The following is a 67,881-nucleotide window of genomic DNA, read 5'->3' on the forward strand; positions in this document are numbered from 1 at the left end:
TACATAAATGAGCACTTAGGAGCAGATCATTTGGAGAATATCATAACTTTGGTTTTTTTCACATGAACTGTAAGTTTCCAGTATTTACAATATATACAAAATTCGTTGTTTGTTCATTTGCTCAATGTCATTATTAATTACATAATATATAATTATTATTATTATTTTGGCATTCTATTTTTATCAGGTATGAGCTTCTGCAAGAATAGTTTTCAACTTTATGTTTATATAATAGTAAATGAATTTGGACTACTTTTTTAGTAAAAGTACATCCATAATTGCGAAATATTTATAATCTAACTGATTGTTTTGAAGATAACGTTCCGACAGTTTTAAATCACAAATGAAAAAAGAATCTTTGATTTTTGCCAAAAGTTGCTAAGTCTTAAAAAAATTGAACGACTTTACGGAATACATGTATGGAGAAAAATCACAAATAATTTCCGAGAAAAAAAAAAAAATAAATAAATAATTATAGATACCGGTATCTTGGAAAAAAGCTTCTTATGCGCAATAAATACTTCGGTATATAAATACAAACTTCACACGCATTCATCAGTTGCCTTTTACGAATAATTTTTGAAATAATGTAGACAATTTGGATACATTTCAATTTCATTGTATGAAGTAAAAAAAAAGAACTTTATATACATATATCTCTTCATTTTTTAAATTCATTTGTCACTGCGTTTATCTGTCATAAAATATGAATCGAAAAATTTTATTTGATGGAGCAACACTTAAGGCACCAGTCATAATTATAATGATTAAAAGAAATTATTTCTCAAACTTGATATATATAGCGACAGAGTAATAAATTTTATTTATGTTTATATTTTTAAAACAGTTGAAAAAAAAACCCCACACCAAATTGTTTATTGCGATCTAAAAATGAAATATCATTTTATAGTACATGTTTAAAGATGGACTTAAATTAGAGGTGAAAATTTCAGACTAAATATATAAAACTATTAGAATGCAATATAATTAATCTTTAAACTGCATTGTAGACAGATATTTAGCATTCCTATAAATTTAGCAAATCTCGAGCTCTTTTGTTGAAGGAGGTGAAAAACGCCTAATTTCCGCCATTATTTGAAAACCAGTACTTGTTGATACTTGTTTCACTTTGTTTATCAATGATTCGTTGCCTCCAACGATGATTTGATGAATCGGAGGATGTTTCTGTGAGTTCCATTTTCACCTCATCAAAGAAGTCAAGAGGTAAGACACCAAAACCGACATTTCAAACTTATAAAAATGGAAAATATCTCGGATATGCAGCGTCTCTGTTTAACCCGAATGTACTCGGTGTAAACAAATCTGAAAAGTCCTAAACATCCAAATAGCAAACCAAATCAAATAAGCACATTCAAATAAAATTGGCAATAATTGTATAGATTAATGGTGAAATTATATCAAGTACTGCTTGTTTTAGAGTCTGGTACCCTTAAGATATGATAAATGTTTGATATTCTCCAACTCGGATCTTAAATTTAAGCCTCAACTAAAACACACAGAAATGAATGAGTTGCAAGTCAATATTAAAGTTTTAAGACATTGCAGTGTTTGCTACTTATGTTGCACATGAACAAAATATCTATTTACAGGAGCATTAACTTTTATGAACTTTTGGATATATATTTCAGAAATACGCAAAATGTCGAGCGGTAATAAAACTTCAGCACAAGCTCAGCAGAAGTTTACAAATCTACGTAAACGTCTTGATCAGCTGGGATATAGACAAACCCTTGGATTAGAGTCTTTGCCACTTGTGGAGAAGTTATTCGCAGATCTTGTTCACACTACAGAGAGTTTGAAAAATACCAAACTACAACTTGGAAAGACTGAAGTAGAATCAAAGGATGTGGACAGTGCTATTGAACCATACAAGAGTGATAATGCTAAGTTAGTGAAGGAAAACAATGACCTTCATCAACAAATCATCAAACAAAAAGACGAGTCAGACGCCATAGTAAGAGGTACTACCCGGTAGTCAATTTTATCTTACTCCTACCTACATGTGTACCGGTATATAAATATTGAATAACAGAGAATATCCCAGTATGTGTATTTTCTGTCAATATTAATATTTAGTTATTTACATGACAGCAAAACTACTATGATGTTACGATAGCTAGGTTATAATTTTGTTGTGTATATGCATTTTCTTATCATGGAACATTTACCGGTACTGTCTTTTTATAATAGTTGACAGATTTTCCTGAAGCATGAATTTATAAAGAGTGAACTTTTCTTTCAGAACTAAAAGCATCTTTAAGAAAACTAGAACATGAAAATGCTGATTTGATATTTCTGAACAATCAGTATGTGCACAAAGTCAAACAACTAGAGAAGGAGTCAAGAGAGAAATCAGACAGAATTCTCAATTTACAGGAGAAAAATTTCCATGCTGTGGTTCAAACACCAGGTAAAATTGCATGCATTGGCAAAGATGTGTTCTCTGAGTGACAGAAAATAATTACTCATATGCATATAAATATTTGGGTAAATAAGGATCTGAGAATTCAGTTACCTATTAGTATATGTACATGTATTTATGTAAATTTTCGGACAGAAACATAATTTGAATTATTTTGTGTGTAAATATTTCATTTCATTATTTATGAATCTGAATCTGGTACCAAAGTTGTCTGCCAAAAAAAGATAGACTTTTTGTTTTGATCATAAGTATTTCTGCTAAAAGTCAATTACATGACTGATGTATTATTTTTTCCTAGGAGGTAAAAAGAAGAGCATACCATTCCGGCGACAGCGGATGGAGATTGACTGTGCTGTTCCCCCGTCTGAAGGCCCTATGAAAAATGCCTTCATCGCAGCAGATGACCCCTATGTGGCTGATCTTCTCCAGGTGGCGGACAGCAAAATTGCGGAGCTTGAGAAGAAGGTCAATATGGTGTGTGACGAAAAAGAAGTGCTGGACAGGAAGTTGAAGAGCTTCAAGCAACAGGTAGGGTACCACAGAGAGGAGGTACATGTAGCTTGTACATTGCTTTGTAGAAACACCATAGTACTGTATACAGGAATATTTTTGCCGCTTGTAATTTTCGCCTTGCTTCACTTGCAAACAGTTTTGCCCCGTCTTGAATTTGCCCAGACACAGTTATGTTATCAGAAGGATAAGTTGAGACATTGAATTTTGCCCAGTCTTAAATTCATTCGCTGACAATGAGGGCAAAAGGGGTGAAAATAAAACAGGGGCAAATATTTCCCTGTATACAGTAACTGGGAATTATTGTAGATAGACCGTGCTAACAATTGCTAACTTTTTGTTCTTTTGGTTGGCTGTTAAGTGTTAACAAAATAATGTACCCGGTAGTGTATGTACATGTCCGTGCAGTAATCGTTAAAAGTGCTCGAGTGGTAATTCTTTTTCTTGTGAGGATATTTCTGAGCCAAAATTTTATCATCAAACCCATAATTGAAATGTATCTTGCAGCATTTCTTGGATTGAAACAAAATAAACATAGGCATTGCTCAAAAACATATTATGAACAGGAAGAAAATTTGAACTGGTATATACTGGTAGATATTTGTATGTACTCATATAAAACTAAAACACTATTGCACATTCTTTTGATTGCTGTCATGGGAGTATTTATTTTAGTGAAGTAAAAACTTTAACATATTCTATACAAATCCTATAATTGTAACAAATAGTATAAATTGATATTCAATAATGGTAGTATATCTTGATGGTCTTTGCATCCAAGTGAAAATGTTTGGTCAAAAAGTTGAACAGTTTTTTACATATATATATTTTGGTGCAATCAAATTACTGTTTGGGCATCCAGAAAGGAAATTCAAAATTAATACATGTACCGATATATTAACAGACAATGCATAACTGAAAAGCATAAAGTTTCTAGTCCCAGTTTATGAACTGCATGACATTTATGTAATGGATTATATTTTGAAGAAAAAAGTGATGAAGACTAGAGCATAACTATTAGTATTATCCCACAGCTATATAGCAAATCACTGTTGTGTCTGCATTGGGGGAGGGACAGAGGTTGTCACATTTTTCTTGTTGTTGCTTTTTTATGATAATCATAATAATGTACTGTGGAATCATTAGATTTCATGGTGGCTCAATTTTCGTGGAATTCCTGGGTACCTCTCATCCACGAATTAATATCCCCCACGAATTAATAAATTAGGATAATAAAGACATATTCCTTCTGTAGATTTAAGAGGATACACAAAATTACGTCCCCACGAACCTGTAAAATATAAGCAATCCACAAAAATTGGCCCCCACGAAAATTAATGATTCCACAGTATACCGAAGGTCATGTTTAGCACAATGGCAGAATTTCAAAGCTCTAATGTAGGGTTTAACATTCTATTCTTCAAAGGATCTGGCCTCATCAATGGTCAGCTTATAACCTATGGTCCATATGGAACATCTTTTTGAATAACAATTCTGATAACTTATCATGCTTTTTGGCCCATATATTTTTTCATTTTTAATTTTTAGGGCCCCGCAAGGATTTGCGGGTGCCCTATAGTAATCACTCTGTCCGTCCGTCCTTCTGTCCGTCCGTCCGTCTGTCACTCTTCCGTCCACAAATTTCCTGTTTTTTTCTAATAACTTTTTTTATGGTTGCCCAATCAAGTTCAAATTTGGTATGGTAGTTCAGTAGGCAGAAATACATATTTTGATGCTAAGTTTGGTTCTCTATGTCTTCTGGTTTGGAGCTGGGGTGGTGGGGTAGATTCCTAACTAAGCATAAGAAGAATGGGCAAAGAGAGATAACTGCTGAGAATGAATGGGCAAAGAGAGATAACTGCTGAGAATGTTACCATTGTATACATGGAAGGCTGTGCAATATTTGTCCTTTGGGATTAATTAACCTTCCACAGGAAGAAAATCCTAAGCTTTATCTTTATCTGTCACATTGAGATTAATTACTGCACTGCCTGTGTCTGCAAATGAACTTTGTTTTGAAGTTAAGGTCAATTTTGAATGATGTGTAGTATTGTGTACATTCTTTGAAATATGGATTTGAAATATAATATTCATATTTTTTTTGGTTAAAATACCGTACACAATGATTTATGATAGTTTTATTGAATAGAGGCAAAGCCTAGGTATCATTGCATTGGTATCAATTCTTTGTTTTTTTAACAAATTTTATTTCATCCCATGTTAACCCACTTTATCCCGTGGATATGACTCATTGGATATTTTTTTGATATTCCACAGTTGTGACTTTACAATGGGATTTGCCTAGGCATAATGAAGTAAAAATAATGTAGAGTTTTATAAACAGTGTAAACATTGATTGCGGTGTATAAAATATGGGATAAATAGAATCTCATGATTTGTAGTATAATATGATTTTTATCCAACTTGTGTGTTTTATCCCCTCACTAAGGCTCAAGAAAAAAACACTTTAATTGTTGGATGAAAATCATATCCAACTACAAATCACGAGATCCTATATATTCCAGTTCTTTACATCTTCTGCCGGGCATTTATTTTTTATCATTGTTAATATAAAGAGGATGGAATTCAAAGTTTTTTTCACTTCTCTATATTAATTGTCATAGCGGGGCCCTTCCTGACTGGTCAGTTTTCTAGTTGTTTGGTAGTATTTGAAGGTGATTTTTCAGAACCCCAGTATTTACTTCATATAAGTTTCATGTTGTGATTTAAAAAGAAGATATCATCATTTTAAAAAAAAATTCTGAGTAAACCTCCAACTTATATATATGCTGTCATTCAATAGTATAATGTATTAACCAAATTTCATGTTTCTTTATTTTCATAAAATTTATTGCTTTCGGAGAATTAAAAAATAATAATAATGTTTAGAAATAAAATGTTTAAGCTTTATTATAAATACTCCACAAAATAAACATAGATAATACCAAAACTATAAATATCTTTAATAATCCTCAATGCACTGTAGCATATTTTTGTCACATACTAAATGTGTGTAAGCGATCAATAATTCTGCAAAACACTGTGACACTGGAAATGAATTACATTCCAATATATAAGTTTAGCATAAAACTGACAATGGCAATTTAATTCTGTTGTCCTTCCTTTCCTAAACAGCTAGAATTTATCCACCTTGCAAGATTAAATTTGGCTGATTTAGCTTTCCAATACTGAACATGCATACAGGTATAAATTAAATACCGCTACTCAGAGGGTCACCAAAGGGAAATTCACTGCTATGAAATTCTTTGAATAATATTGATAAATTTACCCATTAGTCAATTAAATTATGAAAATATGGAATAACGATCAAAGATGTTTTTAAATGATTATCACAGTTTTTCTAAAAAAACAAAAAAATATACCCCACAGTTTTGAGGTCTTATTGTGAAAAAAGATTTAAATGCCGGCTTCTAAATTGCCAATCATTGACCTGTTAAGGGAGTATTCATTGAATGGAACAAGCCGGGACTTGACTGGGTTATAGTAACTGTAGTAAATTCTGCCTGAGAGCGGGAACCAAGAGGGTTCTGTATCACTAAGCTGTAAGGGCATTACGTTTACGCCGGGAATATACTGTTTCAGTCCTCAACACAAAACAGGTGAGGATGTGTAGTGTTAAGGAGAATAGCTTCTTTAAAGTACCAATATATGCTGTGTAAAAAATCATATTGTTTTTCTGATCATCTGTATTTTTGAATTGGTAAAATTGAAGTTCAAGTGCTTGAAACGTGTGTGCATAGATGCATTATTTATTAAATGCATTATGGACTACTAACTTTAGAATTGGATATTGTCAATGTCTGAAGCCAGGCCGCCTTTGTCATTGATTATTGAAATTTTTTCTCTCGGTTTTCATTCCCTGGAGATAGCAATTGTCAATATCTGTGCATGTGTCAGGTGTATTATGGGTATATATTACTAGCAAGGAAATGAAGGTCATTCGTTTAATTCTTCACTAATTAAGTTTATGATATTGTATTGAGATCAGATTATTTATTGCATATTGTTATGTGTGTGGTTGTGTTTGACATTTGACATAAGATTTGTTGTTGCTGTTGTTGTACCTAGTGTAACAATGTATATATTACCATCAGTCAAGAATTTTTCATAATACATATACCTCTACACTAGTAATTATTGTCAATTTTACATACACAAAGTCAAAATAAGAAGACCGCTTCAGCAAAAACAAATAACCTTTGCTGTATTATGTAAAATTGTATCATATTGAATATATTTGTTGAATTATTTATAGAATTCTGAAATGGCTGGTACATAAAATTTTTATGTGTACATGCATGTCTCTAGATCCGGGATGCCATTTGTGTGGTTACAGTGGTATAATGGTAATGGTTTTCGATTGGTTTGGGGATTGAACTCTGTTTGAACAAATGTCCATCTTTATGACTAGAAGTGTTTAAAGTTGACTTCTCTTCCAAAAATGTTTTATGACAATGTATGATAAGATTATGAAGGCAAACTTTTAATGGCAGGTACTTTATTGATTTTTTTTTTTTTTTAGAAACTGTGAAGGTGTTTTAAATTTTCCGTTATGTTGCTCAGAAATCTCACTTCAAATTCTTTATCAAAAAGAGGTCAGATTTCCTTTTCATTGATTTTATGAAATAAATTGAGATCTACTCTCTTTGGTATGTAGAATACATTGAAATGGATTTTTAATGTCAGCATATTTAAATTTGAAAGAATTTCATAATGATTGGATTTGGTTAATATAATATCTGTACAGTACATTAAACTTGTCTTTCATATTGAAAGAAGTAGTATTTCTAATCTAGAGGAATTATTTTGAAAACTCATTTTTTTTGGTGAATTGGGCATATTCCTTGTATTCCATTATACACAACATTTCATGCATTGCTTTGATAACTTGATTAAAGTATGGAGACACAAAAAGACCATTTTGGAACTTCTGTACATTTTTATCTTTATCTTTACAAATTGCATTGCCTGTTTATATTCATTATCTGGGGTACCAAAATTGTGGATATAGAAAATGATTGGGCATTTGCCTTGTGAATTGACTGTGGTGTACCTATTCAATATATGGCATACATTTAAAGATAAAAATCCTGCAGAAGGCATCAAGCTTGGGCATGATTGGGCTCAGGTGAATTAAAATACTGCCATTTTCCCTTTCTGTTTTTCTTCTCTGTGGGTGCATTTGAGAAGGCATTTATAGGTAGGTAATTGTTTTTAATCAGTATATTCATCATATTTTATACGCCTCTGATATGGTTCAACTTTAGCCTTTGCAGTCTCTGGTGTGGAATGACATTTGGTCTTATTGTGTTACTCTGTAACGGTGTCCGTTACACAGATCGATAATGGCCCTATTGTTAAAGGTGTGAGATTTTGTTTAGATTTGGTACATTGTTATATATAAAGGACAAATTGTTACACCCAGTTTTTAACTAATGATTAGGAAAAAAAATCTGACAGAATTTTCTTTTGAGGCCTTCATGTATTTTCATGATAAACCAGACATAGAAATTAGTTTCCCATGCCCAAAGAAGTATACCTATAATTTTGAATTGTTGATTGGGACATCTTTTTTTAGGCGATTAGGCATAAGTGATGTTTTCTAGATAAGATATCTTTGAATGCATATGATAGTGTCAGTAGCTGTCCAGTTAGTCGTTCTATGTAACAGGAACATTTGTATTTATTTACTCTGTGAATGGCAGAATTATTGGCTATCAAGGCGATCACCTGCTTATCTCAACCCAACACAAACTCTGCAAAGTTTAAATCTTCTGAATTTTGCTAGTCTGACTGTTTAAAGGCACATACAAGCACACCCCCTTCTTGTCTAAAAGCGCACAATTACATTGTTTACCCACTAAGTACTTGATATATATGTGTGTGAGTGAACTAGAGGCATTCCCCCCCACAGGATGTCGAGTAAAGTGACCGACACCAGTAGAAAGAAACGGGTCACGAAAAGGTCGCCGTCCAAAAGTTCAGGGGGAGCAACTGATGGATTAAAGAGAGAAGAGAGGAGAAAAAGCAAGCTCCATGTAATGTGTCTAATAAATATAGTTACTTCACAACGCTAACGTGTAAACCCTTTAGATATTATAAAACACTCAGATATAAGTGCTTCTTGCAGACAGTGCATGGGGTTTGTTCCCAATTCATATATATCCATGCATGTAAAAAAAGAATTATACAACAACAAAAAAATTATAAGATACAAAATTCTTACTGTGTAAAAGCTTGTAGATTTACATTGCTAGAAAATATCTTTATTTAGTATTCAGCGTACATACACTGACATGTATTTGATTTTAATAGTCTGTATAGAAATTTATTTGATTAGCACTGTTTGGGTTGTTTGGTTTCTAGTGCATCAGTTTTTCTGATCAGGAATTCTTCTATAAAGCTGATCAATCTATCCTTTGTTGATTCACTTTTATTTTATTAATTCATGCATTTACATTGTGTATTTAAAAGCCATAAGCCATATTGTAGTGTGTAGATTTAAAGTTCTCTCTCACTTGAATAGCCTTTTATGAAGAGAATGGTGTCTGGGGAAAAACTTTTATTTACCACTTTGAACTTTCCTCTTGTCTCACAAAAACAAAACAAAACTGCATAAAACTCAACATCTCTAATAGAGCTTGAAGTTGTTCATACAGTCAAAGAAAATATTCATAATTTATAAATACATTCATTGACTGACCTGATTTAAAATTCTGTTATGCTTAAAAATCTATATTTTCTTTGATGTTTGTCAAGTTTACTGACCAACTAACGGGTTGGCTGTGCTTATTCTAGGTTGCCAACCGAGATGAGGAAATAGAACGACTGAACAGAATGTTGGAGGGTGGTAGACCATCGGACGTTGTGGCCCTGGAGGCCCGCAACAGGGCTAACGAGCGCATGATATCTCACCTGAACATCCAGGTAATGTGTGAAAAGTTCCAGTACAGTTCTGTATATCCTCAATAATAATTATCGATATGTGCATCAATTACATGTACATGTACATCTGTTTGGACTATGAGACGTACATGTAAACTCAGAATTCATGACAATTTCAAAATTTCATGTATCCTCAAGCATCATAGTTGTATGAAGTATGTGACACCACTATTATTTTTTTTTAAATCTGAATGCTTTTACTTTAAGAAAGATATGCCAGAATATTGTTTGTTTCTCTTCATTACTTATTTTTGTGGAATTTAGAAGAATACACAGTTTTAGGGAAATTAAACAATGGTCTGACCCACTATAATTGTTTCAACATTTCCTTCAGTGAACATTTGTTGCCTGTCTCACCATCAAAATCCACTTAAATTAGTTGCTCATTAAATTATGATAAAATCATACTAAGCATCTGCACTCAGTAACAAAAAGACTTGCTCAAGTATATTTTTGATATTTATATGAACATTGTTTTTTGCAGATTGACTTCCTGCAGCAGAAAACTCGTGAACTCGAGAGGAAGTACCAGGATTGCAATGCGATTAAAGAGGAACAGGAAGTGAGTCTGAGTAAGAGTAAAATCACCATCCGAGACCAAGAGGCTCGAATCCAGGAGTTGGAGCTTGATCTCCGAGATGTGGATCGGATGGCCAAGCGGTTGGAGACGGACAAGAACCAAGTGGTCCGCACGGCTGATCGGGAGATGATGGAGGCCAAGGTAGGGTTGTCATGGAGATCAACATATTATTGCAGTAAATGATCTATGGTATTTGATTGGTTGATTTAGCCCACTGTTTATATTTAGATTTACATTTTCACCTTGTTTTTGCACTTGTATTAAAACAATTTTTTTAAAAATATTTTGCAGGATGAACTTGAGAAATCAAGACATGAACTGGAAGATTTAGATCTTACTATTGCTCAATACAAAGCTGTAAGTCAGTTGCAAAATATTTGTTTAAATAATGCTTTGTTTTTCTTCTTGGCCTTTATAAAGCTTACTGGTATTAAGCTTTAGATAGTCACATTCATAATGCCAAAATATATTTCTAAGAAAGCACTGTATAGCACTGTTTGGTAATCACATTTATTCTATTGATTAATCAGAAAAAGATATGGGACTGCCTATTAAATCTTTATTAATTGCCACTGTTTTTTCATATACTCTAGGAGAACCAGAGAACGAACAAAGAGATCAGTGAGGTGAAGGCTCAGCTCTCGGTCAAGAACGGCGACCTGCTCCGATTGGAGGAACTACTGGACCGTGTCCAGGAGGACAAGAAGCGCCTCAGCAACCGATGTAACAAGATGATGACCAACGGTAAGTAGCGATATTGTAATAAAACAAATTGCTAAAGGAAGGTGTGAAACATCTATGATCCCCTGTTGTGTTCTAAACTGATTGACTTCTATGTGAATTGGTGTCTGACAAAATATTCAAATTTTTGAAAGCAATTTCAAGCAGTTTGGAAGAAAAAGCCTTTAGTGTCATGTAAAATGAAACTAAGAGTGTTACCTTAATCTTTTGTTTGTCTGCAGAAAAGGAACTTGTTTTGGAAATTGAAAGACTGAAGAGGAAGAATGGCCCTGCAACCACAGTCAACGGCAAGAAACCAAAGTCGGCCACTAAGCTGGATGCATTCATCCGAAGCATCGAGGAGGAGAGGAATTACTACAAGGATCAGACCGAGGCTCTACAGAAGATGCTGAGGGGAGAGATACCGACCCGTAGTAGAAGTCCAATCCGATCCCGACCATCCTCTCGCAGTAGTAGTCCCGTCAGAGACGCTGCTAACAAGTCCGATAAAAAGGTATCATTTGGAGAAAAAGATTTAGAATTTAGACAATAATTTGTAAGCTTTTAGATAATTTTGTCTTTTGAGCATGAAATATGTGATGTTTACTGTAAATTCCTTATTTTACATGAGTACTAAAATCGTCTTTTCCACTGTTTTGGATCAGATCATGAGAATATAAAATAGCGAACACCAATTTTTTGTTATAATTTCATATAGCTCAAAACTGTCTGAAAAATAAATGAGAAATTTTTAAAATCTGCGAGGACTGCTTCTTACAATTTTATGTGGACATTAATACCTTGCATATAATAAGGAATTTACAGTAATCTGAAGGTCAGATAAAAGCTTCTTGAGGTAATTGAGACTTTAGACACTGATTTGCTTGCTACTAATTAATTTCATCTTTTGAGCATGGAATTGGTGATATTTCATCTTTATAGGTCATAAGTTTTTAGCATGGGAATTGACAATTGATGATTTTGTATTTATAGACGGTTGCTCAGTATGAGACGATAATTCGGGTGATGGAGGAGGAGAGAGACTACTATAAGAAGGAGTATGAAGTCCTTAAGGCTGTCAGAAAGTCCTCGTCGTCTGCTCGAGCCACTCCTACCAAGGTCGGTCCTACATTAAATATCTTTGTCTGTTTTCATGATGCCATTTTCATTTGAATAAATGGCTAGTAGATGTTTTATTCAAATATTGGAGAAAGCTAGCACCAATAATTCAGATAAAATATTCTGAAAGTTATTTGTTTGTGCAATTTTTGAGTAAAGCAAAATACAGGATAGCACTTGTAGGAAATTTTCTACTGAATTTTTATATTCTTTATACATGTATTGGATCCCTCATTTGCAGAATTTCACCTCAGATGATCCAGAGCTATCAAAGGTCATCAGAGAAAGAGATGACCTGAAGGCCCTATTGGACAAGTTTGAGAGACACATGGCAGAGGTAGGATGATATTGAAGTTTTCATCTTTTTCTGTGACCAGTATCCTATTCCTTGAAAGCCTTTGGAAATTTTTTCCAGTTTTTAGCTAATGTTTTCTTATATAGATTTTTTTTCTGTGGTCAGTATCCTATTCCTTGAAAACATTTGGAATTTTTTTTTGCATGTTTTAGCTAGTGTTTTATGTTACAGATTCAAGCCAATGTCAAGGTTCTGACTGCAGAGAGAGACAAGCTTAACATTATGTATGAGGAGGTTAGTTAGCTTGAAATGTATTTTTTAGTAATATTAAACAAATAAGATTTTATAATAATTTTTATCTTCCAAAAAGGATGGAAAATTTTGAAAAAGGATTAAGTGGTGAAGAAACATTTTTTTCAATCCTTCTGAAAGTATAAATATTAAGTTAGGCATAAGTGATATTAAGTTTAAAATTGCACCTTAATTATTTATACACTAAATTGCATATTGATTTATTTCTAGACTAAAGACGAGCTCCAGAGAGTGAGGAGGGAGCTTGTGAAATCTCCAAAGTCCCCCAAGACCTCACTGGCAGCCCAGGCCATCCTACGTCGTGTGGAGACGGAGAGAGACGACGCTCTCCAGGACTTACGACGTATGACAACGGAGAGAGACAGCCTCAGAGAGAGGCTGAAGATCGCCACAGAAACCTCCCTCTCTGACAGAGCTAAGCTTGAACAGAAGATTGAGGATCTCGACTCTGCTCTACATCATGTAAATATTTTTTTGGCAACTCTTTTCTTGTGAATGAATCTTATCTGTTTGATTTTAAACTGTTTAAACAGTGGAATTTGAAATAGTCAAATTTTTTATCTGTACAACAAAATAAGAAAATAATATGATAATTTTAAAAAAATACTTAATCATGGATCAATTTGTTTTCTTAAAAATCGAAGGGATAAAAGTAATTTAATGTGAATTTATTATTATATTTAAAGTTAAAGATAATTTGGATAAGATTCCGTCCTGATAATATTTTTTAAATAAGCTTCAATATGATGTTCATTTTTTGATGAATATTTTATCAGGCTGAGGTGGAGAAGAACGAGATGTCCCTGAGGATCGCCACACTGAGGGAGGACGTGAGGAGCTATGAGGACCAGGTGAAGGAGCAGGCCCTGCGCCTCGGACAGGCTCAGGACAACCAGGCCCAGAGCAGGTCCACAGCAGAACAGATGAAGTAAGGCTGCTTTCAAAGAATTGATATACAGAATTTAAATTTTCATTGATCAAATACATGTATGCAGAATTTAGGGATGACATTTTGAGGATAATCAAATCATTTATTTGATAAAGATTTATCATTATTGAAACATTACTTAATATTTTGGTAATGTTTTCTTGAATTAACAGTTCACAAAGTTTAAATTATCTGATTCCACAACAATAAAATGAAAAAAATGACTAAAGCATTGATCTCTGATTATCACAGATTGATTGCTGAGGAAACAGAGAAATCTTTGGAGGACTCACAGAAGAGACTGTCCCACAGAGAGAGGGAACTCCACAACCAGGAGGAGCGAGGACTTGCCCTCGAGGAGAAGTGTGGGGAGCTGAAGCGGGCCCTGGAGATAGCCAAGGACGACATCAGTCAGCTCAGGGCTACCATCAACGCCATGGACAGGGAAAAAGACTCTCTGCAGCACACGGTGGATGAGAAGACAGAGAAGATTGCCCACCTTAATGAAGATATCTTACACAAGGTAATTGCTGTGGTGGCAGTTTTCTTTAATAAAATATATGATTGATGAATGTATAAAATATTTTGATTAAAGTTTTTATAAGGAGCAACTCAGCTACATGTATCAATGATAGGTAATATTAGATGTCTCTGTAAATTGTAGGAGAAGATGTTGAGTGACCTAAAGATTCGAGTGAGTGAGCTTGAAGCACAGTTAGAGTAAGTATTTATTCTTTAAGTGTTGAATCGTAAATGATAATTTTCATAATTAGTGAATTGATATGCCTTCTTAAAAACAAGAAAATTCATTTTAAAAATACAATTTTGTTTTCAGTTGATGAAATATAAATCTTAACAACACATATTTCCTAATTATTCTGTTATATAGGCATGCTAATGACAACCTTAGCCTGAAGGATCGTGAGCTAAAGAGCATGCGTCGTCAACTAGACAGTACGTCGGAAGACCTGAGTGAATCGAGCAGGAGTAAAGACATCGCGCTGCGGGAGAATCGACGTCTGCAGGACGACCTTTCCGTGATGACCCGAGAGAACCAGAAGTTGAACTCTGAACTCCAAGAGACGCTGGAAGAAAGGGAACAGCTCAAACACCAGGTTCAGGACTACATCATGGAGGTCAAACGCATCGAAGACGTGCTTGCACGGAAGGTCAGTTTAAAAAAAATTTTGTTAGGGTAACAAAAAATATCAAAAATATTTGTATTGCCATATCTTTCTATGTATATTTAGTTATAAATTCATGCGTTTTTCAGAAAAGAAAAATAAAATGTTTCATTTTTCAAGGAGATTTTCATGATTATCAACTCTTATGCTTTTCATTTTTTTTTTAATATATGGTGAACATTAATTTTGCAGTGGTTATGAGTTTGGGCATAATTCTTCTGTATTTTCATACAAAAAAGTAAATTACATTCTTTATGTGATATAGTATGTTAATCATGGTTTTTATCAACTGCCATTATTGTGTTACAGGAGAATGAGAGAACGGACCTGTTAGATCAGTACAGGGCCCTGTCCGCTGAGGCCGAACAGTACCAAACCTCAACTCATCAGCTCGAGAGCGAGGGATCCAATCTCAGGCTCGAGCTGATGACCAAGGACTCAGAACTCAGGCGAGCAAGGGACAAGCTTGACAACCTCGAAAGGGAGATTCAGGAGGTAGGACTATTTGTTTGTTGATCTATAGTCAAAGTTCACACAAGTTTAATACACATGTTTTCTATCCATGATTCTGGTTCTACTCTTGTTAACTTTATCATAGGTTGAATTTAGTAAAAGGAAAGTTAAGGTATTTTGAACTGTTTTTCAAGTTATCAATTTAGTTTCCTGTTGTTATTCTAAGTTTCATATTTGATTTCATTTCACACTATTTCTACTTATTTTTCATGAAAATTAATTCAAGACAGATAATACAATGTATGTCATTTTTTTACTTCATACTATAAATGATTCTTATGTTAAAACATTGTCACTCAACAAATATGATTTGTCCTATGGTTTTAGAAAATCAGTAGGTTTATTGGTTTAAATATAGCTTTAATAGAATTTCCAAGAGACTGCACCAGTTTACAGTAATTGATTTCCTTACTAATCTTGACTGACTTTCTACCTGTCTTTGTTGCAGCACTTGAATGCAGAGCAGGCCTACGAGTTACAGGTATCCAACCTGACACGCTCTGTCGGTAACTTGGAGGAGGCCATGAGACAGACTGAGGAAGACAAACAGAACCTGCTGGAAGATCTGACAGCGGTCCGTGAACTCTGTGCCAAGCTGGAGGCCACCAAGGAATCCATTCAACGACAACTCACCTCAACCTCACTCGACAAAGAACAGGTGAGGGTTTTGTGAATTGAGTTATCTCCCTTAAATATCATCACACTAGTTTTATGCTGAATATACGTATATATTACAGGTATTTGTATTATGAATTTAGTCATGGTATACTAGTTCAACTAATAAAAGTAAATTTGTGAGTACAGTGTTAAAAGATTGTTTGGTTTTTTTTTACTTAGTGAGGATTTTGATATTGCATTTTTTGTGTTCAATTATGATTAATTGCATTCTTAATTTTTGTTTCTTACTAATAAGATTTGAGAGAAAACTTTTTGAATCTATTACATTATTATTGGACTTTTTCTGCAGGATACTATTCTTCTATAATATTTTGCTGCTTTCCATCTCCCAAAATTCAATTACAATTCAATACTGTTTTTTTTATAGTCATTTATACAAAATTCACAAAAATGTAAAAAAAATTTTTTGACCTATTTGGAATCAAAATGCAAAACATTTGCACCTGCAGAAAAAAGATATATGTACATGTATCGGGATTTATTACCTTTTAAAAATAGAGGGAAACTCTGACTGAGTTTTATTACCATTACAGTTATCGAGCCTGATAGATGACATGAAGCAGGAGACAGAGCTGCTGAGGCAACAGCTGGGGAGTGAGCGCAGTAACAGTAAGAACCTGGAGGGGCTGTTACAGAACAACCGCGAGAAGGAGTTCCAGAGCCAGCTCGTGCAGCAGGAGAAGTCCTCCGAGATCCAGATGTTGAAGGACAGGCTGGCACTTAACGAAAGCAAGATGTAAGTCTGTCACTCATTTGAACTGGTTCACAGAATTACCCTGTGACTGGTTTTTTTTTTTTTAAGTGGATATTTTTTTGTGTGTTAAATTTAGGAAGAATCATCTGGGGCATTTAACATCAACTCTTTAAGAAAAGTGTTTTTTCTTAAGATAGCCGTGTAATCATTTATTTAGAAATCACCAAAACAAAATCATGAAGGATAAAAATGTGATAACTATTTTCGAATAAAAAACGTATGTTAACCCATATGGCAAAGAAACAGCTTATAGGATATTGAGCACTATGAGGAAAATCCATAATTTTGAACCTTAACTGTTTTAAAAAACTGTTATAGTAAGAAGGTTCTGTCTTTTCATGTACAAGTATAAGAATCTACTTTTGGAGATTGTAACAAATTATAACTGGTAATTTCAGAATAAAATTGGTAATGCAAATATACCTAGCTCTTTCTCTCATGTAAATATCTTCAATTCTTTCAGTCAAAGTCAAGGACGGGAAATTGCATCACTAAGAACTCGCAACGTGGAACTGGAAGGTGACGTTGAGAGGCTTCGGCGGAACTTGACCAGTGAAAAGTTTGAGCGGGAGCGGGCGGTACAGGAACTACGACGTCACAACATCAACCCCCCCATCCCCACAATGGAGTACAGCAGCTACCCAGGCTACAACAGGAGCTTCACTGCCAGAGCTAGGTCAAGGTCGCGATCAAGGTCACCTAGCCCATCAAGGTCAGTTAATAATCTTTTCTTCCAAAATTTGGAACAGAATACTGTGCTTTCAAGCTTTCAATCATATTAGTCATTGCCTCAATTTTCAACCTTTTTTTTTAATCCAGCATTATTTAAGGTACACAAATTTGTGGACAGTGGCTTTTAATTTTGTTAATTTGCCAAACAAGGAAAAAAAAGATACGTTATTGACATTATTTGGCCACAAAATTCACGATATTTTCAACGTCTTTGTCCGCCTTATTGATGTTGTGCATTGTACTAAGTATGATATGAGCTAAATCCTACAGGCACTAAATTGACGTCATTTTTCATTATGACGTCATTAATGTGCGCTAACATTGAATGCTTGTTCAAATGCGTTACTATATGATGTTTTATGAGTAGTTTTCAATCAAATTAGACACTTTCACATGCGACAACCACTTTTATAGTATATATGCAGGCTCATAATTTCATCATAAAATTAAAATAGTGTTGGTTGTCACATGTGAACACTATGAATTTTTTAAAAAAATGAAAACGGAAAATGATATTTTAACGACGTCAATATTACACCTTTATCTATTGCTATGGACATCAACAATGTTATCGACACTGAGTGAGAAGCTGATTAACAGAATGTATAAATTGATAAGTTATCATATTGTTAGCACTAATTAATATTGTTCCACTGATTCTTAAATCATACATAAAGTACAGCTTACGAAACAGGATGCAACATGGCTCAACAAAGTGTAACACCCGGTGTATATACGTGAAAAATGGGGTATTCAAGAATAATACTTCTTTGTTTTTATTTAGTTATTTTAAACAAACTTAAATTATTTATTTATTTACTTAAGAGAAACTAAACAATTGTACCTTCTCAAAAATAATAATATATATAGTTTTATATTTTATGTAATTTTAAATTTGATTTTTTCCTATAATACACTAGATGAAGCCCCGTGGAAGCACAGGAATTAACAGACTTAACATGATGCAATGCTTAATATGTTTTTATTTTAATTTTTTTTTATTTTTTATTTATTTTTTTTATTTTAACTCAAACCATTGAGTGGAAATAAGTGATCAGTAGATAAAGTTCCTTCCTTGATCTTGTCTGAAAGTTTTTGACGTAATCTTTATAAGACACTTTAAACATTAAGATAAAGTTCCTTCCATGATCTTGTCTCAAAATTTTTGACTCCATCTTTCTCAGACAGCTTTAGAAAATTTTATTTTCCTGTACTTTGGTAAATAATTAATGGAAGCCGTAAGGTACTTGTATTTAACTGACTCGCTACAGCTTGGAATAGTTTCTCAAATCAACAGAAAATTACTTGATTATAAAAGATATAATGTGGTATAATGCATCAGAAGTATATACATGTACGTGTATTCATATAGGCGAAAATATGTAAAAAAAAATTTTGTTTAAACACTTATAATTTCACAAGTTCAATGAAATAGGCTGCATGCAGATTTAAACAGTTTAAAATGTGTTATCTCCGGTTCACAAGCCCGAAACTCATGCACAGATACCGGTATGTTTTTACAACACAGATTAACAGCAAATCGACAATTTCTTACGGAAAAATGCATGGTGTCACATTTAAAATTTCGACATTTTGCTTAAAACTGAACAGTTTTCAGTATAAATTTCAAGATGTAAATGTTTAAATCACACATATTAGTTAGACACCATTGGATTTGATAAATTCAAGGCTTTTCAAAATGTTTTGTGCTGTGTATATTTGAAACACGGCATATTTCGGCCAATAACATCCCTTGTTCTTTGTGGTCATTGAATATTGATGAAACCACAAGTAGTTAGGAAATAAATGTAAACTTTTGATAGACAGAGCAAAAGAGTTTTCTTGGAAATCCACTGCTCTTTCATGTTTTGACTAAATATTGAAGTGGCTCAAATTATGGCGATTAATCATTAGACAATCGGATGAGACAATGTTCCTGGAAAAAGTAAAATGATATTGAATGCTATACATTATTTCACTACCCCCACCCCCCAAAAATAAAATCATATTTCTTATAGAGGTTTTCAATACTTTGATTTCGTTTTAGATACAGAAGTCCGGACACATCCTTCCTGAGTTCCTCAGCCAGAAGAGCTCGGAGTCCGGAGAGAAGCAGCTACCTGGACGATCCATCGGAAACATCCACCAAAGGAATCGGACAGGACGTCTTATGATCCCCACACAGCAGCAAAAACAGCCCCACCAACTTAGTTACCAAAATACTTTAAACAAATGATGCATATTTTTATACATATAGATATAAATGTTCAGTATGCATGTAGACTTTTGACAAATACGAGTTGAATAGATCAAATATGAATGTGGTGTGTATGAAATCCACTGCCCGGACAGATTTAGACATCTCCTGTGATATCAGACACAATGGCTCTAGATTTCCTAGCTAATTATATTTTGATGATAACAGAGCAAGAGAAATGAAGATGGCATAGTCTCTCCTATTGGTGTAGAAGGTCTTTTTTTTAGCACCTAGTTTTTCTTGATATTTTAGATTCGTTACGTCTGTGATATTTCCATATTTATATATTCCATCAGTGCTTTTGGTACTGATGCATTCTATGTACTCAATGAATTTGATTATTACAAATTAGCCTCTGATTTGGGTAAATTTTAAGTTTGTTAATGTGCATAATCAGTTATTTTCAACATGAATCTGTTGCAAATTGACTCGGAGAGAAAGAATTACTCCCGCATTGTTTTGTTATATATCATTGTACTGATGGCAGATACATGTATATATTGAAATGGTGTGCTGGGAAGGCATTCCGAGAAGCTTCCATCTTATCTGTTTAGTGTTGATTGCACTGGTATTCATTTTGAAGAATAAGTTTTATGTTCATTATAAGTCAATGTATTGATGTCAGATTCTCAACATTGATAATTTGTCTGGAAGAAAAATCTGAATTATCTCCCTTAATGACAATAATCTAAGTCCTTTGAAAAAAACATGTTTCCGTCCATTTCATAGATTATCAATATTTTATTATTGCCAGTTTTGTTTGAATTTGTTTTATTGATTTTTATTAGTTTAACATATTCTTTTATGTGTATATTTAATAATTTATTTGCATTTTTTTTTCTGTCATTGAATGAATGTATTCTGTAGCAATATCATGCATTTACCACAATATTTAATCTCCCTAGGATCAAAATTGGCATTTAGTACAAGCAAATTTATTTCAATAGCGGAAATCAATACACGGGAAAATGTTGACAAATTCAGTCAAATTATATCACCTACATCTCGGAAGTAATGATACTATTCTTCATTTTGGTTTCGAAGAGTGTTGATTTTTTTCTTTCTCTCTCTCTCTCTCTTTCTGTTTGTGTTTTTTTTAAGGGTAAACAAATACTGCATTGTGTAAAAAGTAAATTTGATGGCAGAGTTTGTGACTGAGTATGTTTATAAGATGCTACACAGAGGGAGTTTATACTTTCGACTCTGCTCACAGCTTAGCCTTGTCGGGTGCAAGATCTATAAAAGACAAGCTGACCGAGTTTATTTGTATTTATAAGTGCATGTCAAAGAGTTTACGTATCACAATGCATGTGTTTGTTAGTCAGTCTGATTTAACACAAATTGTTTCTTTTCTTTCAGTACTAAATAATTTATGAATATTATCATAAAACATGTATTTACAAAAATAAATTATTTACAAAGAAAAAAGAACTTTTCCTCTATTTATTATTTTTTTTAGTACAAGTTTATTCAAAATTAGCAAGATGAGGATTATTAATTGTTTGAGATATCTGAATTATTCAACATGTTCATTCTTCCAATAAAAAAGAAGCTTATTCTAGATTGTGATATTTACATAGAGGAAGGGGTGGGGTATAAACATGTGCTCTAAGCATATGGTTACTGAGTAGTTTGTATAGAAGTAAATGGTCTGAACATATTTTTAATTTATTGGTTTTTCAACACAAGTTCTTAGAACTTATAAGAATCTCCTCCAAATAGATTACGTTTCAATTTTCATAAAACATAGTACATTTGTATTAAGTAGAAATTCAGTACATTAATGTAAATCTATTATAATTTGTTAACAATTTCTGCCTACCATATTGCATTTTTTTTCGGTCTTTGTTGCGTAGATTTATTAGTACTTCATGCATATGGTATCCCACTTAGTAGGAGTGTGCTATATATTTTTTTCTTTTCTGCAAACAGCAGCACGCGCGACCGTCATCAAATCCGGCTAATTTATGAGACATTTAATAGAGACGAAACTCATGATTTTGTCATTTGCTGATATGTTGTATGAATATATCAAAAATATATATATAGGCCCCTGGTAAAGAAAATATTGGCCAGTCGCGAGCGAACTGATGTTTGTAGCAGTAATTATGCATGCATCGACTCGAGTTCGTTTATGTTTATTCAGATTTTGCTATTAGTGCTTCATTGTATACTAGTACTATATAATATCAAGAGTAAATATCGCCAAAACTAGGTTTTAATATTTATGGATGTGGAAATTAATATCTTGTTTACCGAGTTCTCAGATAAAGGGCTTGTAAGTGAACTTTTCAAGTTTTAAAGCACTCGTACTTTAAAGCTGATAAGAGGCTGGGGCGTGATAAACGAAAGTGCTTGAAACGACAACACAATGGAGGTATGTAGAAATTTTTTGCTACGAACAAATTCCTCTAAACATTCTTTTTCTTTTCCTTAAAAGTATATTGATTATTTTCACATTATTATTTTCTTACGCCTTTGGAGTTTGATATTCTATGTGCATATATTATTTGGATTGTCTATAGAAATAACCTTTGTAGTAATTAATACAAAGAACATCATTTCGCAATTAATTAAGTTATTTAGATCACATTTTCCCTGTCATCTCATTTTTGTGGAGATTCTTCTTGGAAAGAACAGAAAAAAATGAAGTTTAAAGACCTACGCTATTTCTCAAAATTAACCGTCATGACTTATTTGATCTATCCTCATTATACAGCAAAAATTTGCTTTTAACTGAAGTAGTATTTGAAGTATACAATTAAATAGTAATTTGTATTATCAGTAATTCTAGTAAACGCAAAGATTTGTAGATATTTGTAGAGTTATAGCTTCCATTCTAATATTTTTTAAAAAGTTTTTCATTTTTTTTTAATTTGAAGATCTTCGTTTGAGTCTCTCTCTCTCTCTCTCTCTCTCTCTCTCTCTCTCTCTCTCTCTCTCTCTCTCTCTCTCTCTCTCTCGTTCACATAAATAACAAGCAACTTGATTCTCTTTTCTATATAATTGCTTTTAAAGATCTTATCCGATTTTTTTCCTCTCAATTGATTAATGAATAGAGGAAATGTGATATAAAGGAGACCGACACAATATTCTGTTTACATATATAGATTCTAAAAATCCCCCCAAGGCTTGTCAAAATAACTTCTCCAGTAAGTGAGGTTTAAGACAAAGATAGGGATAATAATACTGGACATTGCACATAAATTAATCTCTCTTTCTCTCTGTCGTGGATTATTGGCAATCTGTATTTAGGATATAGATAGATGTAAGCAAATCCTTTAGGTCAACAAATTCCGCCGATTCACGCTGCAAATAGGTGGTATGTATACCTTGTTTGTCTTATTTCAACTGTATATACATGTATATGTATACCGTATCTGTGTCAAACCTCTTTCAAATATTTTAGAAGTGTACATTTCTGCATTTGTGCGTGATGATAATTGTTTCTTTCTTCGTTTTTCATAGTTTCCAACGGGTCAAGTTTTGGTTGGTTGGGGGTGGGGGGTGGGGGATTCGTATGAATGTCGTTTTTGTTAAATCAACCATTCCTTGACATGCAATGGAATAGAAATACGTTTCAATGACAACACTGAAATGCACACAGGAAATATTCCAGTATACAAGTGTATGAAATTCACTCTGGGTATATATGTTGTATGAAATGTACACACGGGGTATTTCAAAAATTGTCAATGACAGCTGCATGAAATGCACGATGTGTCAGTGACAGCTACATGAAATACACCGATATGTATACACGTACATATTATCTAATCTGCATCCTTTTCAGATCCTCTATGAGACATTAATAGGTTGGATTTGACATTAACATGTAGGTTAACGGTCGAAAGTTTAACATGTATCTAATTCTTAAATATCAAATTATATATGTATGTATGTTTCCAGTAGATCACTATTTTCCTTACCAGACTGTGTGTTGGGGATGGTGGTTGTCAACGCCCCCCCCCCCCACACACACACATACACACCCTCCATCGGCATTGCTGTAGTGTCGTCTACAAACATTACAAAGCAAAAACAATCCTCCCTCTCCCCGCCCCCCCCCCCCCCACCCCATCCCCTTCCTCGCTATTGTGGTTTGTGAGCTGTCCTAGTCTTTTTCTTAATACCCAATGTACGTTGTGAAAACGGTATTCGAAATATCACCCATTCTTAGAATTGTGATATGAAATATATATCAATACCACCCATGATGTTGTTTTCTATTTTTTATGATCTTTACCATTCACGGATTCTTTTGGGAGAAAAAACCCAGTGGGTCTAAGAACATAAGAACAGCCTTTCACTGTCGCTTACCTTGTTTTATTTGACATCGCACTAATGGACCCTGTTAAGTGATTTTAAAAACATTTCCTCTGCGATGTCAGAGCAGTTATTTACGACATTTATGGAGTTCGATTTATCAACATTTTAAAACTGAAGTACATTTCCTAGATCAACAAAAAAGTGATATAGACAGGTTTTAGGTTCAATTAAAGCATCAAGTGTCACTGCACTGCAACGCCAACCTCACTTAAAATAAACAAGAAAATGAACACGTACAATTATTTTACGTATTAATTTACGTGGTAAAAAACGTTGACATAAAATAATATCATTCGCCGATCCAAACTCCCCATCCCTGAAAAATTTAAACTTTTAAAAATTTATTTTAACTTCATTAGATTAACAAAATAAAGTTATCAAAATAACCCCTGAACATCCCCCTCCTCCTCTAACAAAATTATCCCTTAGACCCCCACCCACCTCAAAAATCCTTTGATAGATCCGCGCATAAAATGAGGACGAATTCCGCCAATCCTCTTCGTGATATAGATTAAGGTAAATCAGAGGGTTTTTTTTTTAAATTGATATTTCTGTAGTACAAGACAGAATAAAAAAAAAAAAACACCAACACAGTTCGTCGAACTCGTCCGTGGTTTTTCGATATTTACAGTAAATTTTATTACTGTGATTTTATCTATAAATATTATTCTTTTTGTAATAGAAAAACAATCCCTTCAACAATACAGCGTGTTATTTTCATAATACATGTAATATGTATTTTTCGTTTTTAGCTCCTTTATATCTTATTTTCATGTCACACGTAGTCTTATGTTAAAGGTTTGCCTTTTTTATTTTTTTTAAGACAGATAGATTTCGGTCACATCACGAAATCATTGAAGAAAACTTCAATATAAGCGTGTAAATGATGTTTATTTCTACGTGCATTTCAAATGATCTATAAAATCTCTTCTTTTCAATACACCCATGTCTGAAATTACATAACAGACAAGTTAAAAAAGGCAAGTGCATACTTAAACTCATTGAAACTATATAGAAACCCCAGACGTGAAACGACTTTGCACCCATAACCTCATTCTCTTATTTATTTTTCTTAAATTATACGACTGTGATGATTTAAAAGGGCGATAAAGAAATTGGGAAAAAAAAATAAAAGAACTGCAAACCGGTATACAGCAATTTTCATCCACAGGATATAAGTATCGAAAACCGGTATGAAACATTTTTTTCTTCTTTGATGGGATAGGGAATAGAATCAGGAAATATTTATGGAACTTAATAGGTAATTCTTGTACTGTTTATTTACGTTTATATGAAATATATGAAATCCCATCATTTTCTGTCTCTTTCGTGTATAAATCACCGGTATGCATTACCTATGTAGCCAGTCGTAATCATTCTTTATAAGGGGGATAGGGCTTTCAAATACCGGTGAACAGTGACGGTCTCTATTGCACCTTGATAACCATCTATCGTGGTGGATTGCCTACCTGGCGATTGATGGATGATAATATTTTAGGCAAACGCTGGCCGACGTTAATTCTCGTGTATAAAAATCCATGTTAAATTAGTCTTGTTTTTAGATCATCGACATAAACATGGAGGTAAGGTTTCTCTTTTTCTTATGCTTAAAATCTCTCTCTCTCTCTCTCTCTCTCTCTCTCTCTCTCTCTCTCTCTCTCTCTCTCTCTCTCTCTCTCTCTCTCCAGTTATTTGCGTTGTGTTGTTGAATTTGGACACAATCAAGTTTTCCCAGTTTTACACCCATCATTTGAAGCATTACATACTTTCAAATTTGCTATTATGATTGAAAAGATTGTGTGGACAAGGGCATTGGGCAACAGTCAACATTCTACTAATTTTTTTTAAATCGCCCTCTGTTTTAACTTTAACACATAATTTTCAGAATATTAGTTGTAGAGTTATACCAAAAGTCATTTAAATATGCAAATAATTAAAACAGGTACAATTGATATACATTTCGAAATACAATTTAATTGTTTTTTTTTCTAAAGAATACTTTCTTATTGAAAAATAAATTAGAAACGTTCATATTTCTTTATGACCAATTGCACTTTGGAAAACAGGAAGCATAATGCTTATGTAGTCCTTATTATCAAGATTGTCAATGATATATTGTTTGTCAGGCTGTTTCTGATACTGATATTAATGTCAACACAAATATATTTTTGCCACGAGGTATATCCCCAGACTACCAGGTGAATATATGGTAGGTATACATAAAGTGACGGTCTGGATTTCAAATGTCAGCTATTTTTTTTCTAATCATATAGTTTTCATTGATTTAAAATTAAATGAAAAGTTGAAAATGAGTTCATGAACTGTAATTTAATATGAATAATATTTTTCATAAAAAAAAAAATAAGATCTAGAATAGCCTAAGGATAATTTAAATTATTATTAATTATACACATGTTTGAGAGAACATATGTGCGTATTAAACAGGCACATGCCACAAAAGTTAACAAAATTGTTCTGTTCGATTCCTGGGGCTGTTTTTCACAGGTTTTCAAAAATCAAATGAAAATTTAACCAATTATGTCAAACTGTTGTTAATTCGGTCAGTCGAAGTCATCGTTTCTTTTATGCTTAACATACCTTTTGGCTCCATGCAATTTGTGTTACGTAATTATGTAATTAATCTTTAATTGTTAAGCCAGTTGATTTACCTGTTATAAAGTAGTGATGAGTTCTGTCTACCTGTAATTGAATCAACTCTATATTGTTGGAGTAGCTATGTTCTAGTATATTTGACTGATATCATTGGATTTGTAAATTAGCAGTTATGTTCCATTAAGTTGGTCTGCTGTCCTATAAATTATGAGATTTTGAAAAGAGTAAAGAAAACTGTAAGTAGATCATTTTCGACTCCATAAGACTGAGAAATTGACAAAACAATATGAATTTATTCTTTTAGTCTAAACAGAATATAGTGTCTGTACATGTGTAAAGACATACAAATAACAAAGTAAGTGTAATTACACGAACATAAATTAAATGCGTGCGTGGTCTTATGAAAAAAGGTAAACATAAAAAAAGGTAAAGGTTCATTTGTTTAAATTATGCAAAAATAAATAAAATATATAAATAAGAAAATCATTTAATATGCAAATAAAAAGAAATCAAAATAGTTTGAAGCGCTATTGTTTCATTGAAAGCGACAATAGTATTCACCCTGAAGGCATTCCAGGGGATTACTCATCTAAACTTTTTTCTCTCTCTTTCTTTCTTTTAATTCTGTCAAGGTTAACACTATTTTATTGCGGTCGATTGCAGTGCATGATTCAAAATATAATGTGAGCAGTTTTAAAAATTGTCGTGCAAATTCGTGTAACTACTAGTATTAACGTTGTATTCTGCAAACCAGACACGCTTTAGATAATGGATCTTTAGATATAATAGATTAAATCAGCCAATTGCAGACAAAATGTCATGGGAATGGATGGTTTTACATGCATACAACTAAACACACATGTACATCACTCTGCACTTATATGAAAAAATTGGGACACAGTCTAAATAAACTTCAACCAAAATAAAAAATGGAATGTTAAACACTGACATTTCTCATTGTTCAGGCAAACAATATTAATTTCATAGTCGCAATGTTTGCTTTTTATAATAAAATAGTCATTTCATGAGAAAAAAACTAGGGCAGCTACGATATGCTAGCTACAACGGCGAAGTTAGAATATGGTATCAGTTTAATTGATACCTATTTCCATTGGCAAATCGGTACTTTGTTTATGCAGAAAATGTAAACAAATAAACACATAAAACAAACGGTGATTCAATAAGGTACACGTTTTATGACTTTGCAAGGGTTATAAAGTCCCTGACAGCATTTCGAAGTTGTTTTTGTTTTGTTTTTTTTTTTTACATTTTACATGCATATTTAGAATAATAGCCAACAACATTCAAGACGCTGTGAAAAGGGGAACAAATATTTGAAAATCGTCGTTGAAGCTAACCGATCAAGTGATGTTTCATGGTGTTATGTCGTTAGTTTATTTAATCTTATAAGAGATTTTATAACCACCCTAAAATCAAATCATAACCCGAGGTCAGGTTAAACATCTATTTACGACCTTTAAATGAGAACGATTTCCGCTGCACAAAATAGTTGAATGGGCGTTACTTGTTATGTACCCGTAACTCCCCAAAACAGGAAGGAGGTGGTCGTGTACAATCCTTAGTCTATGAAATTCTAACAGGTATGCGATTCTGTGTTTCTGTTTTTGAACCTCAGGTGCGTTATTTTAGAATTCGTTAATGAATCTTGTAGTCATCTTCAGAGTGGGCAGATAAGGTTACCTATTTGTTCTATAGGAGAAGCCATAGACCTCGAGTTATGGAATGCTTGTGTACCTTATCTGTGCCCTACCTCTTGACTCGCCCACGGGTTTCGTAGCTAAAAAGAAAACCCTCTGTTTTCTTGATAGATTATTAAAAAAAGAAGACGCACTGAGAGTCCTATCGTTTTCATAGCTTGCAAACGTATGAATGAATAATTTGTTTTTCTGTTTCAGGTAAATCAGTCATTCGACCATGTCGGGGTTTTTCCGCGCACTGAGGCGTGTCGCCAGCCGAATGTCACTCAGACGTAAGAAAAAACGTCGACCCAACTTAAAACGGACTTTGGAACAAGAACCAAAGGAAGAAATTAAACCGAATGCTCAGTCCAGCATAGAAGCAGATGACAAGCTTGATTTTTCAATTTCAGTAGACGTTTACAGAGAAAGACCAATCGACGTCACTGACGCTAACGGAAGCGTCGCAAAACGAGACGAAAACATGGCGGACAAGACGAAATCGTATGACGATACGTCTTCGTTATCTTCTGACTCGGACGAGAAAAAGACCCCGACCACAAAGTCGAAGAACATATTTAGAATGAAAGTAAAAGAAAAAGTTTTGAAGAAACAATTTGACGAGTGTGACCCGGAAGTGTGCGTGGACATGCTGAAATCCCCGACCGTCAAGGCGTTCACAGCCCTCAAAAACAAACTGAAGAAGTCGGACAAGGTCTGGGTGCAGGGCTTTCTGGACGCTGGCGGGCTCGATGTGTTGTTGGACGCTGTTGACATCATCGGGAGCCGACGCGTCACGAACCTGTCGGAGGCACTGAAGCTGTTGGAGTGCGTCTCGTGCGTCACCAAACTGGTCAACTCCAAGAGTGGGCTCTCTTTCTTGGTCACCCATGGCAGTTATACCCAAAAGTTGGTCAAGGGTAAGACAAGTTTGTTTTTTTTCTTGTCAAACTAGGATACCATATATTTACACATATAGTTGAGTAGACGAAGTAGCATATCAAGGTATTGACTGGGATTGGAAATGTTAAAGTGACAGTTGCATAAATACATGTACATGTAAACGGAATATTTTGACATACACTCTGCTATCTAACAATGGTAACTGCATCGCTTGCAGTTTCAATAGAATAACGAAGTGTTTATACATCGCTGCTCACAGCTAAAGTTCTTCATCATTTCCAACCGAGATAGACGAACCTTTTGGTCACTGCGTGAGAAATCACGACGAGTTATAAGATTACCTCGTATTAAATAGAGAACACAGAGAAACAATCGATAATATTAAGCTGTAGAATTGTAATGTTAACATTCCGTCCCGAGATGTCCTGAGTTAATATTGACTCGGACAGACATTTATCTTGATCAGTTTTATATTGTGTGTATTTGTAAGCTGTTGTTTGTCTACAATGTATTCGAGAATATGTTTCACAGATATTGGAGAAGTTAACTTATCCTAAAAAGAGTATAATTTTTAGTTTCAATTAAGATTGAGTGTATAGAAAATATCCGCATCCCCAAAATAAACACACACAAAACAAACAAAAAACAAAAAAAAAACAAAAAAAAAAAAACAATAAAATGAACAAGCCCTGCAACCGCCACTACAGTCTGATTAAAACGACCGCCTTCTCGATGACTGGGGGAGAACGGGGAGAAGGGGGGGGGGGGGGGTGGTGGTTTTAATCAGACTGCCTCCACAGTGGAAGTAGATGAAGTTTGATTTATGCATATTTTACATATTTCTAGATATGATAACTGACCATATTTAAATTATAAAAATTAAATTTAAACAGTTTATGAAAATAAATATATAATCATTTGGAATAAGAGATATAGACTTTAGTTACTTCCGGTCTATACTTCCGGTCCATACTTTACTTCTGGAGCCTAAGATGACGGCGAATCGGTTGATCTTATAGCATAGGTTGCAAAAACTTTAATACTGTGATATAGATGGATAGCACACATGTAGCGATAGGTTTGTCAAAAATGGATTTCAGTGCAATCTGTCACTTAAATTTAATGGCCCGCCCCTCTCTACAAAACAAAAAGAACAAAAAACCAAACCCCCCCCCCTCCCCAAAACAGTAGCAACTCTTCTTTCGCAAGGAAACACCAGTTTTATTTTATCCAGCAATTTTGTACATCTTTTGATAATAAAGAGGTAAAACACATTGATCCAAAACCGGTGCTATTTTATTTACGAAAAGATGCATCGAAACGATTAATATTCTTGTATGGACGTAAAAAATCCTTAAAAGAAGAAGAAAACCCGACCTTTATTACAACTAACGCTACCTGTTTCAAATTGTTTATTAAAAGCAGAATAATTCATTAAATCGGAACTTAAACACACGCAAACACAATATGGATATAAATAACGAAGATTTTTTTAATTAAATGGTGCTTGCTCTTGCCTTTAATATTCATGATACATATATTAGTCTGGTCCAGATTGGACTTTATATGTGTGGGAGACTCCACATTTGGGATCGAACTTGCAACTCAAATAACATTTTCCAAAACCTTGCAATATTTACACAGAACCAGACCTTTTTATCGATTAAAGTATTAAACGTTAGAATTTGTGTAAGTCTATAAATTTGGCTAAGCTACAGTGTGTGAGTTTACGAGTTCCCTTATTAGATAAGTGTGTTCACAGCTTGTAAAATCGTGTGGCAAATGCAAAATTTATTGTTCTTTGGTCTGAAACAATACCAATTGTTTCATATATCAACACCAGATGTGGAGAAGAACACATCTAATATATTTCACCAGATCTCTTTCCCTTCTCCCAGTGTGAGTAAACCGTCAATTACAACATACATGTAAAGTCTAGAAAGTTCTCGAGCTGTCTAATTACGTTTAGACTGTGTGTCATGCGCATTACATGTAATTTTAATTTGCAAACCGTATCCCCGTATTTAATTGGGCTGCAAAATATAAATTTCATATTTGGTTACCTTTACTTGAATATTATACATCGTAAATATCAACATCAGTATCATAATAAAAAACGTGGAATTTCGCTTTAACAAATAGAAATTTGTCTGGCTCTCCGCACAAACTAAGGGCCCATATTTTATAGTCGACCAAATATTAAAATGATAACGAATCCTCCACCCCTTCCAGCCAACTTTTTAAACTTGATGATGGAGAGAGGCTGATATGTCTTTACATATAGCTAGCCCTAATTCAGTAAATAACGTGTTATTTAATGATTAATAAAAATTAATAACCCTTTACTTGTTCCTTATTCTAACACCTAACCAGCATTATTAATTAAGCATATCAATTTGTTACGTTGTTGTCTTTTCAAATCCAAAATACGCAATGTGCAGTGAAGTGCAAACAGACTCTGCTGAATTGTTTATCGATCGCTTAACCAACTGCATGCTTGAAGCATCCGAAGGCAGGTGTCAGAAGCAGCCTTTAATAGGCCAGATTTGAGGAAGTAAAAAAAAAAAATGTTGACACATCTGAGGGTTTTTTTTTTATTGCAAAATGAGGCTAAATTTGTACATGCAATGTTCATCGCGAATTTCGCTAGTTTTGTTTCTTCTGATCATGGACTGGAGCCATGCCTTGCCTCTTGAGAAAAGTGATTTGCGAGGCAATTTTTCCTTTCGTTAGCATTTTGTAGACACAAATGCTGGGATGAGTAGATATTGTCTGTGGCCCTAGAGCTATTCTGCCACAGTAACAGTTTATGATGAATACAGTGTTTTTTTAATTGCATGAATAATTTAATATCGTCATGAAGAAATTGGCAACCTCTGGAGACATCTTTGCAGCTGCAAATGAAATAGAAATTTGTGTACGTACATTACATGAAAAACTAAATTTTTATGAGTGCATTTTATAATGCAGACGGAATCTTGCAACCAGACATATGTATCATTTACCATATAGTAATTGCATTTTTAAAAAACGATTCTTTGAAGCCATAATATATCATTTTTTATAAACGAAATAGAAATATGGCACCGTTTGCATTTTATATAAACATCAGTAAAACAAGTTCTTGAACCATTTTCTCTAAACGTTGGCAACTAATTATTTGTTTCTGTCGGAATATCACCTCCATCCAGATAAAGTTGTTACATGAGAATAATCCAGATCGTATTCAAGGACTGCACCCAGTACTATTATAGAAGATCTTAGATCAATTACGGCGACAGTCAACCCAGGGTCTTGCCGTTACGTACGTAGCTTATGAGACTTGCTTTTAGATTCCAAAGATTTTGAAATAGTGAATGAAGTATCCGTCGTTTTGCCCCCGAATCGATACAAAACTGCTGGGTTTCGACGTGTGAATACATCAGCCTTACTATATATATGGACTCGCGCACCTGAAAACACGAGTGGACTCTAGATCTATGCCGCGGCACCAGGAAGCACTTCCTGGAAATTTATCATGGAGAATTCCGGGTACGTGTCCGATGTGGACTCGGAGGAAACCCCTCACAAAAGCAGGTGCAAAAGGTGTAGCTCTGATACCAACCTGGCAGACATCGTCCACGATCTGTCTTTGACCAATTCTTGTGTTTTTCTTCTACGTCGTCCTTCAGTGGTGAATTTTTGTCGTCTGCGAAAAAAACTTGATAGCGACGACAAAAGGTGGATCTTGGATTTTCTGAGGCGAGATGGCCTGGATTTGCTGTTTGAGTGTCTTGGGGATTTGGCAAAGTACACCAGTAATTTTTCCAACCTTGTACTCCGGATTGAGTGCATTATGTGTATTAAGACCGTGATGAATTCGGTGATAGGACTTCAGTCGTTAATTAGCACTGGGTATGGGCCGCAATTTGCTGGAGGTATATACACTTTTCTCATTTTTAACTACTTTAGATAAATGTTTTGTTTAAAAAACATAGAACAAAATAAATCGAATTGTGGCGTCACCAAGGCCAAGCTACTTGTATGAACGTTGAGTTTGATCGTTCGTTATCCCTATACCAACATTTTGTATATATTTGATCAACAACGTGTGCTATATGATATTATAACAAGAGCTTATTAGCAGAAAATCACAATATCTGCCAAAGTAATGGATATTTGATGTAGAATATGATGATTAAGTGTACAATGCAATTAATTTATGATATATCATTCTACGCATTGGCTCAAGGTTCATGTATAATGGAAACCATGCTGTTCAGAAAGCTGATTTGTAAAAAAAAAAAAAGGAGGATTGTCTTCTCTCTCTCTCTCTCTCTATCTCTCTCTCTCTCTCTCTCTCTCTCTCTCTCTCTCTCTCTCTCTCTCTCTCTCTCTCTCTCTCTCTCTCTCTCTCTCTCTCTCTCTCTGCATATGCACCATATTTCAGCTAAGTAACACTCTCAGTGGCATGCATGTACAGAATCAATATAAATTAATGAACACAAAAATTAAATTCATAACTTGATGTTGATGACAATCTCTGTCGGTGCCGAAAATTTATGTAAAACCTCTGTTGTCAGTGTTTTTTTTCAATTAAAACAATACGTCCCTTAGATCCTACTTGCGAGCCTCTCAATTACAGAACAATTGCAGAAAATTTAAACGATAGTCAAGCCTTCAGTTCTGGAATTGAATTTGGAGCTGCGAATCAATAGTTCTCATTTTCATCCGTTTTAAGGGAATATGCATCATCCGATTATCAAACATACGGGGATTTTGCTTTATTTTCAATTATACATTAAATCTCTTTGTTGCCTGCCTTCCGGCAACTGTAGAGCTTTAGTTACGAAACCGATGAAGATTCAAATTAATGTTCCTCAGCTGCAGTTCCGGCTCGATATAGGAAGTCGATGAGTTTCTCACATAATTTTAGTTTGTTTGAGTTATTATTGGTACAACCATACAAAATTTACCCACAGGAACCGGTCTTTTAAAAGGAAAAAGCCTCACAGAGCTGGTAAACAGTTTATCAGCATCACCAGATACACTGATCTTAAACCATAGTCTAAAGGTTTTTTTTTCAATGTTGCATACGCCAATTTATTATCATAACGCTGGTAGAGAGAGAGAGATAGAGAGAGAGAGAGAGAGAGAGAATATAAGTGTTCGATAATCCTCTATTGAACACCATTGTTTTCTTCTATATTTCAATGTACATAGTCATATTTTTTATTAGCTGTAAAGATTGTTTTCTGGTACAATTTACGACATTTTATGCATCATGTTAATATTTTTTAAAACGATGATCAGAAAAAATGAAGTGAAACATTAATACATGTATCTTCTCCGGCTGTCCGTGTTATGTTTTCTCAAAGAGATCTATAGTATGCGGAAATGCAATTACTGTGGTTTCATTAATATTCAAGGGTATCAATTTTCGGGGATAAAGTGAAAATCACAGTTTTAAGGATACGTAAATTCGTGGCCAATGACCCTATCAATACAAAATGTTAATAGAAATTGCACTTCAATGAATTTGGTGGATCAACTTAATAACGAAATCCACGAAAATTGGTATTCAACGAATATTAATGAAACCACAGTATTCGAACCACAGTATTCGAGATCCATTAAGTCTCTAATCAGAGGTTTTATCATTTTTTTTCATATTGCGTAATTATTGCTAGCGAGCTTCTTGCTTTTTACATTGGCATGGTACATGTATTCTATCCAGTAATATACCTGTTGTTGTGTTTCAAATGTGATGTCTTTGTCATTTAGACGTTATCACGTGATATAAGCGTCTGTTGCAGACATATTGTGTATATATTCCAGTCAGTTTCTGGGAAACTGAAAACTGAAGCCAATTGCAATTCAGCTTAAACAGTAGAACATTAATTGATATGGGAAACCTACACAACCCGCTTCATTAATTATTTAAAGAAGTTCCAGCGAAAACGCAATCTTTTATGGCGAAAAAAAAAATCACTCGATTGCTCATTATCATATGCATATGCATGCTCTTTGAAATTTTTATTTGAAACTTTAAGAAAAATCACAATTTTATATCATATTCAACACAAAAAATTGTATTATATATAATCCCGTCCGACGCAGCGGACGGTCTGTCTTCACAGACCGTCCGCTGCGTCGGACGGGATTTTTCTTTCTCGGGCTCGAATTCTTAAATATAAAGATGTAGCTGCCACGTTTTGATCCGGTGTTTAAACATTATCTAGTTTTTATATATTATTTAGTTTAGTTTAGTGCTAGTTTTGTAGATGTTATTCTTCTTTCTTATGTAGTTTTTATTTTGTTGTCCTGAAGAAGGGACGGGTTGTCCCGAAAATTTGACAATATTTTACTTTATTGTTCGTGGGCAATCGGTTTTTAGAACGCAGTTCGCAGTTCGCAATTGAATAGTATATATATATATATATATATATATATATATATATATATATATATATATATATATATATATATATATATATATATATATCTGTGTGTGAGAGAAAAGGTACAATGACATTGTCATACGTTTTACTAATTTTTGGTCCTTTTTTTTCTCGTTGCAGCCCTTGACACTAATAATGTGATGGTAAAGAAGCAAGTGTTCGAACTGTTATCGGCACTGTGCGTCTACTCTACTGATGGATTCAGACTCACAATGGATGCGCTTGACAGCTTTAAGGTATAACGAATTTGCCATTTTCTAACGATAGATTAACGAATCCTTAACAGATGTTTTCTGTACATAAAAAAACCAAAACATCTTTTTTCTTTGTTAGTTTCGAAACAGACCTGACAAACAAATGTTATTATGTAAAAGGATTTCTATTCCGTCGTTAACGACATACAGGTCTTATGAGCTGATGAACAGGAAAAGAAAGAACCTGATTTTATAACCAAAAGATTTTTTTTCTGTCGGAGAAACAGAACTCCTTAACGAAACCAATATTTGATTGGTTTGGTTTTTTTTTTTATTACAAGATGAAATTATTTGGAGAATATATACCTGCTTATAACGTTTAATACTGAGTATGAGTTCAAAAGACATCCGAGTGCAAAAAGATAGTTGATACATTATACCTAATTCACTCAGTGTAGTATGGTTTTGAAAGTAAAAACAACCACGAGAAAGCATCCATTAAAACAGCATTGAGTGACTTTTACATCATTATCTTGAAAGCTCCATTTCTTTATCCACAAAAACGCTTTGATCAAATCGTTCATCTGACTAGAAGCAGTGACATATTATCTTTGAGATATTCTTTACTAGTAATTCTTATTATCCAGCCCCTTCATCATTATAGTTGGAAATGTAAGCTATGCCTCTATTTGTCAGACACCCAATGCCGACACGTCACTTCTGTTCGTCAGTATATACTTAACAAAATTATCGGTCTGGTTTTTTTTACATGTATAGTTTTAGTTTAAAAAAAATGATAAAACGAATTTAAAAAGACATTGTATATGGCATCACACAATGATAATATTGATGTTAGTTAGTTGAATCAGGTTTTATTTTAAATATGTTCACGTTAAAACTAGTATGTTACACTAGCATTCATTTTTTACATGCATCTTTATTTCACATCTTTTCTTGAGAGAAATTAACTTCTGAAATGATATTCAGTTTAAGAAAAAGAAAACCCAATACTAAATACCCCCCCCCCCCCCGCCCTCCAAAAAAAAAAAAAGAAATTCGTATTTTGTTCTCTGTCTTTTTACATATTGTCATTTTTAACATCATTATTTCTACCATTAAAAAACAGACGCTGAAAAAACAGAGATACCGCTTCAGTCTGATCGTGAACGAACTCAGAATGGCCGACCTGGTCCCATACAAGACCACGCTAATGGCGTTCATCAACTGTATCATCGTGGCTAACGAAGAACTTGAGGACAGGAATAGAGTCCGCAATGAATTCATCGGTGGGTCTAAAATATTCACTTCAAGTCGAGATTTCGACATCAAGGAGACTGGATTGTCAAAAAATTACCTATCATATCCGCTTTAATATTTTAGGCCTGACTGTTTAAGCCATAAGCTATATTTTTTGTAAAGATTGTATAGATATTTTAGCTTTAAGATGTAAATATTTTTCTTTATTTTGATATATATAACTCTTCTTCTGAAGGAGATACAGATGTAAATATAGTCTATAAAATACCCACGACCATCCAGCTCTCTTAACTCTACTTAATGTGTATCTTGATATTACGCGGATTGGGACCCGACTTTACGTGTATTCTATATTTGAAAAACGAATTAGGCTAAGTAGAAGATAAGGGACAAATATATACAGCACACTGGGCTGGTGTAGAAATTAAAGTATACTTAGCACGCTAAAAGAGGTTTTCTAATTAGCAGGAAATGGGAATAGTAAAAAGGATCACGCAATGACTGGTTGTTAAAATAAGAACCAAGAAATCAAAGTTATAAAAATATACAATTTTTTTTTTATAAATATAAATGTTCTATTTTAGTGTTGATAAAAAAATGATTGTTTTAATTTAGAAAGGGTATTGATTTTCTGTTCTATATGGGTTTTGCGTCTAGTTTCTCTTGAACTGAAAATGAAACTCCGGGAAAGTCCTTTACAGAGCAAAGCCCTCGGACTTTCGATTATGTAATGTTATAACAATACATTGATAGCGAGAACTAAACATGCGTATAGCTTCATAGATTTTATAGTGTTGTGGTTAATAAATATTATGGATGACTTCAACAGAATAACGTATGTAAAAGGTGAGAAGATTTTATAATTAACAATATTGTGTGTTTAGAGTCATAAGTTTCACGTACGTTTGAATTGATACTCATCATTCAGAAATGGCGTCAGCTTTAAATAAACGCTGATTATAAAATGGATTTTGATAATTATAAAACTGTTTATGAAAGCAATTGCAATTATAGAACTATGAACGCAGTTAATAGTTGTCGACCATATAAACCGAGGAGGCAGTATGAATTTAAAACTCATTTCATTGCAGGATTAAACATACTGGACCTAATAAACAATTTACGTAACGAAGACGACGAAGATCTGATTATCCAGTGCGACGTTTTCGACGAGGAGAAGCAGTCTGACGATGAAGAAATGGCGGCCTTGAATCCAGCCTGTGTTGATATTAACGACCACAAAGAGGTGTTCAACGCTCTTTACCACAAGGTCAGGGGCTCAAAAAAAAAATAAACCCAGCACAATGCAGTATACAGAAAATCCCCCAGATACCATACCTTCCCAACTTGATGAACCACACACTATTGTTACAAAGACGATTCGATATTAGCACATCCCACTCAGGAGCGTTTACGACGTTATTAATACATTATTGTTATACCTGGGATCATAGAAAAAAGAAACCTCATAACCTTTTGCGTGACAGCTACCGGATTCTCCTTAACTCCGGCTCCCTTATTTATTTTTGATTTCAAAATCATTGAAGACCAGCCTTGAGTGGGTTTTTTCTGCTTGAGAGAATAAAAGATTACAAGATAGTAGGAGTGCAGTCGGTAGCTTTAGTTGCAAAACCAGTTTCTTATATTACGGACATACTCCAGTATTATAAATAGTGCAGAATTTAATGAATGAGTAAATGAATGAATAGTATTGAATGTCGCAATGCAACCACTGGTTTTTGTAGTTGCAGTGTAGACTAGTCCATTATAATGAAAAATTGACGTTGCTAGTCACAGGACTATACATACAATGTTATACTTTTGAAATAACGAGTTTATCCACGACGAAAAATCGTTTACGTAAATCTTGACTTGAGGTTTATACACTATTATTCAAGAGTGATTTTTTTTCATCAAAATCTTTTAAAGGTTAGGTTTGAATGAAATATCTGCCACACTCTAAGAAAGCTGGTGATAACATTGGCAATGTTCTCAAAAGAGAAGCATGAACCAATCAAATTACAGAAAATCGAAATTGGCGCCAAATTTGAAAATTTGAATAAAATCAGGCCTATGTCACACAGTCTACCCCCTGATTTTTTTACGTTGTAAAACAAAATATCCAATCTATGAGAATTGCGTATACTCATTCTATGTCTCAAACACCACAAATACAATATTTTTTTTTTTACTGAGTAGCATACAAGACAGAAGACGTTATCATAATTATTGATCTGTTCCATAAATACTTCAAAGTACAGGAATGATCTTCCTCAGAGATCTGTTGATACACGAAGATAGAATTGGGTCAATGAACTCATGTGACACATTATTTTATATTATATAGGTCTACAATACTCCTATAGCCGATGTGTTCCTAAATGTACTGCAAACCCTTCTTCAAATCGAACCGGAAAATCCGCTGAGGTAAGACTTTATCGGATTGGGCTCTTTATCTTCTCTTTGTGGTTAGTTTGATATGCTGTATGTCGTTAACCAAGTTACTGGCTGTAGGAAAAAAGGTAAGCAGGCTAATTAAAATCATCAGTGAAATATCAAAAGTCTCTGACAAGATAACATGGTATCCTGGACTTTGATAAAAACGAGATTGCTGAAAAAAGAGTTTAATTAAAAAATGGGCGTGATTTTGAAACAGTTGAAATTTGATTTATAGGAACTTGTTAGGGAAAACAAAAAACAGTCTTATTTTATTATTATTATTTAAAAACCGAAGTCTTGGGAATTATGATGACTATTAGATATTTTGCAAATAAACGAGATATATTCTGAAAATATTTTATTTTCAGTGACGTCCAATGGAACATTGTGGAGACGTCGGTACGAAGAGCCTTTCTGATCGACGAGGCCCACGTCAACAGATCTGCCCTGGGGGGAGCAGATTTACTACCCAGGTACCCGGGGAAGTCCACGGGAGTTCAGACCGACCCTATCCCCCTTAACAGAACGCTGTCCGAGCCACCTCGAGGGAACGTTCATTTAATGACCAGTGTTATAAAAGAACATTCCGCAGATATTAAAGAAGCTTTAGAAGCAAGGTTGAGTAGTCATCCAAAGCCTACCTGTGATACTCTCAAGCGAATTGACAAGGAGATAGACCGGTGTTTTGATTTTGTGAACGACAATCCATCGTCCCCTGATGACGTTAAAAATGACGGCGCTTCAGGGCCATCTTCCCATTTAACAACGAATGAAGAGAATATTAGCAGTTCAGAAACATCAACGACATTTTCACCCCCTCCACCCCCTCCCCCTCCACCGCCTCCACCCCCTGTACCAGGAAGTCAAGAATCAAACCGATGTCCTCCTTTTAATTCATCTGATTCAGCACCTGTCCCTCCTCCACCCCCACCTCCACCCCCTCCCCTCCCAGGTACGGGTCATTGTCCCCCTCCACCTCCCCCTGCCCCGCCCCTTCCACCTGGTGTAGCCCCACCCCCTCCTCCTCCGCCACCACCCCCTCCTCCAGGCATGGGGCCACCCATACCACCCCCTCCCCCGCCACCTCCAGGAGTTGGAATTCCGGCCCCTCCCCCACCTCCCCCACCCCCGGGTTGTGGACCTCCGCCTCCTCCGCCGCCACCTGGGATGGTGAAAGCACGACCAGCTCCACTGACATTCTCCAGTAATCAAATTGCATCTAATACAATGTGGACGCCAACTCCTAAACACAAGATGAAAACATTCAACTGGACCAAAGTCCCATCTCATACTATATCATGTAAGTGTGAACGATTGCGAAATATAATCAATATGATTTTACAAATATGTAGATTTTAAATATATATTCATGATTTCTAAAAAGACATGTATCATAAGTTATTATTGCCAGAAAACCATATATTATAATCATGCATGTCTATCCAATGCAGCCCATGAAAATGTCTGGAAAGAAATCTTGGACATGCAGGATCACATCAGCGTGAAGTATGAAGCCTTGGAGCAGCTGTTCTGCCAGAAGCAGATTATGAAGGCCAAAGAAAACGAGAAGAAAAAAGTGAAACCGCCATCGGAGGTAAATATTAATGTCTCCGTTGTCTCAGATTGTCTGTAGTGACGTGAAGAAGTCACATCGAAATATTCAATTATTAGTGTTCTGGGTGATTGACAAAACCTTTCGTGTCGAAATGCAGTAAAGCTTTGTGAGAATTGGAAAAAGCACGTCTGGGATCTGTATATGTCGATTTGTTTCCGCTTAAAGGCGACCACTTCTGTTTCAATGGTTAATTTTATTGCAATGCTATCGAAGTTTTTCCCCGTAAACGCCTTCTTTTTATTTGAAATTCATTCTTTTGGTGTTGTTTGCTATGTCTTTTTCAATTTTGGTACGATCACGAAACGCACAAAAACTCTATTAATTTTGATAGATTTTTTGTTATAATTGTTTTAATGTCTTATTTGTCCTGTTCCAATTGTTATCAAATTTTGGTTTTCATGTATTATTCTTGTTTTAGATTTTACTACTTGATACGAAAAGGAGTATGAATGTAAATATCTTCCTGAAACAGTTCAAATGCAGCCACAGTGAAATCATATCAATGATTGAGTCTGGCGATATGAATGCCATTGGTTCAGAGCGCCTGCGCGGTTTGCAAAAAATACTTCCGGAAGCCGATGAGGTATTGTTCCTTAACAACGTTAAAGTGATCAATTTGGAGATAACTCTATTTCATGACTTAAAAAATATAAATAAATTGGATTTATGTAATATATTGTTTAAAGCATTTAAGACTTTGTTTTGAAATTTACATGATCATTATCCCGTGTTTGATAAGACGTGATAGTCGTCGAGTTTCTATATCTTTGCGGTTTTGTTTCAAGTCATATTTCTCTATTTTTTTAAGTGATGTGTCAATAGATTGTCTTTTTTGTCACCATTGTTCGCTCCGTGCTTCGATTCTAGTATTCTACTCCGTCATCGGAGTGAACATTATCATGTAGATGCAATTTCAAACACAACGATTATTTATAAACTGACATATGGTCTATACTCTTGCGAGAGTTCAATGTTTAACATAATATTTCACACCGTGGATTAAATGTTCTTGCAATAATAACATAAAAATCTCATGTAATACGATAAATTTCATGGTAGGCTATGCCATGACTTTTTACATATATAACAGCTGTTGGAATAGTGATATTTGTTCTAAACATGAAATAAACCGCTTTAAAAAATTTTTTTTTTGAGTATTATTGATTTGGACTTCAAATACAAACGAAAATCATTAATTTCTTAATAATTTATGCTTAATAGAGGTTGAAACCGTGAACATGTATTTCAGTGCATTGACTAAAAGCAATATTGGACCATAGTACACGTACCATCCTGCTACCATCAACGTTCGACAAATACCACGACATTTGTAACAAGTACTACCGGGGTGTTTGTTTTTCCATTTTTGATAATTCCTGCGCCGTCCTTAATTTTTTTGGAAGTTGCTACTTTATTGTAACATGCGGTAAATCGCATTTTTTATGGAGTGGGCGATTTTCATTATTTCATTCTCTTGGGAAAAATGTTCCTATTAAATTGCATCTGTTATCTTCAGAACGATTTTTAAATAACTGTACTTTACTATTAAACATCACTTTGCGCATCTTGAAACATAAATTAACTGAACATTTTCCTTTTAATCTCACAGCTAAGTTTTAGCCCATCAAACTGTAAGCTGTAATGAATTTCTAATAACCCGTTGCCTGTCGTTCGTCCGTCCATCTGTCCGTCCGTCTGTAAAATATTCATCACAAATTCAACCAAACTTTGTATATAAGCTTTCTTTATGTGAAAGCAAATGAAGCATGTATACTAATTCAAAAATAAAATTAACCCGCAAAAAAATAAGGTTGTGTCAGATCATTATATCTAATTTTAGAAACATTTTTCTTCATCTTTAGGTAAACCTGGTGAAAGGTTTCGAGGGCGACAAAGAAAAGCTAGGCAATGCAGAGAAATTCTTCTCCGTATTCATTCAGTTACCAGCCTTTAAAATCCGTATCGATGGCCTGGTTCTAAAGGACGAGTTTCGACTTACTATGGACTCGTTACTACCTAACATCACTGCCTTTGTGAGCGCGTGCCAGCACCTCTTGGAGAACGAATCCTTCAAAGTCTTCTTACGTTACGTATTGCACGCTGGGAATTTCATGAATGCGGTTAGTATAATTAAAGTCTTAAAAAAACAAAAATCATAAAATGTAGATTATTGAGAACATAAATATAAAAAATAATGACATGCGCAAATTTCATGCTTAATTCATAACTCTTTTATATGTGACATAATTTTGACAAAGTCTTAAAGTTTGTGTGTTTTATTTTCTCTCGCTAATATTTTGTGACTGGGTGGCCTAAAGCTAGTTAGCTAAATAAGTAATAAAAATTATACCGTATACTTTATCAAGAAAACATTCCTTTTCCCTCCAACTCTTTTTGTCGTACTGGTCTTCATGAGATTAATATGCTGAATACATGTATGTCATCCCGTAACAAAAATTTAAAATTATTCCCCACGTTTTTGTTTGATGTCCATTAAATAACCCAAAGAACCCATTGAATTAACATAAGCTTTGACATAAAATTAGTAACAAGCTTTTGGTATATTGACATTAAACCATGTAATCTTTTGACAGGGAGGTTACGCTGGCAATGCCATGGGGTTCCGCATCAACTCCTTGAATAAGCTGATGGACACGAGGGCCAACAAGCCGCGGGTCACCCTCCTGCACTACCTGGTGGGGGAGGCAGAGAAAGAGAACCAGGACGCCCTCACCTTCGTGGAGGAGCTCTCCCCAGATCTGGCCAAAGCGTCAAAGTAAGCCCAGTTTCTGCAACTAATGTTAAGCTTAAAACAATGAATCGATTTTTAATATTCATGTATTTTTACTACGCACATTTTTTCGTTGAGTTTATCCAAGAGATCAAATATTTTTGCTCATCAAAGTGATATATGAAACACTCAAATTAAGGTATCCTTGACTTTTTCATTCCTTCGATGAAATTGATGATTACGAATATTAATGATATTACGTACAGAATAATCTGTGTAGCATAATTCATGATCATACCTGTCTATTCTCATCCTTTCACAAAACCAATTTGAGTTGGGTTTCAAATTGCAGTTTCATAACTCTGTGTAAAATTTTGTTTTTAAAACATTTGTTCGATATTTGTTGAATTTTTTATATCTTTGTTTTTTTAAGGTTCACTGTAGACTCTTTAACAGCGGAAGTGAGACAAATTAAAACCAGTGTTACTAAACTCCATAAAGATCTAGAGAGCTGTCCAGATGACGTCAAAAACCAACTCAAAACTTTTATACAAGTAAGGCACACTAGTATGTAATACAACTTTAGTGAAAATATAAACTGTTAATTTCAGATATCAGTAGTTTAATCAATAAATGTCGAACTTTCATTAGGTTTGTCAAACGAAAAGAAAAAAAATATTTTTAAGTTTTGTAAAAATATAAACCAATTTTACTTGAATTTGATGTTTGTTTCATTACTATATCTCGGAGAAATTGCGCGAATGAACCGAACATTTTATTTTCTATTTAAACTGGCTAAATAAACATTCTACCCATTGGCTTATTCAAAGGAAGGGAACATTTTTTAAAAGTTTTAAGTTTAGCATGAATATATAAACTTATCCTACTCGAAGCTCATTACTATTTCAGGGAAATTGTGCGAATGAACCTAACGTCTTATTTTCTATTCTAAATATCTAAATAAACATTCTACCAATCATTAAAGTGTATATATACTGTTCGTACACTTGCACAAAATTAATTTGCCACTATCCTGTTCTGCGTAGGATGCTGAAAAGGAGATGGAGGCATTGGACAAAGGTCTGCAGAAAATAGCCGAGCTGACGAAACAACTGGTTAATTACTTCTGTGAAAACGAGAAAAGTTTCAAGATAGAGGAATGCATCAGTAACTTAAACACGTTCTGTGATCGGGTGAAACAATGCCAAAAGGTAAAACTCAGTACAATGTCTAATTACATGTATGTTATCTACATGCTTGAATGGTATATGAATTGTCAGGACCCGTATCCTCTTATAGAAAAGAAGATTTCTGTGTTAAAGATAGGAAAATATTGAAATTAAATCGAAATTTAAATTAAAAAAAAAAACACTTAGGTTTTCTCTTGGGTAAATAAGGGAAAAAATACTTTCAAAAATTTAGTAAGATTTGATTGTTAGTTTGATTTTATATAATTTAATTGTTGTCTATTCTCCTTGAATAACATAAAATTTGTCTTAACAAAAATCCATCTTGTTTAAACAGGAGAATCTGCAGAGGAAACAGCAAGAAGAGAAAGCTGAGCGTAGAAAGAAACAACAACAGGAAATGGCTAGCAGACGGGCCAAAAGTAGATTAATCATTATTGTTACTTTGTTACTTTCCTTTGATCAAGTTATTCATTGTATGTCTGTTTGACTAAATGGTGATTTGTTTTTCTTGCTTTAGGTGGCCCTACTGTAATAGAACCAGAAGAGGACGGCTGTATAATAGATCGTCTGTTACAGGATATTAAGAAGGGATTCAAGCTCAGGAAAACAAGCCCATCACCTTCATCTAGCAACAAGAAAGACGTCAAAAGCTCACCTCTCCCTTCTCCAAAGCGAGTCGTTAAAATGGCGTCATCTCCTTCGTTGGATGTGCGAACCACAAAGGTTTCGTCATCAGTGGTTGACACGGTGAAAGAAAACAACGAGGAAATTCGGACAAGTGACAATGGTAGCAAGGAATCGGGCACGGAATGGTCAGAGACCTCCATTAAAGACCCCCAAAAAACACAACCGGAATGTTCTTCCGAGAACTTGTCAATTATTTCTAAATCACAATCAAATAATGATCAAAATAATGACGTTGAGTGTGTAGTTGATGACGTTAAAATTTGTGTCGCTGATGGCGGTGAAAAGTCTCCTGTCGGCGAAAACGGGATTTCCACGCAATCTTCGGAAGAGGTCCCAGTAAAACTTTCAGTGACAGACTCACAGGCGTAATTGCATGGAATTAAAAACATGCAATATTTTCCGATATTGTGATATTTGGAGTTGTACAATTTATGAATTCCATTCTGTATTTATGTTTAATTTAGTATCAAATTAAAATATTTTTGATTTATTACATTTTTTGTCTTTATAAATAAATCGTCGATTTTTTTACTTCTTTTGATGGTTACTAAGTACATGTAAACGTAAACTCCACCATTGATTCTGCTTATCAAGTGGAGTACATGGCTGAATTGTCGCTGGTTCGAGTCCGTCATCCTGATATCGGTACCGGCTTACACTGCATGGGATTAGCTTGCGATGGACTGGCGTCCCATCCAGGAGGAGTCGATGATTTTCACCTGCGCTACACCATGAAAACCGTGAATAAGCACAGGCCTTACACAAGTGCCTTAAGTGAAATTCACGTGACGAGAGCTTAACATGAAATTCACGTGGGCTTCATGTGAAATTCAATCACATAAAATTACGTCAGACAATATGCGTCGATGTACTGCATGTCAAAATTAAGAACAGGAGCAAATAAAACATCTATTTTTTTTTCTTCATAGATTGTCAAAGATCAATGACTAATATATAACGAAAAATTTAGAAACTGAAATAATTTGTTTAAAAAAAACCCCCAATAATAGCAGAGATTTAAATATTCTGAATGTTTAAGAAGAACTTAATAATAATGAAACAAATCAAAATCATTATTTCAAACTTATTATAATTTGATCATTTTTTTGTTGATAAAATGTAGAAGCGAACCAAGAGTAAAGTATTGCATTATAATCTTAGCAGTCTAGATCCTACAGTATTTCGTAAAACAATCGTAAATACAAGTAAATATAATTCATTTTTTTAAATCTTGACAAACAATCTCTAAAATACGACAGATAATAATACATGTTATACATAATTTTATTTTATAGATAGATAGATAGATAGATAGATAGACACATGATAATTCTCATTTCTTCACTTTAATTGTCTGATTTGACGAGAAATCTCTAAAATGGGACAAAACTGTTCGAAGAGGAGTGTGCAATTAAGGAAAAATACGTTCCACCACCAAGTATGTCAATTTACGAAATTAAAAATATTTTTATAGGTTTGTCATCACTTCACTGTGTATATATACTAAACATTTATGAATCATTAGTGTAGTTGCCTCTGTATCTAAGGATGCGATCTTTCTAACCCTTATTATTAAACATGGTTTAAGCTAACAAGGCATGTAACACTGTCGCATGAATAATCCAATAATCATTCTTGTGTTCGATAGTTTATAATTACCAGACTTTGAGTTGATCGATGATTATTTTGTATACAAGACAACTTTTAAAAATATATACTTGTATCGGACTTATCAACAACAATTATTATAATATAAATAAAATATCGTAATTTTAATTTTTGAAAATGAAGAACAAGAATTCTTGACAAAAAAGTAAAGAAAACATGAAAAAAAAACCCGCACAAATTTTCAGTATTTTGTCATTTATTAAGATATTTGACTTGAGAAAACTCTACGACCGGACAAAAATGTTTGAAGAGGGTGATATCTTAAAGAAGAAGAAAAAAAAACTTTTAGCCGTGATGTATGCCGGTCAATTAAACTCGAAAAAAAGCGACATTTTCTATCTTTGTCGCTCCACTACATCAACAAGTATGGTATGTTGTTATTTTTAAAAAACTATTTAGGTTATCTCTCTTTGATCGGAGGCAAGGTTGTCAGAAACAAAATGCGTTATCCTACAAATTGAACAATTTTACATATACGTATATTGTACATATGTGAAATACTGACATAAAAGGTTATTTCTTGATCCTGAAAATAATATTGATTAAAGGGCAAAATTGCTTGAATAATGTAACACACTGAGGGATTAGATATTATATTGCGCAGTTTAAACTAAATGCATGATAGTGATATTTTTCTGCACACAAATCGTTAATAATTCAGACTTATCATCAAATTTGAGAATGGCAACGTAACAGTCTATGAATTTAAATGGATTGTAAAAATTAAAACTGAGCAGATACTTTCTGCCTAAAGCTCTCATTTCATTGCTTTTGTTGCGTGACAGTTAGAGATCATTTTAATGCCCCCCCCCCCCACACACACACACAAAATAAATCATCGGAGCGCGCGAATTGCATGTTTTTTTGTTTCTGTTTTTGCTGACGTAAAGGCAATAGAACTGAGAGTTAATATATTCAAGTGAGATGACGTGAAACGTAAAACCTAGTTTGAAATAGAAAGGGAAATTATATACACCGACATTAAACCTTTGGACTACAAGAATGTGATTGAGTGGGAGGAGAAAGAGTCTGCCTCATTTATAGGAACATTATCGCAGTCACTGCACATTTATGCATCCATGTACATGTACAATGTATATGCAAATCGCCTTTTTATTATGATAAGTATTCTTCTGAAAGTTAATTTAAGTGAGATGACGTATATAACCAAGTTTGAAACAGAAAAAACATATTCATGCAATCATCTAATATGTACATTTATAACCAAATTTTTTCCACTGCAGGCATCATCTTTTTCCAGTGAAACCGTTAGTCTTTGAAAGCAGTACCCATCATTAGCTGAAGAGACCCATCAAACTTCTACATGATGGCGAGAAAAAAGCTAAATACCGGAACAAATATCGCACTATCTAAAGAATATTGTGTGATGGTAGGGGAAAAGAGTCTGTCTATTCCATAGTTCTAACTTCTCAGCATTATTTCGGTCATGTTATATGGATATTTGCAGAACGCCTGTATATTATGACAAATACATTTTGTAGAACACAGCCTTTTGATTTGTTTACTTCATAATCAATTTTCATATAGATATACATGTACATACCTGCATACAAATAATGAAATTACCAATACATGTACTTTATAAAATAACTTTTATATTACGTATTTATTCGACACTTCAGAATTATTTTGTTGCCGTTTTGATTAATCTAAAAAAAAAGAGCTTTGTAGCAACCTTTAATGATACACTGTCCACTAATGATATAAAGTTGCATAACTGACCAGGATGTTGACCACTAATGATATAAATCCGAAATTATATCATAAGCGGACAATTATGTCGTTCGTTAATGATAAAATTATATCATTAGTGGTCAACATCCTGGCCACTAATGCAACATTATACCTGAAGTGGACAGTGATCATTAGAGGTTGCTACAAAGCTTTTGTTCTACCGAGTTACAAACAGAAGTTTTCTTTTGGATCTCAAGAAAAGGAATTCTCAATATATAAGAATATGTGGAATCTTTTTGAAAGAATCTCTCAGGATATTTCACGTTAGTATTGATGCATGTAGAAAGAAGAGAAGAATTATCAAAATGCTTTTTTTAACGAATACGATACTCGTCTTTAGAAATCGACATTCTTGAACGTTCTGAACTTGTAGAGAGTCAAGGCTATTACAAACATGAGGTCACCTCTGATTGCGTTAAAAAACCCCCAGGTAAAACATGAATTTACGTGTGTTACCTTTAAATTCTACTGGAATGCCTGTTAAAAGAAGCTGATATTACGCAATGCCAAATGGAGTGAGAGTAATACTTTTTCTTTGTATTTCTAAATCCTAGCCTGCACCGAAAATTGTCAATTCAGTTTAAATGCGTTTTGCATAGAGTGAAAATCTTTCGAATAGTAAATGTTAACTAATGCCTTGTTTTGAAGATTTAGTTAATCTAGACAGAATATCTATCTAAAAAAAAACTCTTTGATAGTTTGTTGGTGATACGAATAGTTGGTATCTTTGGTTTTACGTTTGAAATATATGCGTAGAAAGGAAATAACGCTGATATCGACTTTTCAGTCTTTACTACCTTTGTGAAACATAGTGAAAAGTGAAAATTATACCCCTTATCCATGTTTTATGAAAGTAATAGCATTTATCAATACAATCTCAAATTCAGATAAAAATGTAATTGTGCCCGATGCTAAAGTTAAATGAACAGCTATTTAACTCTAATTCAAAGTAAAGGCGAATGTGATTTTTAAAAAAAGAATAGATTTAGATTTGCAAAATTGTACATCTCTTCTTTCTCGTGAACATTGAATAACCTTAAACTTTTGCTCAAATTTAAGCCAGTTGCTTCGAGATGATCATCATCTAATCCTTTCCCCGTGTTTATGAAAGGAAATACTTTTTAATACAAATCTTACATTGAAAAAGCTTTAAACAAATTTTTCGCGATCGGTACTTAAGTTTTGCTGCTAAAGGCAAAAATATACAAATTTTGAAATAAACACCATTGTTCTTTGATGAAAAAATAAGCAGATTATGAAATGGACTCCACTTTTCTCAACGCATATAAAACTTTATTTACCAGACCCTAAAATCTAGATACAAAAGAAAAATAAATAGAGGAAGCCTTTCTTAACCTTCACGCCTCAGCTATTGCAAATGACACAACAACCATGTGCATTTTATATAAATGCACAGCATATAACTTATATTTGATTTCGTAACTTAGTTCTTTTCTTGATAATTAAAAAAAGGTATTTAAAAACATTGTAAACAAAGGTTATTCGTTTATATTTGATTGTTTTAAAAATTGTCCTTTTTTGACAATCTTAGCTCATTAAGTTAAAAAAAAGGGAAATAATCACAAGATCAAGATAGCATTTAATCCATGTAGCTGTCAACTATTTCTAAATAGAATTGTGTGTATTATCATTAAAAATATTCACGAAATACTCATCATGTAAAACAGACTGTAGGAAGGTCGCCATGTTAATCTTTATCTTCGGCTCGGACTCTTTCGGAACATATGCATCTACGTCGTAATGGACTCCGTACTACATGTATTTTATTCGACTAGTTTCAACGATGTATACCGGTAATAGACTCGAAAACTCAGATTCCAAATAACAGATAAACGCGGCCGGAAATGACCGTCGTATTTCGAACCAATGATCGAATTTATCGGTGTTTATTCATAAGAAGTATACGGGAATATACAAGGAATGAAAGATACAGATGTTGACATTAAATTTAGAGACCCACATGTCAGACTTTATTGCCTTTTGATGTCAGAGAAAAGTCAAGAACAATTACACAATCATACTGTTTGAAAAAGTTCACAATTCTTGAATTTAAACACTCTGTTTCTGTAAACAAAAATGTCAAATGTACAATCCAAAAAAAGTTTTTTTCTCATATCATAAAAGTTTCTGTATATAATTTTATAAGAAAATCTAAAAAATAAACTGTTTAAATTTGAGTGGTAAAAATACCGCAATTTGGTAATAATGCATCGCAATACTTATGAAACTTGAATAAAGTAAAATTGCAAAACTTATTATATTAATGTTCTCGACTCTCTTCATGACATGAAATCTTATAAAACACTGTTTTATGCAAACATCCTGAAATACTGTTGCAACACGAAAAGCATAAGATATTAAAGAAAAATTCATAAATATTAGAAATACTTGCACTAAAATGCAAAGTTGCATTATCTCAAAGGACACCTAACAAAACCCTTCGACATCACCACAGTAGTAAGACAAGGATGCCTACTTTCACCATTGCTGTTCTCTTAGCAGTGAACATAATTCTCACAGCTTGATGACCGAGACTTTGCAAATGACACCGCTCTGCCAGCACAAAACCCTTAATAGATGTAGGAAAAAATATGCTGAAGTACAGAGTAGCAAAAGAAATTGGGCTCAGAATAAAGACCAAGAATACCAAGTGCTCACGGCAAACAACATGCAAAAACCAAGCCTTAAATTTAAACAGCAAGACATAGAGGAAGTAACATTATTCACATATTAAGGCCCTGTCACACCAAGTTGCGTTCCCATGGCGTGTTCACGGCGTTTAAAATTTCACGGAATCGCTGCAGGATCGCAAGGAAAAATCAGAAAAATGTACAATTTTATTTGAAAATTTTACAAATGGAGATGTCACGCCGTCCTGACGGCGACCGAGGCGTTCTTACGGAGCTCCCACGGCGTGTAACTGCATTTCAACAGAGTTCTACTTGCGATTGGTGATGGAGTTGAGCTCGATGACGACAGCAGCAGCAGAAGGTACAATATACCAACCACCGATAAGAGGACCATAACTACACACGTTAGAGCTAGACGGGTCATTGCGTTCTTTGAAAATCCTGAATAACCGTGATCCCAAGGTGTGTTTTAAACTTTTTGACAGCATTATCGTTCCTATTCTAACATATGGAGCAGAAGTCTGGGGAACTGATATTAACGAAGAGATTGAAGCTGACTTTTGCAAATGGATATTGGGAATAAGCAAAAAAGCTACCAATATAATGGCTAGAGGAGAATGTGGAAGACTACCCCTTTATGTTATATACATGATAAATCCAGTGAAATACTGGCTGAAAATACAAAATAAGGAAACTACAAGATATCCAAGACAGTGTTTCGAGATGCTTTATAATTTGGATTTTTTCAGCATTCGTTCAACTCCAAACTGGGTATCTAAATTGAAATCAGTCTTAAATCACTACGGCTTTGGGGACGTTTGGTTAAGTGGTGAACCTGGAGATCCAAAGGTCTTTATGCCAGAATTGAACCAAAGGGTGAGAGACTGTGCCCTACAGGATTGGAACTCAAAGTTAGCCAAAGTTAGACAATTCACCAAAGTGTGCTTTCTATGTGATGTTCAAAAAACAACTTGCATGTGAGAGTTACCTCTCCTTTCTAGGCTACCCCTTAAAACAGGCATTAGCCTCTTTCAGGTGTTCCTTACATAAATTACGTATTGAAGAGGGTAGATTTGAGGGAATTGATAGTGCGGATAGATTATGTCAACTTTGTAATTTAAGACAAATTGAAAATGAAGTACATTTTCTATTTCACTGTCCAATGTTAGCGGACTTAAGAAGAAATTTTTTATTTCACTGTCCATCAGAAAGAAAAGATGTTCCAATTTGTATTGACCATCAATTTAACAGCAATAACCAAAATGTCATCAAATGTACAGCAATTTTCATCAAAAAAGGTCTGTCAATAAGACAAGAAATGTTAACTCCATGACAATCTATGTTAAAAAAAATACAGTATTGTTACAAATTTTCTATGTATATTACATGTTTATGTTGCATATAAATATGATGCCTAGATGTACAGTGGGCAATGGCCTTTAAGTACCAAATAAACATCTTATCTTATCTTATCTTATCTTACAAAGTCATTCACATCCAGTTTGATAATTACTTCATCGTTTGCTATTGTACACCAGTCATTTTTCGAGTTTTCGTGGTCTTGAAGACAACGCACTAGAGACGCCATGAGAGCGCGGTACAAACGCTAATAAACGCAGAAGAAACGTGAGGAGAGCGCGATGAACGCAGCAACAGCTCTTTGGGGTCGCTGTGTGAACGCAACCAAATGAAAAACAACTTGTTAAAATGCTGTGGATGCGCAGTAAGAGCTCGATAGACACGCAGTGAGATCTCAAAGGACTCTGATAGGTCTCCGTGCAAGCGCAATTGACTTATCACTGTGTCTACACTGCGATTAGCTGCATTCCTTGAGCGCGCGAACAGATCTGTCGTGGCGCTGTTGGAGACCTTACGGTGTTGTCACTGCGACCTCACTACGCTTCTTCGGCGTGTTTATCAGAACGCAGAGCCATGGTGCGCACTTTGTGCATGTTCAAAGTGCACGCTGTCGCATGACGTTCTAAAAATTTTTAGGCGATCCCACCGCGACGAACGACGATGCCGTTGCGTTGTTACGGTGCTGTAGGAGACTCTACGGCGTCTACTTTGGCGTTTTACATTATCTAAGGACACAGCTCCGGTGTGACAGGGGTTTTAGGCAGCAAGATACCTGTACAGAATCAGAGGATTTGAAATGAAATCACAATAGAATGAGCCAGAACAACATTTGGCTCTTTTGATAATGTTACTACATACGATTACATCAGCCTCAGCCAGTGATAAATCTTGATCATTTAATTTCTATCTCCCCTCCTCTGTGGCTTGGTCTTTTTTCCTTATCTGTTAGTGTATTCTCTCTCTTTCCTACGTTTTTCTGTCATTATTTGTCTTTAAAAAGATATCAACCATTGACAGCCATTAAAGACTACATGACTACAAGAAAAGGCTGATGACACCGGATAGACAGTTCGATGACAGAAATAAACCAATGACGGGTAGTCATGGGTAGTTTCTCTTGCCAAAGTATTAGTTAGGGAACATCGAAACAGCTACAGCGTTGAAATACTCAGTAACCCATATTACAGAAGTAACAATAGGAGAGAGGTCAAACTAAGAGAATGCCAAAAAGAACTGCACAACTTTATAAGCAGTTCAAAAGGTCTTAGAAGGAGAAGATGCGATGGGAATACTAGTGTTACTAGTAACTGACGATGTATGATCAGTGCTAGTAAGGTTGAGTCGGGCAGAGAGAATAAAGATGATGAAAAGTACAAGAGATCGAGCACGCTTTTTAAGAGAACAAAAAAGCCGCTAGAAAGTGAAAGTTCAGGCACTTTCAAATGAGCAGTACCAGAAAGAAACCCATTCTGGTCCATGGAATGAATTGAAATTACAGCTGTTGTAAAGAAGGCTTGCGCTGGGTCGGCTTCTAGTCTCAATGGGGTAACATACAAGTTATACAAGAAGTGTTCCAAGATAGTTCGGAAATTGTAGGAATTGTGAGTCATTTGGAAGAAGGGAACAGCGCCAGAGGGGTATAAATAGGCAGAGGGTTGCTTTGTTTCTAAGGAGAAGAACACTTAAGAACCATTGGGCAGCCAGGGTCATATATCTTGTTAAAAAATATGTTTCTTGCAGTGTAAGTTAATAGGCAATCAAACCAAATGTATCAACACTTAATTTAAGAGGGATATAATCCAAGGATTTTATGACACTTTGGGCACACAAGAGATCTTAGTTAGGACATCAGAGAGGCAAAAACGGCTAAATGTTTGGTGCACAGTTGTTAATGCATATATTTCGGTTTGTATAAGCTAATATACATGGCGGTGGACACCTACCATGGACCACTGCGTAAACATATATTGCCAGGACCTTAATGCAATTAGATTTAGATTTCTGTTGGAGCTTTTGCGACAGTATGGCATCAACTTAAAAAGGGGAGTTACATGTATTGGTGATGGAGTTGAGCTTGATGACGACAGCAGCAGCAGAAGGTACAATATACCATCCACCGATAAGAGGACCATAACTACACACGTTAGAGCTAGACGGGTCATTGCGTTATTGGATGAAACTTTAAGATATGCATGCATGAAGTTAAAATCAAAGAAATCAAGAAATTTAGTACTAAGAAAAGGACAGATCAGCAAATTATTAAAGATGAAGCTCCAACAAAGGAAAAATTCAAACACTTGTGGACAACAAAACAAGCTTATTTGATATGAACAATAAGAAAGTAGACAAGAGGGTTACCAGAAAATTACGAAGCTTGGATTTCTAGTAATCAGCAGATGCTGATGTGGATGGTATTAATTTATGAGATAGCGATGACAGTGGAAGAGAGTTTGGAAATGGGAGAAAATGACTTTGAAGGAATATGGTCTGGAGTTCCATCAAGCTTTACTTCAATCGGACTCTACAGCAATGCGGTTCAGCTTCATTTACCCATATCATTGGTGGCTGAAGAATTCATGGTGGGCAAATGCAGACGGGTGATGACGTTACATGATTTGTTAGAGCAGTGACTCGGAAACACAGGAGTCCAAACAAGGTCAGGTCGCAAGTGGTTTACAATGTGAGAAGGAGACCAAGCAGAGAGCTTGTTGGTATTTAGAGATATAATTCTCGTGTCACACTTTCAGCTTTGGGCAATGGCTGACAAGTCGGAGAATAGGAGTATGGTGCAAGGAAAGGTGAAAAGAGAGATCGAAGAAATCAGAAGATCACGGGCAGCAGAAGTCAGCAAGCAGAGAGTCTGAATATGACGGGACAATGCAACAGTTTGCGGTAGGAGCTATGGAAGGACCAATACAGGATTGTGTTTCTTTTACGATCAGACGGGTGTATGATACTAGAATTTTATAATCACCGGCCAATCTACAACAGTAGGATCGTTCATATTAACCTGTGTAAGAAGAGAGCGCAATGGCTCATATCTTTTCCAAATTCTCGGTTACACTACCATAACGACGGTAAAGGTAAAAGAGACGACAAAGACTTGATAAAGATAGCGGACAATATGAAGAAGAAAATTGACAAAAGTAAAGAACAGCAGTAAGAAAAAAGATGGCAACTGCTTTATCGAGGAGATTGTGCAGCCTGAAAATAAGGTTTACAAACCATCACTGTTGGACACAGGGGAGACTGGGAACCGAGTGTAGACCATAATAAGAAACTAGTCGTTTCAGATGTGATAGAAACAACTGTGCAACCAAACCTGGTGCTGTGATTCAAATTAGCCAAACATATCATTGGTGGGAACCTGCGACGCGACGTACCAGAGAAAGAACATGAAATGAAGTACACGGATCTAATGCAGACTGCAGGGAGATGGACTTTTATGTTCCCTGACGAGGCTGGATGAGGGGCATTCAGCTCAACCAATGTGGGAGCTGTTTACGAAGCTAGGAATGGTGTCGACAGTGCGTATGACCGTAGGACATTTAGTAGGCGCAGCAGAGACGACATCTTGCTGGGTTTGGCTCAGACATGACGCGTCGAGCTGCATGCCTAAAACCAACGAAAAGTGACATGTACTCCGATGATTGTTGCCCGCGGGTCTTGCCACGGATGAAATCAGAAGTGTGTATCCGGCTCGGTGCTGATAAGATACTTCCTTACTTTCTATTTTACAGTGTATCACAATTTTACATTTAATTTCGTAGGAAAATTTGAAAAAAAAAATAAAGATAGACATATTTTATATTTTATATGAGTCGTGTAATTATCAAGAAATATTAGTTTGGTTACAGAAACTTTAAACTAGTATGCATTTCGTTATCTTTTCATGTTACAATTTTACAAACATGTATCTCTTTTTTAAAATTATGTTGGTTTCACATTTTAACACAATCACATGGATAAGTTTTCTTATCTTTTTCTGTATTGTTTTACGTTAATTCAAGAATATTTATTATTTTATCTTACAGTGATAGCTATGGCTTTATAGAAAAAATATAACATTCTTAGTGATGGTAATACATGAATCGATCATTTTATTAATCACTTAATATCTCTCTCTCTCTCTTTCTCTCAGTTCATAAGAAGTTTGTTAGAAACAAACTTTTTGGCAATTGTGCGATACATTTTCAAGGCTGCATACCACATTGACTCCATGTAGCCCTGTTTTTCGGCGTAGGAAGCCAGATACTTGCACGTTGTATTCCCTGTGTAACATTTCATGCCGGTCTCTTGATTCAAGGTCAAATTGACTGTTATTGATGTAAATTCTACATTTCCAATTTTTGCCGGAAGCAAGCCATACAAGTAAACATCATCCACCCAGAAAAATGGTGTAGAAAATGCGGCTTTGTACATTGGGCGAATAATGTCAGCAGATATCAGTACAAAATACCCATTGCAGTACGGCACTGGATAATGCGTCATGTTCTTAAACTGATTTGCAGGAACCACCCACTTGCCATTTTCTCTCATTATACGGCTTGTACCCTTAGGTCTTAAATGACACATCATTTTTCGCGAAGCGTTATGATACAGCGGAAGGTAGAATTCCAATAGGTTGAACACATTCACAAACACGTCGTCATCAACTTTCACAACCATCTCAACATTGGAGCAAAATTCACTTATCCAACGATATGTTAGAACTCCTTTATGGGTAAGATTGTGATAAGAATCTATAAAATGGCCTTGTATGATATCTCCATATACAGTGCTTTCGTTTTCGAGCATCATTTGGACTTCCTTATCACTAGTTTGTCCAAAGAAGAAAGCGATTCGGAAACTTATATTGCGAAAAATGTTAGTATTGCCCCAGGTTTTACGTATAGCCTGCCTTCTCTTTAAATGATCCGTCGAAGTATGAAAGATGAACAAGAAATTAAGTTTGGAGTCGGATTTACAGATGGAAGGATTGTTGATGAGATATGGAGACACGAGAGTTAATGGATAACCTGTGTTTCCCTGTGGATCTGTGGTGTCATTTCTCAGAACAGAAATCGGTTGGGAGTAGATTTTTTTGTCATCACTATCAACTCGCTGATATTTTAACGAAGCTGTGATTCGTGATGCTACTGTCCCTGGGGTATTGAAGAGATGGACAATCAGGATGAATGCAGTTGTGAGGACACCAAGAAACCAAGCAAGACGTCGTAGGTGAAAGTTATCCATCAGGTTTTTATGGTCATCCCACAAACATAAATAGAAAGACACTAGTTACAATATATACTATTGGGTACCAAAAACAGTCAAGGTTTATTTCATTATATTTCAAGGTTCATAGTTATTCAATCATTAGGTTAACAGATCAGTCTTGGGTTGTTAATTTTTCTAGTTTTTAAAAATAAATATTATGTAGTTTTGTGATATCTGGCAATATTAATGTAGAATAAATAAAAATCACCTTTTAGATTTTCACGTGGTACAACCTCGCCAGTATCTTGTATTTACACCTTGATTACGGATACAACACTGAATTAATTAGCATGTACCCAGTCATTTTATACTTACACGTTTAATTATTATCAGATACGTCTCATTAGACATTGCTTGTACGTACTATTTGCCAGTTACCCTGTGGCAACGCACTTTGAGAATATAGAATATTTGTCATGATATAATATATACGAACAAACTTGCCGATATTCAATCACCCGGTGCAACCACAAATAAACTCATCGAAACGTCATTTTAACGGTTTTCCTCGGTCCTATGTTATAAAAGCTCTGAAAACAAACGGAAAACATGAACTGTTCTTCATTTTTCATCTTTTCAAATTATTTCTAAAATTGTAACAGTTACATATATATTCCATTCTTGAATTTGCATGAAAAAAAAACCGAGTTATTTCTTCCCATAAGTCAACTTACTGTCGTATTCTCTTACAGTCATCCTGTATATAGCTTAAAACTGTTAAAATTAGTTTGTGTGAAAAAAGTACTAAATATTTAGTCGCTTTTTTATTTTTATTGAAACAATCGTAAAAGATCCCGATTAAATGAAGCTTTTGACCTTTTTTCATCATATAGTTTTAATCAAGCAATTAACACTGTGCCGGATAATTATGCCAGTGCCAAGGTGGCATTTTTGCGCCCGCTTAAGGCGCATTTCTCAAAAATTTCATTTATGTCAAATGATAGACCATAGCCTAGAGAGTTAATAACCACCTTTGACTCAGGTGTATCTCACCTGACAGGTGAGATATTCACCTTTAAACATAAATATCCCATAGGAAAAAAAAAATTCCCCTAGGAGAAATCATGTTCCTGTGGGAATTTTACAAAATCCTATAGGATAAAGACAATTCCTACAGGATCTCAAAGTTTTCCTGTAGGAAATTTTCCTCCTGTGGGATATTTATATTTCCTATGGGAAGAAAAAATCCTATAGGATAAAGAAAATCTCCCATGGGAAACAGAAATCCTATAGGATATTATAATTTCCTGTAGGAAAAAAATCCTCTTTAATATTTCCTCTAGGATTTTTTTCTCTCCTACAGGAATTAGTTGGCCACAGTAACATTTTTCTGTACTCCTATAGGAAAAGAAAACTCCCATGGGACTTTTTATAAAACATTAATTATTGATATATTTGTCAGGCTGTTTTACTCTACAAGATATATTAGCCTCTATAATTCACAAAAATCTTCAACAAATATATTATTTCCAAATTTCATTTTGATGTGGCAATTATTTATTTTTTTATAAAGACGATGCCATGAGATTTATAATGATATAGGGTATTTACACCATTTGTTTAAAGGAAAAATTATTAATATTTTGCCTTTCAATTAAAATACTCACAATGCTGACAATTTAAGGTGGTGTTAACTAAACTAATTCAAGCACATAAATCAGATTCTCAATGATAAGTTACTCGAGACTGACTTATAAATGTTTGCATTAGTTCAATGTCTCTAGATTTTCTCCAACCTGCATTGAAGAAAAATCCATTGATGGTGGCATTGTCTTCCAAAAACATCTCTTTTTCTTATGACAAGTGTGACAGTCAGCACAAAAAGGTATGCACTGTCTCTTTAGTGTGCCTAAAATATTATAGAAATTTTGTAGGTAAATCATATTAAGAAGTAATATCTGAATTAAACACGATCCTTGTCCTGCTTAGTGCACAACTCTTCAAAAACTGACAGGTTGTATATAAAATTGACAAATAATTAACTGTTTAAAAACAAAAGTATTGTTTGTATATACCAACATTATATAATCTTATTAAATAAGACATAAAATTACGATAGATCTATATGCGATCATAAACTTGAGATTACACATTAAATCTATTAGACAGCTCTCCGACACTGTAATTCGAGAAAATTCGGACCACAAATAAATCTCGCTATTTTTACTATATCGGATAAGTATCTATTTTTCATCTAGCAATCAATAAAGAACAAAAAGATGTATTTTAGATTTTAAGTGCAACTGAGTTGCAATCAGTTGAATTACCTTTAAAACTGGACAGAAATACAAACTTAGCAACACAAGTTTGCCCGAGTTGAAAACCGGATGTAATAATTTATTATTACAGACAAATCGGGGCACAAACGTTTCGGTTAGAACAGTCGATCTGTGGTGTACTATAAGAATAATGCCATTCAAAAAACTTGAAAATCTGAAGAGTTACTTTCTTTGTCCATATGAACACCGTAATATTATCAATTTTACATCTATAATTATGAACACGATGGATTAGGGGTAGATCGGGGGGGGGGGGGGGGGGGGTGCTTTAAAATAGCATTATAACGTTACATGCAGTACCAGAGTGTGTAATGCTTCATACATCTTTATAGTAAAACCAATATTTAGTTCTAATTGACTTTAGCAGGAGGTTGTTACATGGCGTCCGCGGCAATATTAAGGTATAAATATCGGTATAATTATGTTGAATTATCGGGGAAAGGGTGTGTGTGTGTGTGGGGGGGGGGGGGGGGTACTTAATTACTTGATGGATTTTTGCTTTTCATTAGAGTGTTACGATGTGAAAATAGATAATAGAATGCTCAGAACCGATAATAAATATATTACTTTGAATATAAAATGTTTGAAGTGAAAAAAAAAGATATCATGGCTGAAAAAAATTACTTATATACAGAGGTGAAGCAAAGAAACAAAGCCGATCCGAGGCGTGTGACAATTTAATTTCAACACGTGTATATCTATACGAGGATTGTTAGAGAAGTTCGTGGACAAAGTAATTTACGGCAAAATTACTGTGTACAGGATGAAGTATGTTTTATGAACTGACTACCAAATGAAAAAAAAAAAGTCTGCAAAAAATCACACGAATTTTTTCACACTTTATTTTTTTTTTCCAAAAGATTAAGCGATTTTTACTTTGCATGATTTAGATAAAGAACTTGTCTGCGAACTAACAACCCTCATGTGTATATATTTATATATATATATATATATATATATATATATATATATATATATATATATATATATATCAACGGAAGGCTGTGTATACTACATATTTCAATGCATGCTTGAATTTATTTGTCAAATTTGTATCGAGCCGAGAATTGGGAACTGTTACTGGGCATTGCTGGATTGATATAATTCTGATTTTTGTGGCATTATACCGAAGGAAAATTTGGAGAAAAATCAACGCCGGCAATGAGAACCGAACCTACAACCCTTGGGTCCGTAGGCGCACGCGCTACCATAAGCGCTACGGCGCACTTAATTATGGCACATGTAATTAGATATTTGAATGATATCATAAAGGACCATTAACTGATTATTGAAAAAATGAATGTTGTTGGGTTTTTTTAACTAGCAGATTTTAAAATCCCCTTACCTATTTTTATACTCATCAGTTATGATTTATCATTTTATAATCGTTTCTCGTTTAATTACCCAGGGGCGTCGGAAGGTACATGTATTCATACCCGGGCGGTAAATTTTAGGGGGGGGGGGGGGGTTAAACCGAATTTGACTGGAAATGCATGCATATATTCTGTATTCTTTTTGCTTGTTAAGATTTTCTGGATGAGTCTGCCCCGATTTTCAATAACGATGCTACGAGTACGTGCCTATACTTGTATGAATATTTTGTGAGATCCAACAATTAAAAAGACATAAATTAATTAAATAATGGCTCTGAGTGCCGAATTATTTTTTAGAGGAAATGGGTGCACTGGTCAACAGCGATACATCTTTGCAGAAAAAATCCGACGAAGGCCATACAATAGATGATCAACATAACATGTCGTTCAACCATTCAAATATCGCTCTTTTTATAGTCCCTATATCAAGAGGGTGACCAAAAGGAGAAGAAGTTCAACTAAATAAACACTGGAATTAATTTCAATCGCATACTTGTACCAAGTACAAAATTATTTTAATATTTAAATCTACTTCCAACCCCCATTGCCTTAAGGTGGAATAACACACCTTGAAAAAGTCTTTCGAATTAACTTTAAATTCTTTGATTATGAAAGATATAATGATAAATAAACTATACATATGTCAAATAAGCGAAAAATTTGCAAATTGGGGATAAAAAAAGGAATATCTTAAAAAATCAATTCAGTAAGTAACAACAAAAGCCCCTAGCTGCGGGATTCGAACTCGGTATGTACGGATCACAAGCCCGACACTTTATCCACTCGGCTGTGAAGTAGGTTACATGTTGCCGTCGATAAAATCCTTTTAATAAAACAACATGTCGTTTTGATCAGAGGTCAGCCATTTTATGACGATGTGTTATTCCACCTTAAATCCCAATCCCCAATTCAGAAGTGATATGCTTACTGATCAGAGCCGTTTGGATTTGTTCACAAATCAAGATTATATGAAAAGGTCCAAGTGTGCATATATTTTAATATCCATTATGAATGCAAGTCTAGAATGCGTCGCCCTTTTCATGCCTGAGATATCAAAAGCTAGAAGTCCATTATAAACTACCCAAAATCACGAAAATCTTAATCCGTGGGAGAGGGGGGGGGCGGTAGCGCGTAGTCTACCTACATGTATATTCAATGATTAACATACTCCCAAAAAAAAGTGGGGGAGGGGGCGGGGGGCAACTCCATGATAATTCAATTTTAACAAAATCTTTGCTGCGAGAAAAAGTGCCCCCCCCCCCATGCTACGTGCCTGATAAATAAATTGGTGATGATGACATAATTATGGTACGCACACTGCAAGAATGTGATTGTGACTTACATGTAGTAAATTAAAATTGGAAGAAGGTGGTCACTTTCTCTTTTTTCCGTTTATATATGTACAACAATTAATTCAATAGAAGTGTATAAATCATTCTTTTTTTACAAAAGGGTGTTGTTTGACATCCAGAGTAATGGCAGACCCCCCCCCCCCTTCGATTACTTCGTTCCTGCTTTCACGTGTGCACTGCTCGATCGGACACCTGTTCTCACGAGTCGTGTGTATGTACCTTTGCTCTGTTGATTGTAGCATTAGGAGAACAATAGGGTGGTTAATTGGTATACACAGAACGTGCCCGTTACAAAGACACTTAAGAATTCTTAGTTAATTGCAAGGTCTGTGAAAGAACAATAGGTACTAATGAGGTATACACAGTGTGTCTCCTTGGCTTATCTCAGGCAAGCCCACTCTCATCTACGTAACAAAAACACCCAGGGCTACTAATTAAATTATTCAATCAAACACAGTATTGAAAGACAAATGTAAAATTATTAAAACGCACATGGAGCTATTTTTTTGCTGCATTTTCCTTCATTTGGGAAGGGTCTACGGATTTTTTTTAACTTGTTTACTCTAATTATTTAGATATAATAAAGGTACAAACGCCAAATTCTGCACGTTAATTTCACCTAGGTCCACTTTTCAATGATAGAAAATCTTAGATTATTAGAATATTAGACTATTTAAAGCAATATGAGCTGTATTTTTTAGAGATTTATTTTACTGCAAAAACCTGTTAGTATAATAAGTCTGCCTGTAACTTAAACTTTTATGATAGATAAGATTTGTGAATATCATTAATTTTTGTCAGGAGAAATATTTCACTTATAAGGAATATATATGGCCGAGCAATTTTGTACAGGGCGACAATAATTCAATTTTGCTCCAATTAAGGCTTCTTAATGGCTTTTCCAAAAAAAAAAAACAGAGCTTACAGAAATTTAAAAACCATGATATTTTTTTGTCATCTTTGAAACATGTATATGCTATCATACAATGCATTAATTTGTAGTGATGAGGTTATTTCTTAAAATTATTAATATTTTCATAATCTAATTATTTATATATAATACTAAACTGACCAAGTTAAATTTTCAAAAGTCTATAAACTTGATCAGCTATAATTAACTAAGATTTGCATGTATCTTTAGCTTTATTTGGGTCACACAAAATTGTAGATCATAATTAAACACATACTTTTTGCAATAAACAAAACCTCCTATTTGCTATTATGTCAGGTAATCAGTAACAGGCTATTGGTGAATTTGGATGGTACATGTAGATGAACATGTACATGTATTATCACAATAGAATTTCACAATCAACTGAATACTTGTCACTCAGATTTATAAAATTGATATTCCTGATTCATACCAGTAGGATTACTAGATAATGAAATTCAAATAATGACTATGCATGGTTTTATTCATTAAGTAAACATACATGTAAATGTCAAGGAGAAGGAAAATACAATCAATGACATAGTGGCTAGCTTTTTTTATCAATCTTTTTAGTTGTATTAATACCAATCAATTTAAGGTACTTCATTTTTTTAATATGAAGATTGAAATTTGTGACTACTGGTTTTAGAAGTTCTTGATCAGTTAAGTTGTATTTGATAATTTAAATATAATTACACCTCATAATATATTAAAGAATATAAAGGGTTGTCTGAAGCAATCTACATGTAACTATACAAGTATTTAGAACTAGTTGTACTTTTTTAATACAGGTATAATTTTATCACATACATCATACATGCATATTGAGATACAATGTATGTAAATTTTCTAAATACCACTGTGACAGTTTTTTCTGTTGAATAAAGAAATGTCAATTAGATATACACGTAGTGGCCCGGGTAGTGTATTTCTTACATGTGGGTTGGGGGGCAGGGTTGTTAAAATTTGTTAAAATTGTTCTGCATGCAAAGGTAAACATAGTCCTGACTCTTAAGATTTCCATATGATTACATTTACTAGAAGAGCCCCATCTCAATTTTTTTTCTAAAAATTTTACATTTTTTACCTTTTCACTGGCAGGCATGAACAAGCCCCAAGCAACTGCTAGAAGCAACTGTTCTCTGGATATTGTCTACCCATGCAAAAACCTATCGATTATTTGAGGGGACCCATGCATCCTCTTTTTCAAGCACAAATCCAGAAGTGAAAATTTTGACAACATTGTTACAGTAGCATTTTCTTTCCCTATTTGATAAAAAAAACTACCAATTCTAAAGTGTAATTATACCGGTATATTGATCAACAATGGACATGTGCCCCACTCCCCAACAAATGATTGCAATTTCAATTTACATGTATGTTTTAATGTTATTTTTTTCTTCATGTACCATATGTTTGAAATGGTTTTGGGCGAATAAATGAACTGTACTGAACAATAATTATTCTGACTATATATGCCCCTAAAGTAACCATTCAAATGTCAGGTCCCCCTCCCCCCTTTTTCAAAAATTTGACCGGTCTTTCACAAAACTATAAATATCCACTGCCACCTTTGACATTTAGTCTGGAAGTTTATTTCTCACAAAAACACTTTACAATCAGAAAGCTAGGTTGTGTAATTTAAAGTAGAAATTTTTAAATTTGATCATACTTAATTGAAAAATAAAAGAGTTAATTTAATTCTGATTTAGTAACACCCCCATTCCCGGCTGAACCAATCACCTTGTAATAATTAAACTGTTTCTGTAAGGTTTTCAGGATAATAATGACCACTTTTAATTATTCAAAAGTCATTTTTATTACAATCAGTTATATCAAGAAAGCGTAAATTCCTGTAAAAATGTAAAAACATTGACTATTCCCCTTCAAATGAAATGTTTCATGTTATATTTTACCCCTTGTCTGTAATTTAATTGCAATGTCACTGTGTAAAGCCAACACAACAGTCATAGCTGCAAGATGAAAATTTTTCCGGTACTTGCAGGATTCTCATGAACTTAATATTAGTCATTAGGGACCCATATGTTGCATACCAATTTCAACAGAAGACATCTCTCTAACTAATTATAATCATTAAAAACTATTTCATGACTTTTAGCAACACTTATACTTCACCAAATACAGTCATTAACATGTATAAATAATCCGAAACTGACCCTTGCTACCTTTACCTTACACTAACATCCTATAAAAGGGAATTTTGAATAGAATAAGAAAGCATATGCAGTTCTAAGAAAAAGTAAACACCATAATGCCAATTTCATTGAGGTTTAAGAAAAAATATAACCATTTAAGTGAACCCACCATCTCCACTTCACTAGTATATATAAACACAGATTCATGAGGCTTTCCTTCAGTAAAACATTTTTAATTAATAATCGTTAAGAGGTCAATTGCCGTTGAGTCTCCTCTAATAAGAAACCTGCAATACTGCAAGTATCTTCATGATATCATTATGATAAAAGCATCACATCACAAAGAAATACCCTTGCATCAATACCCTCCCTGTATCTTTTGATTTTCATAAAGTGCAGTTTAAACATGGTTAAAAATCTTTCACATATAGTATCATAAAACCTATGGCAATTAGTTTCCTTGAGTCAGTTCTCACACATTTTTGAATATGATCATCAATACTAAAAATTTACCATAAATTTTTAATAAATTGGATGATTTGTAGCATTTTCAGTGAAAAATATATATTCCATGAAAGGTGAGCCAACAATCATATTTATTGGATATGTTATCGATCTAAACTCTGGTTTCTAGTACTTAATTCAATTAAAACTCAAACACACCCCAGTAGCCATGGTAGCTGGAGATTTGGATTGGGGGGGGGGGGGGGCGCTGGCGATTTGGAATGGGGGGGGGGGGCTTTAAATATTTTCATTGGGGTTTTCCTCTTTCCTTTTAACTTTGGTATAAATACATGCACTTACACTAGAGTGGAAAGTACGTAAAACAGGGTTTTAAAGTTGTAACCTCTTGCTAAAAAGTAAGAGAAAATTTTACACCTGATCAAATAACAGAATTGCACGAGTGCAGTTATTGCTAAGATATACCCAATGTGTAAAATACCAGGTTAATTGTCAACATACGCTAACCAAGTATGACTCCCTCTTCACGTTTGTGTATACAACAGAGTTC

General features: G+C 34.3%; 3 protein-coding genes across 12 annotated transcripts; 2 read left to right on the forward strand and 1 right to left on the reverse strand.

Moving 5' to 3' along the window:
- Nucleotides 1-1,080: 1,080 nt before the first annotated feature.
- Nucleotides 1,081-21,422, forward strand: LOC128192847 (centrosomal protein of 135 kDa-like). Of its 4 annotated transcripts, XM_052865841.1 has the most exons (22): nucleotides 1,081-1,224; nucleotides 1,650-1,982; nucleotides 2,264-2,431; nucleotides 2,742-2,971; nucleotides 9,773-9,901; nucleotides 10,404-10,640; nucleotides 10,791-10,856; nucleotides 11,093-11,243; nucleotides 11,462-11,733; nucleotides 12,213-12,338; nucleotides 12,580-12,675; nucleotides 12,865-12,927; nucleotides 13,156-13,407; nucleotides 13,722-13,873; nucleotides 14,126-14,396; nucleotides 14,538-14,593; nucleotides 14,763-15,042; nucleotides 15,367-15,552; nucleotides 16,019-16,228; nucleotides 16,782-16,984; nucleotides 17,466-17,714; nucleotides 19,782-21,422. In XM_052865841.1, the coding sequence occupies exons 2-22, from the start codon at nucleotides 1,661-1,663 to the stop codon at nucleotides 19,906-19,908; spliced, it is 3,846 nt and encodes a 1,281-aa protein (XP_052721801.1). In that variant the 5' UTR covers nucleotides 1,081-1,224; nucleotides 1,650-1,660; the 3' UTR covers nucleotides 19,909-21,422. The 4 variants fall into 4 exon arrangements, with proteins under 4 accessions (XP_052721801.1, XP_052721803.1, XP_052721802.1 ...); XM_052865842.1 differs by lacking the exons at nucleotides 1,081-1,224; nucleotides 1,650-1,982; nucleotides 2,264-2,431; nucleotides 2,742-2,971 and adding exons at nucleotides 6,469-6,573; nucleotides 8,889-9,012; XM_052865843.1 differs by lacking the exons at nucleotides 1,081-1,224; nucleotides 1,650-1,982; nucleotides 2,264-2,431; nucleotides 2,742-2,971 and adding an exon at nucleotides 6,417-6,573.
- Nucleotides 21,423-22,071: 649 nt separating this feature from the next.
- On the forward strand, nucleotides 22,072-46,577 carry LOC128155504 (inverted formin-2-like). Of its 7 annotated transcripts, none has more exons than XM_052817241.1 (15): nucleotides 22,072-22,368; nucleotides 28,850-29,550; nucleotides 36,094-36,209; nucleotides 37,294-37,453; nucleotides 38,516-38,694; nucleotides 39,772-39,851; nucleotides 40,232-41,163; nucleotides 41,315-41,457; nucleotides 41,897-42,061; nucleotides 43,341-43,598; nucleotides 44,073-44,254; nucleotides 44,643-44,763; nucleotides 45,256-45,420; nucleotides 45,734-45,818; nucleotides 45,917-46,577. In XM_052817241.1, the coding sequence occupies exons 2-15, from the start codon at nucleotides 28,869-28,871 to the stop codon at nucleotides 46,453-46,455; spliced, it is 3,807 nt and encodes a 1,268-aa protein (XP_052673201.1). In that variant the 5' UTR covers nucleotides 22,072-22,368; nucleotides 28,850-28,868; the 3' UTR covers nucleotides 46,456-46,577. The 7 variants fall into 7 exon arrangements, with proteins under 7 accessions (XP_052673201.1, XP_052673204.1, XP_052673206.1 ...); XM_052817244.1 differs by lacking the exon at nucleotides 22,072-22,368 and adding an exon at nucleotides 23,171-23,313; XM_052817246.1 differs by lacking the exon at nucleotides 22,072-22,368 and adding an exon at nucleotides 25,365-25,511.
- Nucleotides 46,578-57,647: 11,070 nt separating this feature from the next.
- Nucleotides 57,648-58,757, reverse strand: LOC128157354 (beta-1,3-galactosyltransferase 1-like). The gene has a single exon (XM_052819852.1). It carries the CDS (start codon nucleotides 58,752-58,754, stop codon nucleotides 57,657-57,659), a length of 1,098 nt encoding a protein of 365 aa, XP_052675812.1. The 5' UTR covers nucleotides 58,755-58,757; the 3' UTR covers nucleotides 57,648-57,656.
- Nucleotides 58,758-67,881: the final 9,124 nt, after the last annotated feature.

This window comes from Crassostrea angulata, chromosome 7 (assembly GCF_025612915.1).
Source record: "Crassostrea angulata isolate pt1a10 chromosome 7, ASM2561291v2, whole genome shotgun sequence".
Taxonomy (NCBI): domain Eukaryota; kingdom Metazoa; phylum Mollusca; class Bivalvia; order Ostreida; family Ostreidae; genus Magallana; species Magallana angulata.

What these genes read in the sequence shown, in the direction of transcription:
- LOC128192847 (XM_052865841.1), top strand. Translation starts at nt 1,661, where the DNA reads ATGTCGAGCGGTAATAAAACTTCAGCACAAGCTCAGCAGAAGTTTACA. An exon ending in TTGAGAGACACATGGCAGAG is followed by an intron (nt 12,676 to 12,864) that starts GTAGGATGATAT and finishes TTTATGTTACAG; the next exon opens with ATTCAAGCCAATGTCAAGGT. An exon ending in TCGAAAGGGAGATTCAGGAG is followed by an intron (nt 15,553 to 16,018) that starts GTAGGACTATTT and finishes TCTTTGTTGCAG; the next exon opens with CACTTGAATGCAGAGCAGGC.
- LOC128155504 (XM_052817241.1), top strand. Translation starts at nt 28,869, where the DNA reads ATGTCGGGGTTTTTCCGCGCACTGAGGCGTGTCGCCAGCCGAATGTCA. An exon ending in GAACCGGAAAATCCGCTGAG is followed by an intron (nt 39,852 to 40,231) that starts GTAAGACTTTAT and finishes TTTTATTTTCAG; the next exon opens with TGACGTCCAATGGAACATTG. An exon ending in AAGTGAAACCGCCATCGGAG is followed by an intron (nt 41,458 to 41,896) that starts GTAAATATTAAT and finishes TTCTTGTTTTAG; the next exon opens with ATTTTACTACTTGATACGAA.
- LOC128157354 (XM_052819852.1), bottom strand. Translation starts at nt 58,754, where the DNA reads ATGGATAACTTTCACCTACGACGTCTTGCTTGGTTTCTTGGTGTCCTC.